This window comes from Anastrepha obliqua, chromosome 1, assembly GCF_027943255.1.
Source record: "Anastrepha obliqua isolate idAnaObli1 chromosome 1, idAnaObli1_1.0, whole genome shotgun sequence".
Taxonomy (NCBI): Eukaryota; Metazoa; Arthropoda; class Insecta; order Diptera; family Tephritidae; genus Anastrepha; species Anastrepha obliqua.
This window is the reverse complement of record NC_072892.1, coordinates 135,753,526-135,825,614: the sequence shown is the minus strand read 5'-3', so window position 1 is coordinate 135,825,614 and position 72,089 is coordinate 135,753,526. Positions and strand designations below refer to the sequence as shown.

The 72,089-nt window shown below is 35.6% G+C and overlaps 2 protein-coding genes across 3 annotated transcripts in view; both read right to left on the bottom strand.

The window, feature by feature from the left end:
- Window positions 1–17,608: 17,608 nt before the first annotated feature.
- Window positions 17,609–52,469, bottom strand: LOC129236264 (kinesin-like protein Klp98A). The gene is made up of 14 exons (XM_054870540.1): window positions 51,539–52,469; window positions 45,323–45,546; window positions 32,874–33,187; window positions 30,235–30,404; window positions 29,721–30,144; window positions 29,422–29,658; window positions 28,841–29,353; window positions 28,591–28,764; window positions 25,427–25,549; window positions 24,193–24,306; window positions 23,938–24,122; window positions 23,027–23,862; window positions 21,829–22,004; window positions 17,609–18,197 (listed from the first exon to the last, which is right to left on the bottom strand). Exons 1-14 carry the CDS (start codon window positions 51,583–51,585, stop codon window positions 17,955–17,957), a joined length of 3,780 nt encoding a protein of 1,259 aa, XP_054726515.1. The 5' UTR covers window positions 51,586–52,469; the 3' UTR covers window positions 17,609–17,954.
- Window positions 52,470–60,553: 8,084 nt separating this feature from the next.
- LOC129236263 (solute carrier family 25 member 45) overlaps window positions 60,554–72,089 on the bottom strand; it is a 16,887-nt gene continuing 5,351 nt past the window's right edge. Inside the window, exons 1-6 of one of the 2 annotated variants that reach the window (XM_054870537.1) lie at window positions 64,822–65,033; window positions 61,857–61,969; window positions 61,543–61,783; window positions 61,352–61,466; window positions 61,007–61,280; window positions 60,554–60,920 (exon numbers count right to left, since the gene is read on the bottom strand). In XM_054870537.1, the coding sequence (XP_054726512.1) occupies window positions 60,786–60,920; window positions 61,007–61,280; window positions 61,352–61,466; window positions 61,543–61,783; window positions 61,857–61,969; window positions 64,822–64,858 (915 nt within the window). In that variant the 5' untranslated portion in view covers window positions 64,859–65,033 and the 3' untranslated portion in view covers window positions 60,554–60,785. Of the gene's footprint in view, window positions 60,921–61,006; window positions 61,281–61,351; window positions 61,467–61,542; window positions 61,784–61,856; window positions 61,970–64,821; window positions 65,034–72,089 lie in introns of those variants that run through there. The other variant, XM_054870539.1, reaches the window with a different exon arrangement.

The window sequence follows — 72,089 nt, the reverse complement described above, 5'->3', positions numbered from 1 at the left end:
AATATTATCTGTGATATCGGTTTCATCTCTTGCAACAGGATTTAAGTTGCTTTGCCGATTATAGTCGCAGAAATAAATTATCGTTAAATATTAAAAAAAATGTTTCCATAAGTCTTCTATTTTATTGATCTTGGAGTTGTGTTTGATAAACGTTTACGTTCAGAAATCATATATTTTGTGTCCTTCCAAAGGTTTGCAATAATCTAGCATATTTGCGATATTAATCAAAGAATTTCAAAGATCCGTATTGTAGGAAGCTTCTCTACAATTCTTTAGTTCATTCCTAACTCGAGTAATCCTCTATTACATGGACTCCGATCAACAATTGCCATGCTACTAGAATAGAAAAGGTACAACGTAAGTTCAATCGCTTTGCACTCCAACCGATCAAATTGGAAGAGCCACTTCTCTCTTATACAGGGTGCCCGAAAATTACATTCGACACTTGAATCAATAAAGTACGTTCACATATGCATTATTACCAATAGATCCACAAAATTAATCTACCCGTTCACATATGGTAGGTTACCTGAAAAATTGGCAATCAGCTGTCAATACTGCTTTGAGAGGTTTTTCTTCATAGAAATTATTTTGGTGGAATATTTCGGTATATTTTGGTTTCTTTAATTATTATTAACGATATGAAGAAAAGACAAGGAGAAGGAAAGCAAATTTAATTGCGCAATTGGCTGCTAATAATAAACAGTTGGAAAAAATCCATAAGCGACGTTTACTGAGGTTTCAAAAAATTATGGCAGCAATACGCATTCGAAATTCGATATTAGATTTTATAATAAATAATAAGAGAACTCACGTTTATGGACACACGTTTTGTTCTGTTATATGAATGCATAGATAATATATTAACAGAGAATGTTAATGCAATGAGAAGGAGCAAATGTTAAAAGAGCTTTTTTCGAGTTCTAATTTATAGATTCATAATAAGGTCATTTCAAATTCAACTTTCCTGAAGAGGTCGGAATTGCAGATATTTACCACGCGAGTGGAGGGTTTCTATATTTACTTACCACGCTAGGCCAAGAATTCAGATATTTTCTGCGTTTACCATACTACTGAGGACGTTCATAAGATTTTTCGGCACACTACTAAGGAAATCGAAGTGAATAAAATTGCGATTAAGAAGGCCGCGCGGTAGTTAGTTTGTGGTGCAGAAGCTAAAGTCGGCGGAATTATTCGTTTTGTTTTTTGGCACGTATATAATTCAGGTTCAAATCCTGAAGTCATATTTTTTTTCTTGCACATTTTTTTTTTTACAATTCAAACCAGGAAAGTTTGGTAAAATTTTTGAGTTTATTTTAATTAAAATTTCTTTAAAATACTGTTTTTTGTATTTTATAAATGGAAATTTCTTTTCGGTATAAAATAGTTCATACTGGATATGACCTGATTTTTATATAAATCAATCAAAACAGAAAATATGTACATATGTCTATAATCTATTTCATCAAATCCAAATTATATTGATGAGAAAATATCATTCTAATATCCGTCCAGAAAGCCAAACGCGCATACATAGATGCATATTCATATAATTACGCATACAAACTTTCAACTAACGCAGAATATGTACATATAAAACTGCGAATCGAATAAATGAGTGATTTAGAAAAGATCATTAATAATTGTAGATTAGCGCAATCGTGAAAGACGTTATGTGTACGCAGTACATCGTCTCATATTTGACTCAGGTTCAAATCCTGTGCACAGTTTTTTATTCGATATTTTTATTTCATTTTTTATATTTGGTTTAATTGAAATTGATTTAAAATAGTGTATTCAGGTTTTTCTAATACCAGTTATTTAGAAATTTATTTTCTATATAACATTATTCATTTGAATTGATTTATATGTAAAACAGCCATAAAGTCAATCATATGAATATGCATTCCTATATTTAATTTCTTCAGTCAAATCTGAACTACTTACATACACATATTGATGAGAAAATATTCTAATAGCCATCCAGGAAGCCTAACGCGCATACTCACATATGTGTTTAAATATATGTACAAACTACCACCATTCTAACAAACCCAGAACACAAGCTTCTGCGCACACTTGACACATGGGATATGTATACCCTATGAGCAAAAAGAACCGGGAAGGTGATGTTTACTGTTTTCTTCGATTGCCAAGGCATAGTCCATGAGTACCTTCCATCGGGCCAGACAGTCAATAGAGAATATTATTTATCCGTTTTGAAACCTTAGAGAGATGCTGTGTGTTGCAAACCGCCGGAAATGTGAGCAAACAATTCTCAGATTTTGCATGGTGATAACGCGCCATCGCACTGGTCAAAGAGAATACAAATCGGCCTGCCGGGAGTGTTTGGAGGACTGGGTTAAGCGTTGGCACATGTGTGTTCCTTCAGACGGGTCATATTTTGAAGGAGATAATATAAATTTTCCTTAAATTTAACTCTGTTTTGTTTAATTTAAACATTCCCGGTACTTTCTGATCATAAGGTACATATATGCGGCTTTGCGGACAGCAATGTGTGATTCGCTGGAAGTCGCATTAACTCTCGACTGTCGCACAGTTAGAAGACATATTTACATACATATAAGGGTGCATACATACATACGGAGCCGCGGCCACTCGACATGACAAAAATTTAAGATTTATCAAATATTGGCAAATAATTCCACGCGAAATATTCCAATATTGACTATTTTCGAATGGTCGCGAAAATTGGCATATGGGCGGCTCGTTTTATGAATGAAATTGAAATATGAGCTCTAACTTATGAATGAACTTTTTGTTTTTCTTCTAAATTGTTCAGCGCAGTCGCTGATAGAATTATGGCCGCTGCGACTGCGTCTACGAATGTATTTTATTTTTGTAGTCGCCAGGCTTAGATTTTAGCTTTGGGCGACATGCGCATGTGAGGTATGTGTTTTTGTTGTGTTCTAGAACATTTTAGAATGTGCGGTGGCAAAGCGGCCATGGCGTTGCGCTTGCTGTTGCTTTTGCGTCTATCAAAGTACATATCGTGTTTTTGTAAGTACAATATTAGGAATATCGACTGGTGAAAGACAAAAGTACACGGAAGCAAGAAGGGAGCGCTGTGCTCGCGCATATACATATGCATGAATGTATGAACGTGCATGGATGTAGTAACATATGAATACAATTATTTTGTAGGAAGTTTAGAAGGCAAGTAGGTATATATGTATGTATGTATATATGCTAGGACATAATACATACATAGAGCAGAATTGTTTTTGCACTTGTTAGGAAGAAACTCGCTAGTGCGTATGTGTATTTGTCTTGTAAGAATATGATGTGCTGTGACTTGTGTACATACATAAGTCAAGGTTATTTGGGCATACATGCATATGTACATATGTATGAAAGGAAGATGATGTTCTTGCGCTTGTGCATTATTGTTTTTCATATACAAATGTACATACCTACATATGTATGTAAATGCTGTCGAATACATAAACTATAAATTGACATACAATATAAAATAAGTGTTCATTTATCTTAAACCGTTTTTTTTTCTTAATGCAAATACCTCCTATTGACATGTACATACATATTATGTATGTATATTGTCATGTACCATCATTTATGTACATATAGAGTATACGTTCATTTATGAATGTATGTAATGAAAAACTTCATGAATTACTTTCAGAACTTTATTAAAATTAATTCGCGTCGCGCGCATGCACAAAACCTTGGTTCACAACGCAGGCGCAGAAATAAACGCACTGCGTATTTATCCTCCCCATGTGACTCGGCATCAATTCTCGGCGCCAATTTTTTTTTTTTTTTTTAAATGTGTTTTTTTAATGTAATCGTAAAAATTTTTTAATAAATTTTATGTATCCGCTTATCATTTCAAAAGTAACAAAATGGTAAAAAAATAAGCAGTCGAAGAAATAAATGCACCGCCTATTTTTCCTCGCCACATGTTAGACTCGATTTCAATTCCCAGTGCAAACCTTTTTTTATTATTTTTTTTTTTTTTAATTCGTTTTTTTTTATGTAACTAAAAAAAATTATGTAATAAATTCTACGTATTCGCTTATTATTTAAAAAAATACGAAAATAGTAAAAATTTAATTAGTTTAATGTATTTATCCTCCCCACGTGACTCGCCATCAATTCTCGGTGGAAATTTTTTTTTTCGTTTTTAATTTTTATTTTTTTAATGTAATCGTAAAAAAATTTGTAATAAATTTTATGTACCCGCTTATCATTTCAAAAGTAACAAAATGGTCAAAAAATAAGCAGTCGAAGAAATAAACGCACCGCCTATTTTTCCTCGCCACATGTTAGACTCGAGTTCAATTCCCGGTGCAAACTTTTTTTTATAAATTTTATTTTTTAAAATCGTTTTTTTTTGTTTTTAATGTAATTGAAAAAAAAAATTATGTAATAAATTTTACGTATTCGCTTATTATTTAAAAAAATACGAAAATAGTAAAAATTTAATTACTTTAATGTATTTATCCTCCCCACGTGACTCGCCATCAATTCTCGGTGGAAATTTTTTTTTTTCGTTTTTAATTTTTATTTTTTTAATGTAATCGTAAAAAAATTTGTAATAAATTTTATGTACCCGCTTATCATTTCAAAAGTAACAAAATGGTCAAAAAATAAGCAGTCGAAGAAATAAACGCACCGCCTATTTTTCCTCGCCACATGTTAGACTCGAGTTCAATTCCCGGTGCAAACTTTTTTTTATAAATTTTATTTTTTAAAATCGTTTTTTTTTGTTTTTAATGTAATTGAAAAAAAAAATTATGTAATAAATTTTACGTATTCGCTTATTATTTCAAAAATACGAAAATAGTACAAATTTAATTGGTTTAATGTCGAGGTGAGAAATGTGTTGTGTGTTGAGGTGAAAGATGTGTGGTGTTTCTAATTTTTGTGTGGGCAAAAGTCAGTGAGGTGTCTATAAACTCGGTGTGCTAAATGACCTTATTACAAATCTTTCAGATCTCAATTGTACTAAAAAAAGCTTACAGTAACATTTGCACCTTCTCATTGCATTAACATTCTCTGGTTGCACCGCTCATAATACCAAATTGACATTCGATTTTCGATCTTCGACAACCAGCGAATATCGAAGATCGAATGTAACTCATAATAGGGGCCTATATTTTTTTTCTGAGATTTTATTATACTCCAAAAAAGCTCTAGTTATATGTAAGTGCATAAAGAAAAACGTCGAAGTAAAACTAAATAAAATGGATGCCGACAAAGAAAACAGGTTTGTAGACATAATTCTAATAAAATGTATGTTAGGTATTAATATCAGAGAATGTTAATGCAATGAGAAGGTGCAAATGTTACTGTAAGCTTTTTTTAGTACAATTGAGATCTGAAAGATTTGTAATAAGGTCATTTAGCACACCGAGTTTATAGACACCTCACTGACTTTTGCCCACACAAAAATTAGAAACACCACACATCTTTCACCTCAACACACAACACATTTCTCACCTCGACATTAAACCAATTAAATTTGTACTATTTTCGTATTTTTGAAATAATAAGCGAATACGTAAAATTTATTACATAATTTTTTTTTTCAATTACATTAAAAACAAAAAAAAACGATTTTAAAAAATAAAATTTATAAAAAAAAGTTTGCACCGGGAATTGAACTCGAGTCTAACATGTGGCGAGGAAAAATAGGCGGTGCGTTTATTTCTTCGACTGCTTATTTTTTGACCATTTTGTTACTTTTGAAATGATAAGCGGGTACATAAAATTTATTACAAATTTTTTTACGATTACATTAAAAAAATAAAAATTAAAAACGAAAAAAAAAAATTTCCACCGAGAATTGATGGCGAGTCACGTGGGGAGGATAAATACATTAAAGTAATTAAATTTTTACTATTTTCGTATTTTTTTAAATAATAAGCGAATACGTAAAATTTATTACATAATTTTTTTTTTCAATTACATTAAAAACAAAAAAAAACGATTTTAAAAAATAAAATTTATAAAAAAAAGTTTGCACCGGGAATTGAACTCGAGTCTAACATGTGGCGAGGAAAAATAGGCGGTGCGTTTATTTCTTCGACTGCTTATTTTTTGACCATTTTGTTACTTTTGAAATGATAAGCGGGTACATAAAATTTATTACAAATTTTTTTACGATTACATTAAAAAAATAAAAATTAAAAACGAAAAAAAAAATTTCCACCGAGAATTGATGGCGAGTCACGTGGGGAGGATAAATACATTAAACTAATTAAATTTTTACTATTTTCGTATTTTTTTAAATAATAAGCGAATACGTAGAATTTATTACATAATTTTTTTTAGTTACATAAAAAAAAACGAATTAAAAAAAAAAAAAATAATAAAAAAAGGTTTGCACTGGGAATTGAAATCGAGTCTAACATGTGGCGAGGAAAAATAGGCGGTGCATTTATTTCTTCGACTGCTTATTTTTTTACCATTTTGTTACTTTTGAAATGATAAGCGGATACATAAAATTTATTAAAAAATTTTTACGATTACATTAAAAAAACACATTTAAAAAAAAAAAAAAAAATTGGCGCCGAGAATTGATGCCGAGTCACATGGGGAGGATAAATACGCAGTGCGTTTATTTCTGCGCCTGCGTTGTGAACCAAGGTTTTGTGCATGCGCGCGACGCGAATTAATTTTAATAAAGTTCTGAAAGTAATTCATGAAGTTTTTCATTACATACATTCATAAATGAACGTATACTCTATATGTACATAAATGATGGTACATGACAATATACATACATAATATGTATGTACATGTCAATAGGAGGTATTTGCATTAAGAAAAAAAAACGGTTTAAGATAAATCAACACTTATTTTATATTGTATGTCAATTTATAGTTTATGTATTCGACAGCATTTACATACATATGTAGGTATGTACATTTGTATATGAAAAACAATAATGCACAAGCGCAAGAACATCATCTTCCTTTCATACATATGTACATATGCATGTATGCCCAAATAACCTTGACTTATGTATGTACACAAGTCACAGCACATCATATTCTTACAAGACAAATACACATACGCACTAGCGAGTTTCTTCCTAACAAGTGCAAAAACAATTCTGCTCTATGTATGTATTATGTCCTAGCATATATACATACATATATACCTACTTGCCTTCTAAACTTCCTACAAAATAATTGTATTCATATGTTACTACATCCGTGCACGTTCATACATTCATGCATATGTATATGCGCGAGCACAGCGCTCCCTTCTTGCTTCCGTGTACTTTTGTCTTTCACCAGTCGATATTCCTAATATTGTACTTACAAAAACACGATATGTACTTTGATAGACGCAAAAGCAACAGCAAGCGCAACGCCATGGCCGCTTTGCCACCGCACATTCTAAAATGTTCTAGAACACAACAAAAACACATACCTCACATGCGCATGTCGCCCAAAGCTAAAATCTAAGCCTGGCGACTACAAAAATAAAATACATTCGTAGACGCAGTCGCAGCGGCCATAATTCTATCAGCGACTGCGCTGAACAATTTAGAAGAAAAACAAAAAGTTCATTCATAAGTTAGAGCTCATATTTCAATTTCATTCATAAAACGAGCCGCCCATATGCCAATTTTCGCGACCATTCGAAAATAGTCAATATTGGAATATTTCGCGTGGAATTATTTGCCAATATTTGATAAATCTTAAATTTTTGTCATGTCGAGTGGCCGCGGCTCCGTATGTATGCATGCACCCTTATATGTATGTAAATATGTCTTCTAACTGTGCGACAGTCGAGAGTTAATGCGACTTCCAGCGAATCACACATTGCTGTCCGCAAAGCCGCAAGTATGTACCTTATGATCAGAAAGTACCGGGAATGTTTAAATTAAACAAAACAGAGTTAAATTTAAGGCAAATTTATATTATCTTCTTCAAAATATGACCCGTCTGAAGCAACACACATGTGCCAACGTTTAACCCAGTCCTCCAAACACCCTCGGCAGGCCGATTTGTATTCTCTTTGATCAGTGCGATGGCGCGTTATCATCATGCAAAATCTGAGAATTGTTTGCTCACATTTCCGGCGGTTTGCAACACACAGCATCTCTCTAAGGTTTCAAAACGGATAAATAATATTCTCTATTGACTGTCTGGCCCGATGGAAGGTACTCATGGTGGACTATGCCTTGGCAATCGAAGGAAGCAGTCAACATCACCTTCCCGGTTCTTTTTGCTCATAGGGTATACATATCCCATGTGTCAAGTGTGCGCAGAAGCTTGTGTTCTGGGTTTTGTTAGAATGGTGGTGGTTTGTGCATATATTTAAACACATATGTGAGTATGCGCGTTAGGCTTCCTGGATGGATATTAGAATATTTTCTCATCAATATGTATATGTAAGTAGTTCAGATTTGACTGAAGAAATTAAATATAGGAATGCATATTCATATGATTGACTTTATGGCTGTTTTACATATAAATCAATTCAAATGAATAATGTTATATAGAAAATAAATTTCTAAATAACTGGTATTAGAAAAACCTGAATACACTATTTTAAATCAATTTCAATTAAACCAAATATAAAAAATGAAATAAAAATATCGAATAAAAAACTGTGCACAGGATTTGAACCTGAGTCAAATATGAGACGATGTACTGCATATACGACACGTCTTTCACGATTGCGCTAATCTACAATTATTAATGATCTTTTCTAAATCACTCATTTATTCGATTCGCAGTTTTATATGTACATATTCTGCGTTAGTTGAAAGTTTGTATGCGTAATTATATGCATATGCATCTGTGTATGCGCGTTTGGCTTTCTGGACGGATATTAGAATGATATTTTCTCATCAATATAATTTGGATTTGATGAAATAGATTATAGACATATGTACATATTTTCTGTTTTGATTGATTTATATAAAAATCAGGTCATATCCAGTATGAACTATTTTATACCGAAAAGAAATTTCCATTTATAAAATACAAAAAACAGTATTTTAAAGAAATTTTAATTAAAATAAACTCAAAAATTTTACCAAACTTTCCTGGTTTGAATTGTAAAAAAAAAAAATGTGCAAGAAAAAAAATATGACTTCAGGATTTGAACCTGAATTATATACGTGCCAAAAAACAAAACGAATAATTCCGCCGACTTTAGCTTCTGCACCACAAACTAACTACCGCGCGGCCTTCTTAATCGCAATTTTATTCGCTTCGATTTCCTTAGTAGTGTGCCGAAAAATCTTATGAACGTCCTCAATAGTATGGTAAACGCAGAAAATATCTGAATTCTTGGCCTAGCGTGGTAAGTAAATATAGAAACCCTCCACTCGCGTCACTCGCGTGGTAAATATCTGCAATTCCGACCTCTTCAGGAAAGTTGAATTTGAAATGACCTTATTATGAATCTATAAATTAGAACTCGAAAAAAGCTCATTTAATATTTGTTCCTTCTCATTGCATTAACATTCTCTGGTGCAACCCTATCGAAATTTTCGTTGTTTACCGAATTTAGAGTCGAATGCAATTTTGCTTTCGATCGTGTAGCGTATTATGGGAAAACTTGTTAAAGTGTAAGTTGTTTGCGATTATTTATGGTTTTATAGTAACCAAATAATAAATATATACTAATTTTGTTAATTTTATACAGGCACGAAAGTTCAAGCAGCAAAAAAATGGGAGGTATTTACAACGGAGCTGAATTGCTTGGGACCACCAGTGAGAACGGCAGCAAAATGGATTAAGCTTAATAATGGTTTTTTTTTGTGATGTTTATAGAAATACATTTTTATTTTCCCTTGGTAGGTATGGGCTGAAATACGTAGAGGAACTGAAATACATATTTTTTTCGAATGACGAATAATTGAATAAAGAAAATTTATAACAAAAATAAAACAGAAACTGTGGCGTAAAGGTTTCTCTTTAATACTTTAGATTTTTCTATAATATTCTCAAAATTTCATTTCTTATGTTTTCTACTTCTTCGTTATTTGACTCCACTTCAATATCTTCAGCATCATCGTACACAGTGGGTTGAGCAAGTCCTAGCATACCTTCATTACCAATACTCAATTGGTACGATCCCTGAGCACAAAATCGCAGAACTGTGGCTAGCTTTAAAATATTTGGAATGGACTTGGCTCGGGTGCACTGCTGCAACTGGTTTTCTGTACTGGACAGTAGGTTCATAAACGCCTCTTTAGATAATCTAAAGTTCTATAAAAATCTGTAAGGAAATTTCTGTAATATTAAGTACGTCAACACATTTTGAAAATTCTAAACTTACTCAGTGGAAGCCATTTCTAGGGAGTTGGATGCGCCCCTCAACTGTTTTCTACTTCTAGCTAGTCCGATGAATCGTCGAACCACAACTCCGTTGTACTCATTTTCACAAAAAAATACTTTTTTTAACTTTTAAAAATGTTGTTAGCAAAGAATTTCAACACAATCGGCTTTTTCTTTTATTTTGATTTGCTGTATCAGCTGCGAAAAATTATCTATTTTAAATGCGTCGAGCGACCGAAATTCACAATAGTCCTATTCTTCAACGAATGAGCACCATAATACCAAATGAAAATTCGTTCGATCAGCACTTTCGACTACAGTCGAAGAACGAATGTAACTCATAATAGGGGCTATTGTTTTTTGATCTCCAAGATCTGCTTTTAAATCTTCCATTGTCGCTCTGTACTGTTAGTTTCGATTGCCCTCTTATGGGAGATGTTATTAACATTTACATACATTATGATAGTTGTAGCAGAGAATGTTAATGAAAATTCATTCATTCAAGTTCATTAACATTCTGAGGTTGTAGGCAAATTAGTATGCCGCTAGTCTGTAAGATGTACCAGATATGTCATAGGCTACATTAATCGAATTGAAAATAAAATGAATGACTACTTAAAATTTACTTAAAATAGTCCCCTCTTGTCTCGATACACTGTTTTTCTAAAAGCTCGAAAGAGTGTCTCAGCTCATTGACCGGAATCCGGAATGTCCTTCAGGATGTCGGTACAAGCCTTTTGGATGGCCTCTACGGACGCAAAACGTTTTCCTTTCATGGCCAAAAGCGATTTTCCGAATAGGTAAAAGTCACAGGGAGCCATATCAAGTGAATACGGAGAGTGATTGATGACTAAAATGCGATTTCTAGTCAAAAACTCAGTCACAAGAGTGGATCGTTGAGATGGTGCATTATCATGCATTATCAGGTAATTCGCTTGGAATCGTATAAACAAATTAGCACCGGCACTTTGACATTTAGTTTCAGGTTCATGTTGGAAACACCACGTTTCATCACCATTTACAATGTTGTAAAGGAAGTTCTTGTCTTTTCTCGCTTCTTTAATGAGGCCTTTCGACTTGTTCGGAATGAAACGTACACAGACCTTTCGTAAGCCCAAATGATCGGTGAAAATGCGATAAAACGATGTTTTGGACATACTCAACTCCGATTCCATGAATTTCAACGATGATTTCGGTTCATTTTTGATAAATATAAATAAATAAAAAACCATCTCTGAAACATGTAAACCGCTCATGAACTCTGGCACGAGATAGACAATCATCGCAATACACTTTTTTCATCAATTCAAATGATTCGGTAAACGTGTTACCGATTTAAAAAAAAAAATTTGATATTAGCTCTTTGTTCGAAACTCTATTTATTAAATTATTAAATATTTTTATGAAAGTGCGCAATAAAGTGCGCCGTCGTAGGGCCAACCTCGGAGGAACGGCAGATGGGTTTTTTTTTAGAGGAGCTTTTTTATGGCAGAAAGAGTATAATAAAACCTCAGGCGTGTTTTGGTGCTGATAATATTATTAATATTGATTAGCTGTTTGTGCACTGCGACCTGAAGAGATCTATTGTGCAGCCATGTAGCCTACTCGAAAAGTTGTAGACTATCAATAAATCCTAAAACTGTTGAAGGTTTATTTTCTACCAGGAGGTTTGGATTTATAGCCCCATTTAGCAGGTATTTTAGTCGTGCCACTGCTGGCAGTCGCATAGAATGTGTTCTGCTGTTTCTTGTGCCTCTTTGCAGAGCCTTCAAGAATCGTTTTCTAACACACCTACATTTTTCATGTGATAATTAAGTTTACAGTGTCCTGTTAGTAGTTCAGTGTAAAGTTGTATGTCCTTTCTGCTTTGGTTAAGGATGACTTCTGCCTGTATCCGTTCTGGATCTATGAGTCTTTTCGATTGCCGCATGCCCGATTGGGCTATCCAGTAATCGATTAGGGCTCGTTATTCCTGCTCACGTAGAAAGGCACTTTTGAAGCTGTTATTTACCCCGCAGAAAAGTTCAGGATCAATGAAGGGATTGTTTGCCCTCTTTTTCGCTAAAATGTCCACAATTTCATTCCCTTCGTGCCCCTCATGACCCGGAACCCACATCAAGGTAACAAAGTTTCTTGATGCTAGGGTGTAGAGGATTTTAAAACATTGCCAGACCAACCTTGATTGGAATGAGAAGCTATCCAGCGATGTTAGAGCTGCTTGACTGTCAGAGAGAATGTTTATATTGACACCGCGCGTGCCTCTAAGCGTGCTGATAATAAGTAGGAGTTGAATGTGGCGGCCCATGCCGAATGGATTGGTGCGTGACAGTCATTCGAAAGTGGGTGAGAACCATTCGGAAGGGCGTAGGTTCAAATCTCCGTACATGAAACATCAAAATGATAGAAAAAGTTGTTTCTAATAGCAGTCGCCATCGGCAGACAATGGCAAACCTCCGAGTGTATTTGTGCCATGCAAAAAGCTCCTCATAAAAAATATCTGCCGGGAGTGGCATAAAACTGTAGGCCTCCCATTTGTCGAATAACATCCAAACGCGCTTCACAAATATCTAGGAAGAGCTCGGCCAAACACCCAATAAAGGTGTAAGCGCCAATTATGTACGAGTATAAGCAGAAGTTGACCATAAATATGCTCCTGTCCATGTAAAATAAAAAAGCAGGGACACAGTAAAACATGTAGCAAACAATTTTTTATGAAATATTTTATTTACGCGATTTGTACGTTTCGCTAATTCACTTATTGATGATTACAAAATAGCGACCTAATACAATAATTTGTATGTATGTAAATATTAGAGGTGTCCCTATTTGAAATAAAATAAATAAATGAAAAAATTACGTGTGTAAAATTTTTTTTAATATCGAATTGTTTACAACTGTGTTTGTTTTTTATGTATCATAAATAGAAAACATCCGCAAAATTTTAAAGTAATCGGTAATTTGATTAATTTTGACAGTTATTACTTAAATTTTTTTTTTTGCAAATAGCGTAGCTTTTTTGCTTTTCCTTTGCTTTGCAATTTCAGCACTATAAATGCATTATGTAAGGAAGAAGTTGCCTTCGATGTATGTACATAGAATACAAAAGTTCTAAGAAATTGAACATTCTATAGAGTCCGGCACTCGAAGTGTAACCAATTAAAAAATCCAAAGACAAATCGTAAGCTGCCCGAATGTGACTTGCAGGTATTTTTGCCCACGGACAATGGCTTTTTTCAGCGCCTTAAAACTGGTGAATCTTTTAGCTCGCTCCAAAATTACCAAAAAAGAATAATCCATCGCTGCGCGAGCGTTCTGTAGTTGGTTACACTTCGAGTGCCGGACCCTGTATAATAAATGTTTTAAAGTAAAAATAAAAATGTTGCGTATTGCATGAAATTTTATCAGGTCAGTTCATAAGTTGGTGCGTATTTTACCCATACTTTCACTTTTGTACGATTTTTGCAAAAAATTATTCGCGGAATATAACGGAACTATTTATATTTTCTTTGATATATTGTGCATTCAACAAGTGATTTTAATCGCGGATAGAAGCACGTGTTGTTAAAAAATAAAATGGAATCTTCGAACGCGTATAAGAGGCATATTTTGTATTTTTTTTATAAAAGTGGTAAAAATGCAACAACTGCTGCTGCAGAAATAAACACTGTTCACGGAGAGGATACCGTGAGTGTAAGGACTGCGCAAAATTGGTTTTCAAAATTCCGAAGTGGTAACTGCGACGTGGAGGATGCCTCGCGGCCTGGTCGTCCTGAATTCTTTAACTCCGACCCTTGCTCGAACTCGTGGAAGCTGAGCCAAATTTGACAGTCGATATGATAGCTGAGAGGTGAAATTCATCACATGGAACAGTTCACGGGCACCTGGTTCAGTTGGGAAAGGTTTCAAAGCTGGGAAAATGGGTTCCGCATAGACTTTCCGTCGCCAACCTTCAGCAGAGACTGAATTTGTGTTCTCTGCTACTGCAACGGCTTGAAAATGAAAGTTTTTGTAACCATATCGTTACTGGTGATGAAAAATGGGTACTTTACAATAATCCTGTTCGCAAACGCCAATGGTTAGATAAAGATGAAACACCAGAACCGACCCCTAGAGATGGCCTTCACCCCAAGAAGATTCTCCTATATATTTGGTGGAATATGGCCGGTATTGTTTATTATGAACTTCTGGAACCAAACTAGACCATAACTGCTGATTATTATTTCCATCAGCTATCAAACCTGAATGAGGCACTTAAAAAAAATCGACCGTCTTTAGTGAATAGACGCACTGTTTCACCACGACAACGGAAGATCTCATACCGCAAGGCAAACATTAGGCAAGCTGAACGAGCTCGACCTTTAAAAACCGCACGAACTTATGGACTGACCAGATATTTATAAAATAAAGTATTTAACAAATTTTTTTTTAATTCGATAACTTTTCTAATTAGTGAATTTTTAAGTAAATCTTTATAAAGGGTCTTTCAAAAGACGCCCCCAATTGTTAGGTTTCACCATTCAAAATAAACATAATTTCATCATTTAAATGTCTCCCATGAGCGAGAACTGTCATACGAGAATTAAAATTTTCAAGGACTCGTTCACACATAATGCATTAAGTTCAGCAATCTCCATCCGAATAGTGCGATTCAGCTCTGGAGTCGTTGTTGGCTTATTCACACAGATTTTACTTTTCGAAAACCCTAGTCCGGTCTGCCAATCGTTTTTCTATACTCGACAGAACCAGTTTCTTGAAATTTTTTCACCAACCGTTGAATTATCGACTCATTCGAACGATTATTTCCACCAATAAATCATGAATTTAGCGATTTTCATAATAAGTTGAAACGATTCTCCATTTCCTCAGTGAATGCCCTGCCCTATGGATGGAGAGAATGTCGACTGTGGGCAAACCGCTGTGCGAGAGTCTCGAACAACTGTTTGGCTTAGATGGCAACAACCTAATAAGTAGGTATGTTCATGAAGCCAATAGTTTGTAGAAATTGTTACAAATTATAACGTTTTGGTGTTCATATATCTAAAAAACTTGCAAAGTAGGGGAAAGTGAGAGAGCAAAATGCCTTTTAATTTTGAGGAGAAGTTGCAAGTTTTTACTGGATAAATTTTTACTTGTAAGAATTTGCAAGTGAGAAAAACAGCTGATCGCAAAGTAAAAATAAACACGAATTAAAATTTGCGAATCGCAATTGCTAATGGAATGTTCTTCATCTGGCAACGATAATGAAATGGAACCAATTATTGTGGACAACATGAAATCATGTGATTCCGAAGTTCGTTATTTTGCATTTATTTTTTTTTTTTTAATTTAATACAAGTTAGCTCAAATGAAATATTTTTTAATTTTTGTGGTTTTTCCTGAGAACTCTTTAATCAGTAGTCCTGCAAATTAAGTTTCGGGAAAGTTACTGGATGTGGCGGCAAAAAGGTGCAGAAGCGCTCTTTCGATTCCAGATGAATAACTACTTCAACCAACCAACAACATCTAGGTGTCACTTGTGAAAGACCCTTTGCCAGTGACCTTAAATTTTGAAAATGTTTTCTATTCACACAAAGGAACGCATACGTGTATGTGAAGAGGAATAAAAAGCAAGGACACGCCACACACCTGCCTCTAGGTAGTATTTGAGCACTTTACTAGTTACAATATATATATTTTTTTTTTGTATATGCATTTTTTACCATACATTTTAACTAAGTGTGTTGTAAATAGACTTAATAAATTGGAGAATATAATGAAGCAGTTAGTTTTTAACTCCTTATATAAAACTAATTCACCACTACACTGATAAAATTTAATTTCTAATGAAATGTAACAAGTTTGAACTGGTATATGGAAGTTTCTTTCAATTGTACTTCTAAGTAGGTTTGTAATTACATTTTCGAAAGCTCTAAATGAGTACGAAAAGTCAGCTACAACTTAGTAGACGTTTCAATACATGAAAACAAACACATCAATGCTTCATAATTTGCATAATTGGTAAAAATACTTTTCACGGCGCACGCCTTGGGAACATTTTTTCGAGAGTTCTTGAGTTCTTTATATTTATGATATCTCTTTATACTTATAAAGTCAATTATATGCTATTTATGGGCTCAAGCTAATATAAGGGATTTCAATGGGGGCTGTACACAAGGAATAATTAAATAATCAAATCGCTGAATAGTCACATCTCTGCCGGAAGTGATTTTTTTTTAGCAGAGTGCAAGAAACTATTTATAAACTTTTGCTTTGAGCACTCACCCTCCTCTCGCAATTGTGTACCAACATGTGTACATATACAACTTAACAATATTTTACATAACTTACGCAATATACAAATGTCTTGTATCTTAATTTACAACTGAATTCTATAATTACAAAATAATTACAAAAAAAATACATTACTCTACTGCTAAATCCTTGCTGCCTACCTTTTAATATTTATAAATATTTATTTATACTTGTATATTATTGTTTTTGTTTTTCTTTCCATTGTAGAAAAATTCAAAGTCGCCGTATACGAGCACATTAACTGATATTTAATATCTAAACTAGTAGAATTAAATGCTTTATTATTCGCCACACAACTGCACACACATATGAATAAGTGTGTGCAAGCATTCACATATGCCTGATCAATTATTGTTTTATATCCACACATACAGATGCAAATACATATTCATATGTACAAATAAACTGCAATTTGCAAATTTCAATTTAGCCGTAATATCGAGAGTTTAATCACAGTTTGTTCTGTTATGATGTCTTAAATATATGCACACTACAATACACATATATTTCTAATCATATACAGCTATGTATATATGTATGTGTATATTGTACATATTATTGTTTCGTTCACTCATTTATTGCGCGCGTAGTTTGCTTGCATTAACTACTTTCAACCAGCTGCAATTTTAAAGTTTCTAATGGGCTAAATGCGTCACACCAATACCAGCAAAGATACGAACCCAAAATTTACCAACTGCACCAATGTCAGCCAACGTACCAAAGTCGTGTATTGTAATTAAAATTTACCTAAAAATTAAATCATTTTTATTTCTTATTCGACTTGGCGGCGGTAAAATGTGTGTGTAATTGACGTATGCTAATGAAAAAATAAATATGTAAAATAAAATTAAAGAAAAAATTTATGTAGTTATCGGTGTGAAGTACTTAACCTATAAGGCAATTTCTTATACGCGTATAAACCATAATTTGAACTTAGCCTGAAAAAATTTGATTTCTCTGCATGTTCCCTCTTTATTGCTCCGTTTCGTGTTTTTTTTTTTTCATTATTAAAGAAATAATCATAATTTACACAAATACATTTTCTATTTCAAACAATTGCCTATTAAAACTTATATTTTACATTTGATGATAAATACAAGGTTTTTCATTTTGTATGCAGTTTTACTATACATTCTAAAATTTGATTAAGCATACTTCAGAGTTGACCTCCACCGAAATTTCACTAAGCACAATAATATAATATTTGCAAAACAGAAATCTAGGAACGTATTCGATTATTTATAGATTGATTATTTCAAAATTGAATTGCGACATATCATCACTTTGCACAGTAAACATAACTTAATAAATAGTAAAAATAAACTAAAAGGCATAATATAGGCAGGATGTAATTTAGCAGTAGAGTAATTATTATCCCGTCCCGTGCTTGCCGTTCTCGAACAAACCTTTCTTGAAAAAAGGCGAGAGCTGAGAAAGTGTAGCTCGGGTGAGGCCCGGCCCGCCGGGTCCCTCATATATAGGACACTGTGGTATTTTCGTGCAGACCACAAACAAGCGGCGCAAATAAAGCTCAAGCAGTCGTCTGCGATGTTTTGCCACCGATTCACTGTTGGAAGAGAAGATTTCTCGACGTGGAAACGGTAGAGCGCTTATCTATACGGAGAAAAAAGCGAATGAATTAGTTTTTAATTTTAATATAATATTAGTAGGGTTTGCCAACAGAAACTTGCAGCTGTCAAAATCAAAGAATTTCTCAACCACACACTTAAAAATTTAGAATAATTAACATCAAGACAATAGGTATCTTCATCAAGAAAATAATTTTTAAAAATTGTTACAAATTATCAAGTTTCGGTGTTCATGTGCCCAAGAAATCTGCAAAGTAGGGGAAAGTGAAAGAGCAAAATGACATTTCATTTTGAAGGGAAGTTGCAAGTTTTTACTGGATACATTTGTAAAGGGTGTTTTTTTTAGAGGTTAGGTTTTCAAGTTGGCACTACTTTTTTCGTAGATGGTCTTTTTGACAGCTGTCACTTGATTTATGCTCAGTTTGGTTTGCCATTTCATAATGAATAGACTTACACCTGAACAACGTTTGCAAATCGTGCAAATTTATTACGAAAATAATGGTTCGGTTCGCGCGACGCATCGAAGAAAATTTTGTTCAGCGATGAAGCTCACTTTTGGTTGAATGGGCATGTCAATAAGCAAAATTGTCGCATTTGGAGTGAACATAATCCACAAGCCATTGCTGAGACGCCGTGACATCCTCAAAAAGTCACTGTTTGGTGTGCTCTATGGGCAGAGGGAATCATTGGTCCATATTTCTTTAAAAATGAAGCCGGCCATAATGTTACAGTCAATGGAGAGCGCTATAGAGCCATGATTAATGACTTTTTCGTGCCTGAATTGGACGATGTTGATGTGGACGACCTTTGGTTCCAACAAGACGGCGCGACATGCCATACAGCCAACGCGACAATCGATTTATTGAATGAAACTTTTGGTGAGCGCATTATCTCGCGCCGGGGACCTGTGGCGTGACCTCCAAGATCGTGCGATATAACACCGCTGGACTATTTCTTGTGGGGCTATGTGAAATCGCTTGTCTACGCAGATAAGCCCGAGACGATTGACGTCTTGGAAGAGAATATTCGGTGCGTTATTGCTGACATACGGCCCCAATTGCTGCAAAAAGTGGTCGAAAATTGGGCCTCTCGGCTGGAATTTATTCGAGCCAGCCGCGGCGGCCACTTGCCCGAAATCATTTTTAATAAACATAATGGCAAACCCTTATCTTTATAATAAAGCTAAATTCTTGGCCATAACATTAAATTATATACGTTTTATTTCATCTTGAAAACCTAACCTCTAAAAAAACACCCTTTACTTGTAAGAATGTGCAAGTGAGCAAAACAGCTGATCGCTAAGTAAAAATAAACACGGACACACGCACCTTTCTGGTCTAGAATTTTGAAAAACTCAATCTTTTTTTCATGTTATGATAGTTTATATAATACTTTCAAAAATATACTAAAATATACTTGCAAATATTTATATTGAAATTCGTTGTAGTTTAGACGTTACAGTACTTTAACACGAGACCGGCTTGGAGTACGACGCCCAGGTATAAGCGCGTTAAATGTGTTTTTCTCGAAACTATTTTTTCCGAATTGGCGTTGGTAATTTCTCAAAAAGTACTGAACCGATTGATTTGAATTTTTATTATATTATATTGAGTAGACTTGTGGCTCTCGCGGGTAGCAGAATCATAATTTTATAATCAATTTTTATATTTTTTTAAGAGCGAGAACGTGAAAAAAATTATTTTTTTTTATATTTCTAATAAAATAAAAAAAAAATAATAATAATAATAAATAATTGGCGCGTACACTTCTGTTAGGTGTTTGGCCGAGCTCCTCCTCCTATTTGTGGTGTGCGTCTTGATGTTGTTCCACAAATGGAGGGACCTACAGTTTCAAGCCGACTCCGAACGGCAGATATTTTTATGAGGAGCTTTTTCATGGCAGAAATACACTCGGAGGTTTGCCATTGCCTGCCGAGGGGCGACCGCTATTAGAAAAATGTTTTTATTAATTTTGCTTTCACCGAGACTCGAACCAACGACCTCTCTGTGAATTCCGAATGGTAATCACGCACCAACCCATTCGGCTACGGCGGCCTTTCTAATAAACAGATAAAATATCTAGAAAATTTTTTTTTGTAAATCTGCTACCCACCATAGCGACATATCTCCTCATGAATAATCGAGCGAATTCTGTTTTTGTTTTTTCAGACGTACCTGATCAGTTATGCCAGTGGCATGTGTTACGTCAGGGGAAGCAATTTTTTTGTCATCAAAAAAAAAATTTTTTTTTTGTAAATAAAGAATTGATCTAATGAGTAAAAACGAATTTCAATTGATTGATTCTTCAATTTTCACGTCTCTAGACCAGAAAGGTGTCTTAAAATTTGCGAATTAAGCCAAAGTGCTAAATTAAAATTAAAATAGTGATTAAAATGGATGGAGAATGTAACAAATATGTATATTTTATATAAAATCTGTAAAGTTTGTTTAAGGGCATAAATGTATGTATATATAAAGGGTGATCAGATTGGAGGTACTTTTTTCCAATAGGGTTTTTTTGGCAGATCACGCACGACTACTGTCAAACTAAATACATAATTTTCTTCAGTATTCATTGACATTTCATCATGGAAAGACTTACGCCTCAACAACGTTTGCAAATCGTGCAATTATATTACGAAAATCGGCGCACTTTTTGATGCCGTGATGCCGGAAATTGAAGTCCGTGATCTCCACAATATTTAGTTCCATAAAGACGACGCTACTGGCCAAACAGCCAGTGAAGCAATGAATTTACCGTGTCGTCGTTTCGGTGAGCAATTTATCTATCGTCTCGGACCAGTGGATTGGCCACCAAGATCGTGTGTATGCTTTGTGGATAAACCAGCTTCGATTGAGGCATTGGAAGCCAACATTACTAAATTTATTCACGAGATACCGACCGAAGAAGTCCTCCAGCGAGTCATTCAAAATTGGTGTTTACGTATGGCCGAATTACGGCGCAGTTGCAGCCAACATTTGAAATAGATTATCTTGAAAAAATAAATCTCATGAATGGTTCTACACAAAAATTAATAAAGACTGCCCAATCAATTTGAATTTTCGTTGTTTTATTTCACTTTAAAATCCGATACCTCTAATTTGATCACCCTTTACATGCATGCATAGACGGAAGCAAGAAAATTATGAAGAAAGCTGTGATTGTCACAACAATACAATTGCTAATGAAATGTTCCTCATCTGACGATGATGAATTGGAACAAATTTTTGTGGACGAAGTAAAATCTTGCGATGCTAAGCTCGTTTTTTATTTACTTAGTTTTGCATTTTATTTGTTTAGTTTTTTTTTTAATTTAATACGAGGCAGCTCAACTGAAATAATTTTTCCTTTTGTGATTTTTCCCGCCAACAATTTAATCAGCTGTTCGTAAAACTTGCAAATTGTTACTGGTTTGCGTTCATATACTTTTTTTATATTTTTATCTCTGAGAGCGAATTCTCGAAAATTAAGTTACTGGTTAATTTTTACATGAACAAACCTAATGCCTGCAATTATGTATTATATTTTTGTTTATTTACTTTTGACGCTATTTATTTTTTTGCTTTCCACCACAAATTCTCTCATTTTCACTTTTAGCGCTGACGCTGCAAGTTTTTACTGGAAAAGATAATGAAAAAACTTATTTAAGAAATTACCTTTGCTCCGTAGCAATGCTTCATACTCAAATGTAATTCCCTAAATCTGCTGTAGCGTCTTAAGATGTTTAACTTTCCATCGGGAAGCGCGATGCGCACTTCATATTCATAGTGCGTTTGTTTTCCTGCACCGCGTATCACAAAGCTGGGTACAGTAATGAAATGCTCTGCTTCGGCTGCAAGGAAATTAAGAAAGAGGAAAATGTATGTCGAGTTTTTTTTAAACTTCATGGTTTTTTAAGCATCGCTCAGGCACTATCAGCGGCAGACAACAACTGACACTTAGACGAACATCTTACCTACATAGGAAGAACTAATTTGTCCTACTTTCACTTTTTGCCTACAACTGTTTGCATTTATGTATCATCCAAAAACATCGCCCGGAGACTGAACAAAATCAACACACAAACTACAAAATGAAGGAGGAGCTCGCCTAAAACCCAACAAAGTATATGCACGCTAGAGCCTGAGCCACCTCCCGAGTTTAACAAAGCGCGCCAGGCGTTTCTTTCTCATGCTAGCCGGTGCCAATTACAAGTGAAGCCAAGTCCTTCTTCACCTGATCTTTCCAACGCAGAGGAGGCCTTCCTCTTCCTCTGCTATCACCAGTCGGAGCGTTTGTATCCATTCGGGCGACATGACCCAACCAGCGTAGCCGCTGGATCTTTATTCGCTGCGCTATGTCTATGTCGTCGTAAAGCTCATACAGCTCATCGTTCTATCGCCTGCGATATTCGCCGTCGCCAACGTGCAAAGGTCAAAAATCTTGCGCAGAACCTTTCTCTCAAACACTTCAAGCGTCGCTTCATCGGATGTTGTCATCGTCACGCTTCTGCGCCATACGTTAAGACGAGCATGACGAGAGCTTGTAGAGTGTTAGTTTTGTTGTTCTCTTCAACTACACTGACGATATCCAAAACGAAACACAACTACAGCTACTGGATCCCCAGTACATAAACAGAGATTAAACGTCATCCATCAGGAGATTCTTACCACCTTCCTAAACTCCTGAATGCCGTCATCGGAGACCAGCACACAACGTTGCTACAGCAATAAAAAAACGCGATGGTGGCTACGGTAATGAGAGTGACCTAAATGTGCTAGTTTTCCATTCGGGTGAAGAATCATTCGATTTAGCAGAGCGATGCTTAAAAAATTTAAATTTTTTTTAAATAAAACCAAGCTGTATTTTACTTACGGAAATCTCTCATGGAAGGGCAGGAGCGTGTCATACTGGACACGTAGGTGGATTCATCCAAACAATCGTTCGGACTTAGCTCGTAGTTTACATTGTTATCGCCTCGCATGCATGTACTGCATTCATCACTTTCAGCAAAACAATCACCTACCGATTCGACCAACTCCTTTTCCATGGCAATAAGTCTACGCTGGAGTTCTTGCAGTTCTACAATCTGCTTATCCAGCTCTGCCTTGCTCACACTCATTTCAAGATTTTTCATAATCAAGGCCTTTTGGTTGGCAATTTTACGTCTCAGTGCATGCATGGAGCAATATGGGCGTGGTATATCTGAATTGCGACCCATTTCGCACGAGGAGCACGATGCGCTATCCTCATCGGATGTTCGCACACCAGCACCATTGGAAACGGAATTTCCACAGGCTAACCCGGATCCTTCACAGAACCTATTATTATTATCTTTGCCTCTACCCTGGGAGAATCCATTGTAATTAGCTTGTTGTTGCGTTGTTCTAACAGGATCCAAGTATACTCCGCTATCGCTCATTACAGCTTTTGGGGATGCTGGGTTTGGTGTTAGATTGCTATTAGTCACCTCTCCAATGTCTGATAGATTACTGTTATTTGATATACTGGAAGATATGCCCCTTTCCGTGGTACTTGTGTCGTCTAAGTCTGCTGATGTCGCCGAGAGCGTACTAAGAGGTGTAATCTGATCGTCAGCAATTGTGGGCGAACCCAGTGAAATATCCGATTGTGCTGTGTGGTAGGTATCACATGTTTCATTTGAATCATCCAAGTTGGGGGAAGTTGTTTTAGCTAAGTTCAAATTCATTCTAAAAAAGAAAAAGAAAAAAAGGTTTTAATTAAAGAGTAATGAATTTTTAAAAATAAATGCAGTTTCGCATTACTCGAGTTTTTTCTGCCGCAATGAACCTGGGTTTGCTTCATTCTGCTTGCGTTCTTGCTGTAGCTTCTCCAATTGTTGTTGTATCTGTAAAATTTTCTCATCCACTTGAGCAATTCGCTTTGTACTGACATTCAAAATGTTCTCTTTTTCCGTGATTTTCTCGTCCAGTTTACGAATCTCGTCATTCTACATTAAAAAGTGGAATATATTAGTAAAAATGGCATCGAAATAAATTAGGTAAATATGCTGTACTCACATTTCTTTTAATTGTGTCCTTAATAAATTGTGATGCAAACAGGTCTAAGGAATCCGCAACTTGTAGCAACAACTGATCCGATAAGGGGGTGAACTCTTCAATTTTAATGCCAATCTAAAAGTACCAAATTTATTTATTTCACCTTTTTTTAATGCGCATATAATAAATAAAGGGTGTTTTTTTAGAGGTTAGGTTTTCAAGTTGGCACTACTTTTTTCGTAGATGGTCTTTTTGACAGCTGTCACTTGATTTATGCTGAGTTTGGTTTGCCATTTCATAATGAATAGACCTGAACAACGTTTGCAAATCGTGCAAATTTATTACGAAAATAATGGTTCGGTTCGCGCGACGCATCGAAGAAAATTTTGTTCAGCGATGAAGCTCACTTTTGGTTGAATGGGTATGTCAATAAGCAAAATTGTCGCATTTGGAGTGAACATAATCCACAAGCCATTGCTGAGACGCCGTTACATCCTCAAAAAGTCACTGTTTGGTGTGCTCTATGGGCAGAGGGAATCATTGGTCCATATTTCTTTAAAAATGAAGCCGGCCATAATGTTACAGTCAATGGAGAGCGCTATAGAGCCATGATTAATGACTTTTTCGTGCCTGAATTGGACGATGTTGATGCCATACAGCCAACGCAACAATCGATTTATTGAAGGAAACTTTTGGTGAGCGCATTATCTCGCGCCGTGGACCTGTGGCGTGGCCTCCAAGATCGTGCGATATAACACCGCTGGACTATTTCTTGTGGGGCTATGTGAAGTCGCTTGTCTACGCAGATAAGCCCGAGACGATTGACGTCTTGGAAGAGAATATTCGGTGCGTTATTGCTGACATACGACCCCAATTGCTGCAAAAAGTGGTCGAAAATTGGGCCTCTCGGCTGGAATTTATTCGAGCCAGCCGCGGCGGCCACTTGCCCGAAATCATTTTTAAAACATAATGGCAAACCCTTATCTTTATAATAAAGCTAAATTCTTGGCCATAACATCAAATTATATACGTTTTATTTCATTTTGAAAACCTAACCTCTAAAAAAACACCCTTTATAATAATGCAGTCGCGTAAGGTCTGAGGTGTTAACGCTACAATCCTCGCTTGTAATTCTTAATCGTAACTTCAGTTTGTTTAAATGAATAAAATACAATAAAGCAATATGGGTCTTGTAGCATTCGTATGTAACTCCAGCGACTGTAAGCTTAACTTATCTTCGTATTTGAACACAAACCTCATCTAATTTGCCACAGTCTTCCAATTCTTGTAATTCTTTTGCAACATATTCAGAAAAATCTCGTTTCTTAGAATCGAGCTGAGTTTGAAATGCTGAAATTTGTCTACAGACGATATCAATCTAAAATAAAAAGAATAAATAAATAAAATAAACAATATATAAAAATAATAGGCAAGAAAAACTGAAAAAAAAAACACAAAAGTTATTTTTAAAAGTATTCGGCAAATCTCCATTCTGTTAAAAATCAAAACTCACGCAGAAGTTTAAAGGAAAATTTTACTAGAGCTATTTTTACCAGGCCAACCCCAGTAACTTCTCTAATCCTAAGGTAGCTTTTAAGGGGGAAGTCTACTGTGAATTTTTCAAAAAATCGATTTTTTTTTATTAGCTTAAAAAATACTTTGAACCCTCTTAAATAAGGTACAATATGTGTTACAGCTGGCTAAATTTTTCTTCGTTGAAATTTCGACCTTTTCCCGAAGCGCTCCAAAGCGCGTACCTGCGGCACCTGAAACTTTAAACGCATATTTCTCGAAACTAAGTTTTTGTATACGGTGTACACGATATCTCGAGTTCTGATAAATGAATCAGCTTAAAAATTTAATTATATATTCTCTGTAATAGTGTCTCTCGTCTGACATAGGATTTTTTTGATATCGTTATTTGTTAAATTGTTATAAACAATAGTAACATCAATTTTAGGCAAAAAAAAAGAGGGATAAGGGATAAAAATCGATTTTTTTGTTTTTGCATGTTATTGTAGTAAAACATTTCAAAAATACCGTGTTAAAATTTTAAGTCAATCCGAGCAAAACTTTTTAAGTTATAGAGCATAAAGCCGAACCGCCTCAAACATCTGCCGAGACGCAGCAGTTGCGCGCGTAGTCCGTTACAAACTTTAAACGCGGTTTTCTCGAACCTTTTTTTTTTTAAGTGCGTAGTCATTGGCATTTGAAAACTACTCAACCGATCCTTTTGAAATTTTGCACACATATTTTACATATAAAAAACCTCCTCCCAACGTTTTTTTTCGCCATTTTTTTTATATTACGGTGGTTTTACACCTACAAAATGGCGGCATTTTTTCGTCAAAAATCACTTTTTACTTCAAACGACTACCAAATGGCTGAAAATGAAAATAAATCGTCAAAATAAACGTTGGGGGGAAGTTTAACTCATACTTTAACTAAATTATTCGATTTTTTTGATTTCAGATGATTCTACGCTGAGATATGCTGACTACTGCAAAATGTATTTTTGAAAAGACGTCTACGTAAATGTGCTCTCATTCGCTCATTTTGCAATATTTTTACATGAAAATTTTATCAAATATTCTTGAAATGTTACTGAACCGTTTCGCTACAATAAATTCATGAAAAAGTGTTTTTTTTTAGCGTTTATCCCTTCGAGTGGTATCACAACAGACCTACGACAGGTGTAAGTGTTTCATATTGGCAGCCATCCGACCTACCTACCTAGTTTATTATGAAAATATAGTTCCCATTCTAACAAAAAGGTGGAAAATAGCTGTACGATTTTAATGTCATTCTCTGTAATAAACGTACGTTCAAATATGCAATGATTAGCAATAAATCCACAAACCCGTTCACATATGGCAGATGAGCTCAATAATTTCGTGTCCACAAAGAATAAAAGCTGAGCCCCATTTCGGGAAGTGTTCAAAAGATCATTTTTAAATTTGAAATCGTTGCATAAAATCAGAGAATTTCAACTAACCAAATATTTGTATGACCGATGTTAGCAATTTTGTAATATTTTAATCATCAATTCAAATCAGAACGAAAAACCAGTAGATTTAAGAGAAGCGAACAATGCAATCAGTTAAGCGTTTTTTTCTTTTTTGTTTCTTCTTTTTAATTCTTAAAACCTATCTCGACTTTAGCTGTTATTCCATGTGAAATATTTTAAAATCGTATCTAAAAATCCTATCGTATCACGTGTTCACATATGACAGATTAGCTGCGAAATTTACAATCAGCTCTCAAGACTGTTTTGAAAGGTTTTACCGCATAGAAATTGGTTTGGTGGAATATTTTAGTGTTCCTGGTGTGTTTAGTTGAATGAAGAAAATACAAATAAAAGGGCAGGTAATGCCCGTATTTATTGCCTGCGGTCCATCTTTTACTGACAAAGCTATCCAATAAACAAATCAGCTGTTTACCAATCCGCATAATAACCTACTACAATTTTCATCAGATTAACTGCCCTGGTAATCCCGATTAACACCGTCGTCTGTCAATACTATAAGGGACGGATAGAATTGAAAATGGGCGAAAACGGCCAATATTAAACGGTAGTTTTCAAAAACGAAAAAAACCTTACATCTCCTTTATAAATGAAGTAAAATTACTGAAATTTCATAAAAATAAAAAACCAAAAAAGGGATACGATGAACGAAAAATTTTCGAAAACTAGCGCTGCCACTCTCATGCATCTCAATAACGACTTAATAAAACTCGCCCAAAATAGTGAAAAGATTTTTAGAGATGTGCTCTTCAAAAGACCGTTATTCGGATCTGAGCGAATTGGACAGAATCAACTGATTGGTTGACGTCACTTGGGATGTGTTTACAAAAAAATTAAAATTTTGTTGCTGATATATGAAAAAAATCAACCAATGACACTTCGCTGCCGTCTGAACGATCACTGATTGGACGAGTGGGTGAATGAGTGTGTGAGTATGCGTGAAATGATTGTGCAAATTTCGGCTGGCAATAAGAATGTGTTAGTGATATACGAAAAACTGTTCACAGTTTTCGCTTATGTTGCTTCGCTGCTATCTGAACGACTGATTGGATGAGTGTGTAAATGCAAGTGAAATGATAGTGCGGAATTCGGTCGCCGAATCTCTCAAGTGACGTGGCAGCCGAAGTTCCACTCACACAAGGACTGTCACTTCAGCAGCATTCCCCATATATGTATGGGGAATGCTAATGCTGCTACAACAACAACAACAAACCTATCAAATTTCTTCGCCCCAGTTGGAACGGACTTAAATATTATCGAGTTTGGATAAAACCACACGCACTTTTTATATGTTAAGATTCTCATTTTTTATGAGTTTGTTTGATTCCTAAAATAACAGCAAGCCAAAATTATATTTTATACCGAATTTACCTGTTTTTAAATAAATGACCCACCTGCACTTTTTCATTGTTTTTCTCCCAGAGTAGCATGTCTCTTCTGGCAAGCAGCTCTTGCTCTTGGCAGCGCAATATATCTAACTTATCCATTTCCTCGATTTCTAAGCGCTTGAGCTCATCTGTCAGTTTTCGTACTTTCGATTTATACTGATCATGCATCTGCACGCGCTCCTAAAAAACCAATAAAATTATTAAGTTAAAGGGGAGAATAAATAATATATTCCATATTTGTGCTATTTATACTAACAATATTCAGCTGTTTTAAAGCATTTTCTATAGTTTCGAGTATTTTACGATTTTCATCTTGCAATTCTGGATCATCTCTAGATGTCGGCTTTGTTGGATAGTATTGACGTTCGGGCCGCTTAAACGGTGATGTGGTCATGCTACCGTTCATGGAATCCTCTTCCGAGTAGAAGCTTGAAGTTAGCAAATTTTCGCGTGATGATGTTATCAACGATAAACGAGACATATCCACTTGCGAGCGACTAAGATCTTTACGCAATTTGGCTGCTTCGGCAGGATTGTTGAAACGAAAGATATTCGTGCGACCCAGCAAGATAATGTCGCCTTGTGATATATGAGTTGGCTCATCGATAAGATGAGCATTAAGCCAACATTGTGCGCCCGGATAGGGATGTAAAGTTACGATACCCTCTTGCAAAACTATTCTGCAATGTTGCGGACGTATGCCATCGCCAATAAGTTCAATATCCTGTGTTGTATTGGAGTCCTCAGTCCCGATTAGTGTCTCGCCCTCCTATAAATACCAGAAATATTAGAGACTATTATTTTAGTGAGCTTAAGAAATATGGGTGAACTTAATACCTTTAAGCTATATAGTGTTACACCCGTCGTTACATCATTATGAATACCAATGAGATGGGGCATTTCCGAGTCCAAAACGACACCAAGACCTGATTTTCGCAAGCCCAAACTTTTCTGTTCCTGCAGAATGGATTGTGCCTCCTTCCATTTTTCAGTCCACTCTTCGGTTAAAACTTTTTCTTGAGCTTCTTTCTTTTGCAGATCTTCTAACACTTTCAACGACGGCTGCATAGTGATCTACCAAAACAAAGCACAAAATAAATTGAAGTTTCGCATAGATATGCTTTGGTGGCACTTACAATATCACCATGGAGCATGGATTTTAGTTTGGTGATCTCTTCGCGCAATTCACGTATCAGTTTGACATTTGAATCCTCGTTAATTGTTGGTTTGTTGATTATATTCTTCGCACGATTGGCATACCGCAATGTGCTCAGTGTTTCGCTGTAATTGCAATCAGCTGGCGAGAGTGCGGCGATCATGATTGTCTTGCTGTTACCACCTAAACTGTCCTTCAACAGCCACGTAAGTATGGAATCACGGTACGGAATGTAGAGAATTCGCTTGGTTGTGCCAACAGGACTGCTGCCCAGTGTTGCAGTAGTGGTACTTGTTTGCTCTGCCAAAGCAGAGATTACACTACCCAACGTCACTAGGGATTTATTGATATGGGCGCCTTCTTTGAGGCGTTGACCAGTTGCGCCAGTAGCATTCGCACGCTCACTGTAATATATTTAAAAACTTATTTATAATGCCATACAAAGATTTGAATTTTTTGTTTAGTTTCATAAAAAGACAAGAGTAGTTAGTTACCTTCCTGCCAAGTCCACCAAATGGATTTTGGAAACGGTTTCACTCGGCATGTCATTCATAAACACAGCTTGGACAAAAGTTATCGTGAAAATAGCATGACTGCGACTGCTGGTATCGTTCATGTTCGTGCTGGCTGTGGTCCGTTGAATATTTCCACGCGCAATACATTCCTAGGAGAAGAACGACAAAATTATAAATAAAATTAATTAAAGGAAGGTAGAAAAAACCGAATTAAAGTAAGCGAACCGAAAGTAAAACTGGCGAGTATTGAAGCTACTGACGAGCCATAAAAGGTTCGCTCTCGCTCTAAGGTGAGGAAGATACCCCTCTGTGGCATTTCTATTCACTTTTGGCAGACATTTCTTTTTTATTGAAGCGATAAATGCGCTCCAAATGAATTCAAAGAAAGAAAGAATTATTAGTAATCAACCAATAAATGTGCATTTGTACATACGAAGTTGTTCAATAAGTTTTGTGATTCGATAAGAGAGGGCGTTGCTACTAGCCTCACTTCTGTTTTTTTCTTTGTGTTGGGAGACTCTTCATATGAACATATCTATGGGAAGTGCCATTTCAATCTGTCACTTCGTTCTTTGTTTACGAGCCATTTAGTATCAACGTGTCACATTATTTTCGACAACGGAAAAAATCAAGTATCGTGCAGTGATGGAATTTTTATTTTTGGAAGGTTTAAAAGCAAAGGAAATTTATGAACGAAAGTTGAAGATGTATAAGGACTTTTCGCCATCAATTAGTACGGTAGAAAAATGGAATTTGAACGTGGTCGTACAAACCTTGAAGACAGTAAACGTCAAGAGCATCCAAAAACAGCAGCAACGCCAGAAATTGTAGATAAAATACAGAATACAGTATTGGAAAATCGTAGAGTAACTGAAAGAGATTTAGGCATCTCAATGGGCATCTTATCAGGCAGTGTAATCAATATGTTGACTGAAGAATTGGGTTGCTGTGTGCACAATAGGTGCCACAATCGCTAACAATGGAATTCTTTGCTGTTGCTTTTTCATTGAGCATTTCCGAAAGGATAAAGTGGATTTTGTGCATCGATTCATCACTATGGATAACACTTTAGGTCTATCACCATGAGCCTAAGTCAAAACATGAGGCTAAAGAGTGGGATAAACCTGGTTCTTCGGCTCCGATACGAGTTCGTGTCCAGAAATCGGCCAAGAAGGTGCTAGCATCAGTTTCGTTATGATGCGAAAGGAATTTTGCTTGTGTCTTACTTGAAAACTTCTTCTTCTTCAAAATTGGCGCGATAACCGCTTACGCGATTTTGGCCGAGATTAACAAAGCGCGCCAGTCGTTTCTTTCTCGTGCTAACCGGCGCCAGTTGGACACACCAAGTGAAGCCAAGTCCTTCTCCACCTGATCTTCCCAACGCAGAGGAGGCCTTTCTCTACTTCTAGCAGCTGGTACCGCATCGAATACTTTCAAAGCCGGAGCGTTTGTATCCATTCGGACGACATGACCCAGCCAACGAAGCCGCTGGATCTTTATTCGCTGCGCTATGTCTATGTCGCCGTAAAGCTCATACAGCTCATCGTTCCATCGCCTGCGATATTCGCCAAAGGTCCAAAAATCTTACGCAGAATCTTTCTCTCGAACACTCCAAGCGTCGCTTCATCGGATGTTGTCATCGTCCAAGCTTCTGCGCCATACGTTAGGACGGGCATGATGAGAGTCTTGTAGAGTGTTAGTTTTGTTCGTCGAGAGAGGACTTTACTGCTCAGTTGCCTACTTAGTCCAAAGTAGCACTTGTTGGCAAGAGAGATTCTACGTTGGATTTCAAGGCTGACATTGTTATCGGTGTTAATGCTGGTTCCTAAATAAACGTAGTCTTTTAATATACAACCTCGAAATTATAACTGTCTACAGTGACGTGGGTGCCGATACGCGAGTGCGCCGACTGTTTGTTTGAAGACAGGAGGTACTTCGTTTGAAAACTAGTAAAGCAATAAATTCGGAATATTATTGCAACCTTTTAGATCAGTTGAAGGAAAAATTTCGTGAAAAAAAAACTAGGTTGGCCAAAGAAAAAATTCTTTTTCATCAGGATAATGCACCGTGTCACAAGAGCATTTTGACACTGACTAAAATCCATGAATTAAAGTTCGAATTGTTGGAGCATCCACCGTATTCGCCGGATTTGGACCCTAACGACTTCCGTCTGTTTCCAGGCCTAAAAAAATTCATGCGTGGAAAGCGTTTTTCATCAAATAATGAGATCAATACAGCTGTGGAAGCGTATTTTACAGCCCTTCCAGATTCCCAATTCAGGGATAGAATTCATAAATTGGAACGAGAGCATTGATGTTCAGGGAAACTATAATATACTAAATAATGAAGTGTATTTCAAACCATAACATTGTGTTTTCTTATCCAACCGCAAAACTTATTGAAGAACCTAGTATGCGCTCAGAACTTAAAAGATATGTAGATATGTTTCACGTGCAAACTTCTTCGGCAACGGGTTGTCAGCAGAAAATCTTTTATTTTAACTCAGAAGCCAGTGTTTAAAACGGTTTGCGAGCATAATTTATTACCTCACAAGCAAATTTTCCTTAAAATGTAAATATAACAATTACATATGTATGTACATACATATTCATCATTACCTGAATTTCTTCGAAATTCGAAACCGCATGTTGAGAGAGATTTTCGACGTACGGCCCCAAAGTGCGATGTTCACGTACGCGCAACCCATGCCCCACGTTATGCGGTCCCAGTAGATCCTTGACACGTTCATTATAAATCTCCAAGTAGCTGGCATGTGTCTTATAGCCTGTACCCGACTCCTGGCCGACACGCATGCGCGCAAACAACTCTTGACATATGCGCGGTATCAAGCCCGGATTATCAGACGTGCCCATCATTGTGAACGTTTTGCCCGAACCAGTTTGGCCATAGGCAAAAACACATGCATTGTAGCCTGTAAAATATAAAAAATTCAATTAATAATATTTTTTATCTTTTTAATAGAAATAATTCCATAAAATTACTAGAGAAATTTGGTTGATTGCTTTCATAAAGAAAAGAAAAATGTATTCATGACTCTTTTGTTTAAGTAGTTTTCTGCGAAAATTTGATTGAATAAATCTATGCAGCAATCAACAATGCATTCAAAGTGCAACCACGATAGCGGAACATCCTCACCCACCTCAGTGCGTATTTTGGCTTAAGCTCTAGACAAGCGTACATTTTTTGTATGCACTTAAAATATTCGTAAGATAAGCTTCAACTGGGCCAGCGAAAGTGCACTGGCATTGTTGTGCTTAAAACAACGCACTGAATACAATACGCACTACACACACACATACATATGTACATTATCTCATAGCCAAATAGTATAATAATACATATTTCTGCGCACACGGTGCCGAGCGAAAGTTTCAATATATTTTAACAAATGGCATTACTAAAGAAAAGAGATTGATTTGCAAAAAGTGCTATAAATAAATTAATATAAATGTTTTTGACCCGGTTAAGGTTTATTCGAAATATAAAATCGCTGCCCACTTTTTAATATGCAGTTGTGGACTAAGCAGAGCCAAGGCATTATCACGCAAATTATTTTAGTTTGCATTTTTTTTTTTAATTTTGAAGACGATAAGCAACGACAACAGCCCGACTAGAGTTACAGTGAGGCATGCCGAAGAATCAGTTAGGCCCGAATTAGGTAGGCCTTGCTGAGGCACGCCTCACTATTACCTTACCAGGGCCACGTTAGGCAAGGCAAAGATTGGCATGCCAGAACAATACCAAATTTGGTTGTGGTCACGAAAATCTGTGGCAGTGTCTCACTTAGGCATAAATTGGAATCCCTAACTGATTTGTAGAAGGGCATCCAGAGTATTACCGAAGTTCGGTTTTTCGAACCTGCGCCTAATGAGGCAGATGTGTGGCGCTACCTTTCGGGTCTTGGGCCTAGTTTGGCTGCCTTATGAGGCGCAAATTTGGAATGCGGTCTGCCTTATTTGCGTCTAATCACCGCCTTACCAAAATTTCTAGTCAGGAGCAGCTCTTGATCCTATCCTCAGCCTAACACCGATTGATCTCTATGCGAAAAATTGAGCTGCAAACTCAGCTGTGAGGCTACCAACAACCGATCAGCTTACCTCTAGAACCTTTGCGCACAGCTCTATTATTGGGAATGCCACGGTTAATTCAGTATATGGTTAAAGTGTCGAGTTTTGGAAAACCGCTAAAGACCGTTATCGAAGACGATAAATAGCGCAAAGGCTTAGTTCCGAGAATTAGCACCATCAATACCTATGATCAAATAGTACCGGGAATGTTTAGTTTAAACGAACCGCCGCCCATATTTTTTTTTATGTTGGTAGGACTGTAGGACATATATCTGCCACTTTTTAGCGCATTCGGATCATTAGTGTCTGCCTGGCCGGCCGGAAATGCGGACAAACAATTCTTGGACTTTGCATGATGAGAACGCGCCATCGCACCGATCCCAAATTGTGCTGGATTATTTGACCAAACACCAAGTAAATACCATCGTGCAAGCACCGTATTCACCTGATATAGCCCCGTGCGACTTCTTTTTGTTTTCCAAGTTGAATTTATTACTTCGTGGAAGGATATTTCAGTCGATAGAGGAGATCAAAGAGAATGCGTCGAAGGAGCTGAAGGCCATCCTTTCGTCGGCCTACCAGAGGTGCATGGAGTACTGGGTTAAACGTTGGCGCATGTGTGTTGATTCAGACGGGTCATATTTTGAAGGAGATAAAATAAATTTGACTGAAATTTAACTCTGTTTTATTTTATTCAAACATTCCCGCCCTAGGGCGGCCGCCGTAGCCGAATGGGTTGGTGCGTGATTACCATTCGGAGTTCACAGAGAGAACGATGGTTCGAATCTCGGTGAAACACCAAAATTAAGAAAAAAAACATTTTTCTGCCATGAATAAAGCTCTTCATAAAAATATCTGCCGTTCGGAGTCGGCTTGAAACTGTAGGTCCCTCCATTTGTGGAACAACATCAAGACGCACACCACAAATAGGAGGAGGAGCTCGGCCAAATATCCAAAAAGGGTGTGCGCTCCAATTATATATATGTAAGATGTTAGTTTTGTCACAATTTAAGTGTCACCCTTATGTCTGCACAGACAATAGCAGTCGGTAAAGGGGTGGTCGGCAAAGGAGTATTAGCTGTAACAATTGAAAAGCAGAAACGAATGAGAGAACAGAACGTTGTTAAATATCGAAGTTGAAAGTCGGGTTTTGTCAAGCTGTAATTTTTGCATATCAACCTATTTTGTAATTTTTCTTAATCTATTGTAACATTTTACATAGTGCATACAAATAAACTATAGACACATCTTGTCTTACATGGGGGCTCAACCATCGGAAAATTAAATTAAATTAATTAAAAAATAAAACCGAGAATGTCAACATCCAGAAGGCGCAGAGCTGCCCAAGAAGCAGAGCAGACAGGCGAAAGTGCGGCATCGGACGGCGAAGGCGTGCAGATGGCGAAGGCAACCAACGAGTACAAATGTGAAGAACGCGGTCACATGGAGGGCGACGACAAGCAAAACAACAACACTAACGACGACATTTTGAAATTTTTAGCCGAAAGAATTCTCCAGAATGATCGAAACAATGGATGCGGCGTCTCAGTTGAGAGCTTCGCAAAAATCATACCGTGTTTCGATGGGGCATCGATTCCGATTAGGCAGTGGCTGAATAACTTCAATGAAAATTCGGAAGCATATGAGCTGAATAGTAAGCAGAAATATGTAAATGCACGCAATAAAATGAAAGGCGCGGCAGCTTTGTTCTTGGAAACAATCACAGTTTCGAACTATGATTCTCTTTGCGTAGCGTTGCTAAACGAGTTTGACCAAAAACTAAGCAGCGCTGAAGTACATAAACAGTTGGCAACGCGTAAAAAACTAATTTCCGAAAATTTCCATGAGTATGTTTTACAAATGCGAAAAATAGCAGCACTTGGCTGTATTGAAGAAGAGTCGGTAATTGCATACATAGCGGACGGTGTAGATATTCGCGAGGACAGGAAATATCCTCTTTACAGTGCAACATCGTATAAGGAATTAATAAAAGCGTACGAATTAATAATGTCATTAAATAGAAATTTAATGCAAAATAAACGTCGTTCTTCACCAAATACACAGGCGCAACACGATAAAAACTTTAACAACGCCGATCGTAAGCCGCTGCGCTGTTTTAATTGTGGTTCAACACAACACAAAAGAGCCGAATGTAGGGAAGAAACCAAGTGCTTCAGATGCAATGGCAGCGGCCATACATCCAAAGACTGTGTTGCTGTAAAACAAAGTGTTAATGTTGTGATAGATGAAAAGCGAATTAAACAGATGAAAATCAACAACGAGATATTATCCTGCTTGGTGGACACTGGATCTGATGTCTCTCTGATGCGTAAAGGCGTTTTCGATGCAAAATATAGTAGATGTTCGTTGAAAAAAAGTTTTACTAGGTTGTTCGGTTTGGGAAATGTAGCAACAGTTGTTTTGGGTGAGTTTAACGCTGAAGTTAACGTCGACGGGCTGCATACACAACACACGTTTCTTCTTGTTCCCGATACGACGATAAATGTTAGTGTAATTGTAGGCTACGATTTTTTGAAAAAGTTCAGCGTGACCTTAAATGCTGGTTGTTACACTTTTGCACAAGCGGGCGAGAAAAACGAGTACAATGTTTACAACGTAGTCGAACATAATCCAGAAATCAACGTAGAACCGAAGTACAGAGAAGCCGTAAAGAAGCTGATAGACAACTATAAGCCATCGAACGTCCAGTCGAGCTGTCCCATTAAGCTGAAAATTGTACCAAACTGCAGTAATATCGCCTTCCGCCAAAGTCCAAGTCGTTTATCAGCAGCAGAAAGAGAAGTGGTGCGAAAGCAAGTAAACGAATGGTTACAGCAGGGCATAGTACGCGAGTCATTTTCTGAGGTTGCTAGCAAAATCGTGTTGGCTAAAAAGAAGGATGGCTGTTACAGGCTGTGCGTAGATTTTCGCAAGTTGAACACATTGGTTCTAAAAGATAGGTTTCCAGTACCAGTCGTAGAAGAAGTCCTTGAAAAAATGCAAAACGCCAAATACTTTACCGTGATGGACCTAAAAAATGGGTTTTTCCACGTCGAAATAGATGAAAACAGTCGCAAATACACGGCGTTCGTTACAAAGGAAGGGCTGTACGAATTCAATAGAGCGCCATTTGGTTTTTGTAATTCGCCGGCAGTTTTTGTGCGCTTCATTAATTATATTTTTCAACAATTAATAAATAATGGCATTATGGAAATATACGTTGACGACATTGTTGTTTTTGGGGGAACAGCTGAGCAATGCTTAGCGAACATGGAAATAGTTTTAAAGAGAGCAGAGCAGCATGGTTTAGAAATAAAATGGTCAAAATGCCAATTTTTAAAAACAAAAATAACGTTTCTAGGCCACGAAGTCGAAGACGGGCGTGTCTGGCCTGGACAAGAGAAAGTAAAGGCTGTAAAAAATTTTCCGTTGCCGAAAAATCTAAGAGATGTTCAGGCGTTCCTTGGGCTGACTGGATATTTTCGAAAATTCATTAAAAATTATGCCGTATTAGCCAGACCGTTGACAGAGTTGCTCAAAAAGGATGCTGAATTTAAGATAGCAGGCGTGCAGATACAAGCAATCGATAATCTAAAGGCGGCTCTAGCAGCAGAACCAGTTTTGAAGATATATAAGCAGAATGCCAAAACACAGCTCCACGTTGATGCATCCAAAAAAGGATTTGGGGCTACGCTTTTGCAGCAACACGACAACAAATGGCATCCTGTTTTTTACTGGAGCAAGAAAACATCGTCGCATGAAGAAAAAATGCATAGCTATTTTTTGGAAGTAAAGGCAGCGCATTTAGCCACGAAAAAGATGCGTCACTATCTTATGGGCATAGAATTCACTCTCGTAACTGACTGCGCGGCGTTCAAACAGACAAGCACGAAAAAAGATATACCACGCGAGGTTGTCCAGTGGTTGATGTATCTACAAGACTATTCATTTACTATAGAGCATCGTGAAGCTAGCAGAATGAAACACGTTGACGGGTTAAGTCGTTTCCCTGTTATGACAGTAACATCGGAGGTGCACGTACAAATCCGAAGAGCACAGCAAAAAGACGATCATTTGGTAGCAGTTGCAGAGATCCTTAAACATAAGCAGTACGCCGACTACAAAATGAAAAACAAGCTGATTTATAAGCAAGTCGATGGGCAGGACCTACTAGCCGTTCCTAAAAGCATGGAAAAGGAAATCATTACAAACGCACACAACTTTGGACATATGGGTTCTCAGAAAACGATTCACGCAATTAGGCAGGACTATTACATACCACACCTTGAAAGGAAAGCTAATCAAGTAATCGCAAACTGCATCGAGTGCATTACGAGGAACCGAAAGCTGGGTAAGCAGGATGGTCTTTTGCATTGCATAGATAAGGGAGACATACCACTTTCTACGTTACACATCGACCATTTGGGTCCACTAGATGCCACATCAAAACGGTATAAATACATATTTGCTATAGTCGATGCATTCTCAAAATATACCTGGTTATATCCCACAAAGTCTACAGACGCACAAGAAGTTGTCAAACATATCGAATCCTGGATAACAATTTTCGGTTGTCCGCAGCGTATAATTAGTGACAAGGGTACAGCATTTACGTCCAAACTTTTTAAAGAGCTCTGTGAGAATTCAAAGATCGAGCACGTTGAAACGACAACAGGTGTTCCGAGAGGTAACGGGCAAGTTGAAAGGGTCAATCGCGTCATTATTTCGGTATTAGCAAAAAAGTCAGCAGCAGAGCCGTCAAAATGGTATCAATACACATCTCAAGTGCAGCGAGCAATTAATGGACATATTCACTCATCTACAAAATTTACGCCATTCGAAGTTATGTTCGGAGTAAAGATGAGAAACGAAACAGATACCGAACTTCTAAAGATTCTACAGGAGGAGTTGCTGCAGGGATTGCAAGACGAACGTAATAAAATCCGTGAAGAAGTCAGAGCACAAATCCAAAAGGCACAGGAGACTTATAAAATCAACTATGATAAGAAGCGCAAAGGGCAGCATGGCTATCAGTTGTCGGACTTAGTAGCCATCAAAGTCACTCAATTTGTAACGGGAAAGAAGCTGTCGAACAAGTACATCGGTCCCTACGAAGTTGTAAAGGTGAAAAGAAACGATAGGTATGACGTTAAAAAAGCCGCTGAATTTCAGGGCCCGCAGCAAACTTCAACCAGTGCCGACTACATGAAGCTATGGCGTTACATCGAACAAGAAGAGGACGATATCGATGAAGAGTCATCTGAGACAGATGACGAGCAGGATGGCCGAATGTAAGATGTTAGTTTTGTCACAATTTAAGTGTCACCCTTATGTCTGCACAGACAATAGCAGTCGGTAAAGGGGTGGTCGGCAAAGGAGTATTAGCTGTAACAATTGAAAAGCAGAAACGAATGAGAGAACAGAACGTTGTTAAATATCGAAGTTGAAAGTCGGGTTTTGTCAAGCTGTAATTTTTGCATATCAACCTATTTTGTAATTTTTCTTAATCTATTGTAACATTTTACATAGTGCATACAAATAAACTATAGACACATCTTGTCTTACATATATAGTATATATTCTCGGTACTTTCTAATCATAGTATATTTACCGATAGATCAAAAATGGAATAGAGGGTTGGCCCTGTCATATATTGTGCAGAAATAAGCATCAAAAAGTCATATAAGCTCCCTAACTATTGCACTGTGTTTCAAGCTGAGGCCTTTGCAGAGCCTGTATGTACGGAAGCAACAATTAAATGCGCAATAAACTTCTACGTGATAGCTGAGCGGCTATAAAGGCGATGACTTATGTATTATACATTTCCCTTCCGGCGTCCTTCTTTCATCTATCGTATAAATCAAGCAATGCTTTATCAAAATGTCTGAAACATCATCAAAGGTGCCGTCACACCAATGGTATGTGGGGCATGCTCCCACTAACACTATAACATTCCTCCTCCTCGGCTGATTTCCACCCTGGAACCGCGTTAGCATTTCTTCAAGGTGGAGCCGCGTTTATGTCTATTGACATAACAGGTTCCTGCGTAAATTAGATTTACTGATTTGCATAAATTGTAACCAGTTATGCACGATTAGCTATTTTTCCTGCTGATAATTTTTTTCCAAAAGAAAGTATTAGCCAGTTTCCTCTCCTAATTTCCCCTACATTGCTAGCATCTGTGAGCGCCAAAAGCTGATAGTTTCTGATTATTCACAAACGTGAGCTCAACTATTGTTGTTCGATACCACAAAATTTTATATTTTTTTTAATTTATGCAAAAAGACGTTATTTAATACCAAAAAATTGGCCAACACGCAAAAACCTAGAGAGCAAAGTAACAGTTCGATGCAAAAAAGACTGATTTTATGCTTCGGAAATTTTAGCCAGCAAAAATTATCCATCACGAAAACATGGGATCTGAAAGCATATAACGGAACTTTTTGTAAACAAACAAATTCATTTTTTGTGGATTCTAGTAATTTGTGCACTTTGAATTTTGCAGTTTACAATTAGAAACGATAAAACTTTAAATTTAACAACAAAAAACGTGAATATATAAAGTATATTTATGGCAATTTTGTGAACAACACAAAAATTTGTAAACAAACTGAGCTAATACGCCTACTTCTACCGCTTACTGCAAGTGCTTGCATATTTTCTCGTTGACTTTTTGCTTTACTTTCTATTTGGCAGAGAGTTTTCGCTTACGCTCTTGAGTTAGATTGATGGCTGGTGATAGTTAATTTTACTATTGAACACAATTAAAACCTTAAGGAAATTCACTAACAGACGAGCTGATTTGTGTTGTACTATTGTACATACATTTGAAGTGATTTTTCGCCTTTAGACATAAAAATAATGATTAAGTATAGAATTAATGTATTTTATATACATTTATTTTAAAATAATAACTTTTTTTTTAACAGAAACTTAGAAGAAAATAAAATTTCGAATATACAGTCAATAAAAGCCAGTGGGAAATTGCGTTCCGTACTTCATTGCCGCTCATAACATTTACATAATTATATGTACAGTTAACCCTCCTATAACGCGTTACACAAAATGCGGAAAATTTCCTTCAAAGCGGTACTACTACAACGCGATTTTCAAAGTAACGGCAAGGTTAAAACGCATATTTTTTTCTAAAATTTACACAAGCATTTTTATTTATAAAAAGAGGATTTTCCGAAAACTGAATTTTGAAAGAGTTTCTGGATTTTTATGTTTGTCTCGCCATTCACAGTAAAGAAGTCGTGAGAATTGCATCACCAAGTCGGAAAACATTTCTGAAAAAATTTGATTAAAAACTTTTCGAAAAAATATATTTAAAAAGTTTTAAAGGTATAGAATTTATATGCTTGTATTTTTTGTCTTATATGCTTATTTCGTGAAAATCAACGTGAGTACATTTCGTAATCAGTAAGTTTCTTTTAATATTTTGTATAGCTTAAATTGTAATTTAGGCCTTAAAAATGCCAAAATTTATCACAATCACAAATCAAGAAAGGGTAGTTGATATTGCTAGACATTTTAAATTAAATGAATCAACAAAAAGAACAATAAAACAAAACGAAGAGAAAATAAGATGTTCGATATTATCTGGATCATCGGTACTCGCAAAAATCACTGGCCCTTCAAGAGCAAAGATAGAGGAACAAATGGAACAAACGCTAACGGTGTGGATAGAAGATATGACAAAAAAGCGATTGCCCTTAGATAAAAATGGAATTAAGCAGAAAGCGTTAAAAATATTCGATTATTTAAAGGAAACAGAGCAACCATCAACCTATGAACACACCCATCAATTCGTGGCTAGCAAACGATGAAAGTTTGAAAAGTTCAGTAATCGACATGCATTACACAATTTGAAAATATGTACAGTGTGAAAGAGCATCTGATGAGATGGTTTTATGGTGGAAAAAAATGCCGTCAAGAATTTTTATTTCGAAAAACGAAAAAACAGCACCTAGGTTTAAGGTTTCTAAGGACCGAATAACATTGGTACTTTGCAGTAATGCATCTGGTGAACGTAAAAAGAGGCGATGGATTTGACGAAATTACTATGACTGATATTCGAGAATTAGTTACGGATGACGATATAAATGAACAGATTTAGCTCTGACGACATTCCCGATGCAAAAAAACTAAAAAGTGTAGAGAAAATTTAAAGTCTGGGGAAGGAGTTGGAAGAGTATATTTTAGAAAACGATCCTCTAAGGGATAGAGCAGAAATGTTCAAAAGAAATCTAGAAAACAATTTATCTGCCTACCAGGAAATCTATAAAGATTTACGAAATAAGGGAAAACAGACTTCAATAAAAGATTTTTTAAAACCAGTAATCGCTGAAAAGGATCTGATAGTGGATCAAGCTCTGACTTTGAATTAGGACGACTACGAGCGAAACGTTTCAAACACACTCAAATTATAATAAGGGATCCCGAGGAGGAAGATTTGTAGAAGGTTGTGATTTGAATTTTGGTTCAATTCATTGTTAAGTAGTTTTTCAATTACGTTTTTATTTTTTTTTTCAGATTTTGTTTTATTTTGTTTTGTGTTGTTTAAATAATTGAATTGGTATTAATTAATTCATGTTGTTATAATGCTCTAAATAAATGGAAAAAATATCTTAAATAAAACATATAACAAACTATTTTCTTTTTCTTTCGATAGGAACCTGATTTTTGTATGGAGTAAAAGTCTCCTACTACGCGATTTGCTACCACGCGGTTTTTCAGAAACCTATTGACCGCATTGTAAGAGGGTTGGTTACCTGTATATATCGATAGCTAGAGTTTGACAGTTGAGAATGGCGAACTGTGTTGATATTTCTGTTCGTTAAAGTTAACGCCAGAACAACGCATCCAAATTGAGAAAATTTACTTTGCAAAAAAAAAAATCTGTTCGCGAAGTTCATAGAGCACTGGCGGCATCATCGCTTCTTATTTTTTTGAAATGCGGAAGGAACTGCCGTTACGGTGAATGGCGATCCATACTGACTGAATTTTTGCTATTAACCTGAATTTTAAAAATATTTTTGCTTATACATAAAAAAATATTTTGTTTTGAAAATTTCAAAGAAATTCAAAACATTTTTGTAAGAGCACGTAGATAAGGTTCTTCCAAATGCCAATAAATTTGCATATTCGCGAGTAGTGGCAGCAAGTAAGCAATGTTGTGGAATGTGGCCTGCCTTTATAGTCCTTTAAATAATGGGCTGGAAGGTGTCGGTGGCTATATTATTTTAAAAATGGGTGTAACTCAATTTGAATGTGAAACAGTTAAAGAAAATAATCAAAATTTTGCACACAAGGTGGCGCAAAATTAATCACTGCAGTACAGTACATACAAACAGGCAAGTGTAAAGGTAAAAATAAAGATTTCCATCACTTTTTTTATTTAGTAAAAAGTTATTCAAAAACAAAGCCTAACAATTTTTTTTTATTTAGTCATGAAAACTAAATTGGATGATTAATTTTGTGCCACCTTGTATATCAATGTACTTGTGAAAGGTGGGCTATACAACCGAAAGATAAACTGAGAATGCTCAGTTGATCGGAATATGATCCACTGACTGTTGTCGTTTCTGTGACCTACATATTCCAGGACACTCCAAAGCACCTTCTCCTTGAATGCAGCGTTATAGCGCGGCGAAGGTTGCGACATCTCCGCCATTTGAAGCCAGAAGAAAGGCACATACGCTCAGTCCAACCCAGCTCTATCTTAAGTTTAATAAGAGAACTGGGCCTGGATGAGGTACTGAGATGAGTAGAGGGCACAAAAGACCATGAAGTCGAAATGCAAACCTCCAATAAATCTAAATCTAATCTACCAAAATAAAAACCTAATTTTTTTCTTTACTTTAATGAGGTTAACCAATTTGATTAACATTTTTTATCAGACTTTAGCTATTTGTTTCAAAAATAACTAATATCGTTGAAGATTTTGTGTGGCCTACACATACATATACAATATATTAAATCATATATAAACATATGTATACATATGTATGTATATGTTTGTGTAGAAATGCTTTCCCGTAACCAAATCGCATTTGCTCTGCAGAAGAAAACAGCGCACGCTTTTTATTTTCTTAGTCACACGCTTATTATGGTGATCACTTTCAGGTTATTCAAGTACAAGTTTTTCTTTTCATTTTTATTCTTTCTACAACGTTTGTCAGCTTGTAGGAGGAACGGGTTCATGATATACCAGCGAAATAGCTTTTCCATTAGAATAGTCAAAATAACGATGGGACCGAAAACGTAACTGTTGTCTATTTAAATACACTTTGTCCAAAAATAGTAGAGCTCGCTCTAAAACAGCAATAAAAAAATCGCACGTACGAACGTATTAAATTTTGATAGCAAACAAGCGGCATGAATCCCAGCTTGTTCAGATGAATGTAGAAGTTTAAAAAATAGCGAAAAAAAATGCGATGACGATACGCTGTTGCGAACGGGCTATGAGCTCATCAGAAATCGGCTCCCAGACAATGTGCAATTAGCGAAACTAGCAAATGTCACTCTCACCGACATAAAAAGTTCAAACGGTAGCTTAGCATTAAGTGTAAGGATTTTGCGATTGTAATTAAAAAAAAAAAACAGAAATTATAATAATGACAAAAAAATTAGGCGCACGACTCGTTATCGCAGCACGCAAGGCGATTTGTACAGATATTGCATGCATTGCATACCCTGTTTGAGCGCATCAGCTGAATTAAGGACACATAAATCGAAGATCAAAAATTAATAAACTGATTGTAACAATGAAATGTACATTATTTCGTTTTATATGATTTAAATGGCGCGTCGAAGAAAAAGCGCACGTTTCTATTCAGCTATTTGAGCAACAAAGACAAAACCGATCTTTTGTTGATGGTGTTGTAAATTTTGCTCATTTGCCTTTTGCCTACAAAGTTATGCAATTTGAACAATTAAATGCAGTTCCTTTCAGTATTCATCATGCCGTAACTTACCTTCGTAAGCGCAATCGATGACATCGGTGCCCAGATCTTTGTAAACTTCTTCTTGGGTTGCAAAGTGACTGTCATGCTCATCAAATGACCAGTAAGAGTAGTCAAATGTGAAGTCATGATGATTGTCTCGTCCAACATCGCGGATGGATTGCAGTTTCGGTTTCAGGAGACGCGTCTTTTTGCCCTCCATTTGCATGATAAGTTGAGCATCCATATCGATTTCACTGAAATTAAAAACGACATGTCATTTACAGGCATAAACATGTGAATGTATGTATTTATAGTACATATACAACTACATTCGAATAAGCGAAATAAGAGAAGCGCGACGCATTACCAAGTTTGAACAATTTTTTTTTATGGAATTTTTTTGTATGGAATTTTTTTTTATTAATTTTTTTTTTGTATTCAATTTTTCTTTATTAATTTTTTTGTATTCAATTGTTTTTTATTATTTTTTTTTTGTATTAATTTTTTTTTGTATTAAATTTTTTTTATTAAAATTTTTTTTTTGTATTAAATTTTTGCTTATTAATTTTTTTTGTACTAATTTTTTGTTAATTTTTTTTTGTATTAAATTTTTTTTTATAATTTGTTTTTTGTATAATTTTTTTTTTATTATTTTTTTTTTTGTATAATTTTTTTTTTATTAATTTTTTGTTTGTTTTTGTATTCAAATTTTTTTAATTTTTTTGTACTCAATTTTTTTTTTGTATTCAATTTTGTTTTTTTGTATTCAATTTTTTTTATAAAAGTTAGGCGTTTTTCAATAGGTGCGCTTCAACTAGGGAGGGCGAACGACGCAATATTTTTTTTTTTCGCTTATCATTTGTAAACTTCATTAGTATACATTTCATCATGGAACGCTACACACTTGAGCAACGCTTGCAAATCATTGAATTTTATTATAAAAATGCGTGTTCTGTTAAGAAAGTTTAAAGTCAAAAAATCATCTTCAGTGATGAAGCTCACTTTTGGCTCAATGGCTTTGTCAACAAGGAAAATATGCGTTACTGGGCAGAAAGCAATCCACACGTGATTCATGAGGCACCGTTGCATCCCGAAAAAATCACTGTTTGGTGCGGTTTACATGCCGGCGGCGTAATTGGCCCATATTTTTTTGTTGACGAGAACGATCGCCACGTTACTGTGAATGGAAATCGATACCGCGACATGATAAACGATTATTTTTGGCCGCAATTGAATGGTATGGACTTAGACGACATGTGGTTTCAACAGGACGGGGCCACAAGCCACACAGCACACGCTACAATTGATTTGTTGAAGAGTAAGTTCGATGAGCGCATTATTTCCAGAAATGGACCGGTCGAATGGCCACCGCGCTCGTGTGATTTGACGCCTGACTATTCTCTTTGGGGTTATGTGAAGTCATTGGTCTACACTGTAGACTCTACAGTAACAAGTCGGCGACGATTTGTGAGCTCAGAGCCAATATTGAACGCGAAATTGCTGGAATTTCGGCCGATTTATGCAAAAGAGTGGTCGAAAATTGGGTTCAACGATTGGACTTCGTAAAACGTGCATGCGGTGGTCATGCAAAAGAAATCGATTTTCATACTTAAATGTATATGTTCAAACTCGATAATAAAAAAAAAATTAGTTAAAAAAGTCAAACCGTTTGTGTTTTATTCAAAAAAAAAAGTTGAAGCGCTCTTACTGAAAAACGCTTTATAGTGCATTCTACAACAAAAACCTTATAACTCTAGGTTTCATGCTTTGGCCAAAATTCACAAAAATTTAATAAATTAAAAAAATGTTCAATTTTCAACTTCAAGATATGCACCCATTCAATTTTAGTATAATAAAATATAAGTTTGAATTTGCGCGAAAATGGAATTGATTTTGGACGATTTTTTTTTCGGCGAAGTTGATAATTTTCTTCCATAAAAAGCACATCTTCGGAAATCTTTTTGGAAGGTAATGCTCAACACCTCAACGCAAAACAATTTTCTAAAATCAATGCGAGTTTTGAGTTAATTGGATCTTAAATTTTCTTATACTAATATTGAATGGGCTATAAAACTGCGGCCGCCGTTGCCGAATGGGACCACTCGGAAGCGCGTAGGCTCGAACCTAATTGCATGAAACACCAAAATGAGAGAAAGTTTTTTTTTCTTTTGGGAAGGCTTAAAACAGCGGAACAACATAAAGGCGCACACCACAAATAGGAGGAGGAGCTCAGCCAAACACCCTAATAGAAGTGTACACGCCAATTATTATTTTTTTATGTTTGATGGGCTATAAAACTACATAGCTAATTTTTTTCTAAAAATCTTTATATATAAAAAAGAATGTTTGTCTGTATGTCCTCGATGAACTCAAAAACTACTGGACCGATTATTATAAAAATTGGTATATATATGTATTTTTCCACGGAGAAGGTTTGTAGAATATGCTCATTGCTGCCACTCGCCACCAGGTGGCGCTGCAGAGTAGCAACTTCTGCCCTGTTCAACCGATTTTTTCGAAATATAGTAAACAAAACCAATAAATTGGGTTACCATAGAATGAATTGAATATGTGAACTGATTTTTCTTTAAAGTTATTTTTCTTAAATTTATTTTAGTTGATGGTTTAGCAACGCGCGCCGGGTACAGCTAGATCTAATATAAATAAAAAGTTAGAAATTTTTAAAAATTTTGGATTTGTAAAAGTTTGGGTTATATGGTACCTACATATATAAAATAGGTTAGGTTTGGCAGCCGTATCGCACATAGAGACAGCGATGCCACCTAGACAACGAAATGGGTTCGTTGTGAGCCGCACGGGCTGGGCTACATTTCCCCTTCCAGATTGAATCATCCTGAGCTTTGGACAAATCGTAAAAGGTTGTTGATACCTAAAGTGTATAGATTATCTATATTCATTAAGAAGTGGGATCTTAAATATCGATTCCTGCTTCTGGCTAGAGCCGGCCATGTGCAAAAACGGTTTTAAATTTTTTCCAACTCCTCCTCCCTCCTACAGCTACGACAGAAATCATACATGTAAACGCCAAATTACTTGCGTCATTTCCTATGAGACAATTGCCTGCTCAATTTTATAATATTCTTGGACAGACGTATATTTAGCCTTGGCCATGTTTGCCTAGCAATTTCACAGATATTGGCACTAATCCATCTTTGATTAACAGAACTGATTGGTGCGTCCATAACAAGACGCTTACAAGTTGCGAGAAGTACCTCCATAAAATTATATATGTTTGGCATACAGGTACCGTCTCCTGCAAGTTGGTTAGTCCTACAGTTCCCTGGTATATCTCTGTGGCCTGGAGCCCAGCATAAAATAATACGGTATTGTTTGGCCATCTCATTAAGAGATTGGCGACAATGTTAGACACTCCTTAATATTTTTTGAAATGCATCCAGGACGGGTAGGGCAGCTTGGCTGTCTGATAGAATGCAGATATCTGTTGATGATATTCTGTTTATCTCTGACCATTTTAAGGCTTCATGAATAGCGTTTATTTTCGCTTGAAAAACACTACAGTGATCAGTTAGTTTAAAGGATTCACTGATAAAAAGCTCTTCGCAATATAACCCTGGACTTTTGACACCAAACAACTTTTGTGACAAAACGATTCCGAAAAATTTAAAAGTAAATTGGTTCATAAAGCTAAGAATACGAAAAAAATGATTAAACTAAGATAAAATGTATTGTCAAATAAATACAGTCGAGTCTGGATATAACGCACACTCCATATAGCGAACACTTGGATATAACGAGAAATTGTTTTTCTATTGAACGCCCGATAGAGTGAACACTGAAAACTTGGATATAACAATGGTTCTTACAATGGAAAAAGTAAATAAAATGTAAGAATGATGACGAAGGAATTATGGAATAATAATGAAAGCTTTAATCAACTATTATGGAAAATATGCACAAAAACGGTAAATAGTAGTTATACTATCGTACAAATTGCTGCATACATAGCTACTTGTATATTCAATGAAGGTATAAATTTATTATTGGTTATAATGAGTACACTGGGACTTATTTGTGGGAATGTTGTTGTTGTTGTTGTAGCAGTAACTTTGCCCTGTCAGTATAGTGTAATCATCAGTCGTCTTGGTCTAGCTCATCTACGGTAGCCCATGAAACGTGCTGTAGGCAACAGCAAATCGATATTTTGGAAGCTGCTATGACGGCTGAGGAACTATTATATGGCCCAGGAATAGATGACACAGTGTAAGTAATTAAAAAATTCGTATAACTCTACATACATAAATCGATAACAAAACTTTAAATGCGTTTTTCTCAAAAATTATGTTTTTTAAACTGGTGAACTGTAACTTAAAAATGGCTTAGTAGATTTCAATAAAATTTATACTGCTTTTGAAAAACATAAAAAACACGTGCCTAATCGAAGGGTTTTTTTCAAAAATTTCGGTTTTTTTCTCGAAAATATTTCTTCAGGCCACCATATTGTTAATTTTGAAAAAAAAGCTTCGATCAGGCACAAGATTATCTATACTAATATTATAAAGAGAAAAACTTTGTTTGTTTGTTTGTTTGGTTGTAATGAATAGGCTCAAAAACTACTGGACCGATTTTAAAAATTCTTTCACCATTCGAAAGCTACATCATCCACGAGTAACATGGATTATATTTTATTTTGGAAATAGGGCTCGAGATATAGGTCAAAACGTGGACCCGGGTAACCTTCGGATGTGTATGTACAATATGGGTATTAAATGAAAGCTGTTGGTGAATGCTTTAGTCCAGAGTATTTTTCATGCCGCTCCGTGACTAGGGTCTCGAGATAGAGACCAAAACGTGGACCCTAGAATGTGTTTGTACAATATGGATATCAAATTGAAGCTGTTGGTGAATGCTTTAGTACAGAGTATTTTTCATGCCGCTCCGTGACTGGGGTCTCGAGATATAGGTCAAAACGTGAACCCGGATAACCTTTGGTTGTGTATGTACAATATGGATATCAAATGAAAGCTGTTGATAAGTGCGGTACGGGGTAATTTTCATACCTATTGATGACTAGGGTCTCGAAATATATGCCAAAACGTGGATCCGCCGTGTCTTTGCACCGAGTTAAACCAAACTTACGCACATTGTTAAGTAAGTATTGAAAATGGGTTTCGTAAAGTTTGGTTGTAATTCGGAGCACTGGCAACGGGTACAGCGTTCTTTTGAACCAGCCATAATGTCGCTTACTTTTTGAACGCTTGGGGCGGAACTGAACTGTCAAATTGACAGTGTGAGTTACAATGTGTCAATATTTCTTTCTGATTTGGATGCCATAAGGAAAAAACGTAAGTGCAACATGTAAAAATTGTTTGTGAATTTTTTTGGAGTGGATTTTGGAACAGTGAATAATTTCTTACGAAATTTGAGAATTTAATGTGAAATCCGAATGAACTTATGTGTTCGTGGAAAAAAAATTTTTTTCGTTTTTTTTTTTTGAAAAATATAAATGGATAATGGTTAAAAAAGCTCCAATGCTTAATAAAACATATAAATTGAAACGAAAAATTCATGGATGATCAGGAAAAAAGACGATTGTTTCTTAGTTATTCATATGCGTTGATTTGAAATTTAAAAACAATCTTCTTTTTTCCTGATTTTCAATTTATATTTTATATTTACTCAAAAACAAATAGAAAAACAAAAAATATTGTTTATGCCAAAGCGCTTGAATAAAGAATAAAGAAATAAATAGTATGAAAACCATATATTTTCTGTTCTAAACCATATCTATTCTATTTTAGTGTGCCCAGCGAAGGGGGCCGGGTTTGCTAGTTTTTTTATAAATTTCTAAAACACATCTATATTAAGATGAGAAAACCTAAATGCTGAAATTAATTCACATAAATAAAATATGAACTCGGTGCCGCCACCTGATGCTCGTCGTTATGAAATTTTTGCAAACAATAAAAGAGCTTTTAAACCTTTATTTATTAATCAAGAAAAAATACAGGTGCAGTCTCAGATATGAAAAAAAAAAGCGATCGATTGGTGGCGTTTATTGTGTCAGGAGTGTAGATGTCCAAATATTTTTATAATCTTGGTAATTTTCATAATTTAATTCCATAATTTCTGGATTACTTCTACACAAATGATGTTCTTTCGTGCGCTTTTAGGTTCGAGCGAACATACTCATGTGCATACATAAAAAATTTGCATATACCTACAATTGTACTTATGTATGTATGTTTGTATATAGACAATACGTACCGCGTATTGAAGGGGCGAACACGAACAGCAACCTTTAGTGACGACATCTTTGAGGTGTTTTGTTGTGTAAATTCGGTTTCCCAAACAAGTTTACGTTTCTTTGTGTATTTGGGAAATACGTATAGCAAAGCGTCAATTCGTATAAATTTTCTACATAAATATTTTCATAGAGATTTCGCAAGATGCAGGTATGGTGATATTAAGAGATGGTTGGAGTTCTCGGTTTGTTTTCACTTAAAAGGCACACTAATTTTGATAAGAAGGGACGGTATTTGGAATTTTTTTGTTTAAACAATACCATAAGGAATGGACTTTAAAATATCTTCAACATTCCAATTTTCAGTCAATTTACATAATTGGGGATTATCTTGTTGATTCCGAACCCTCATTCTCACTACGTACGTATATAAATTTATATCATTTATGTATGTCTATGTGTTTTTAGTTAATTATATGTTAATGCACATTTCATTACACTTGTTTCGTATATGTTTCAATTGTATTTTTGTTTCTTTTTTCGTACTTTTATTCTCTTTATCTGCCCATCGTACGTGCACTTTTACTATAGGCATTTTTCACAGACTTTTATATGAAAGGAATCGATTGGAGCTGCACTAAAAACTCTTGCAAATTATTTGAATGCTAGCAAATCACATTATACATAATTAAGCAAAACAAATCAAGCTAGTAGAAAATGATTTTAATGTTTTATTTAATACACGCCACGTTACTGCGCTCTTCACTAGCGTCCATTGCCAACCCAAAAATTAACTAACGAGCCAATAGCGAAGACGAACACGATGACGGTGCCTCTATTAAACTTCCCAACATTTGCTTGGCACAAATGATTCATTGCGTCTGCTCCCCCGACTCTTTTAAATAAATTCAGAAGGCAAACTTCGCTGATGTTATTAACGCTCCTCTGCTTTTACCTTTCTTCAATTCCGACCTGTCTACTCAACTTTTCGTTTTTGTTTTGCTTTTTGCTTCGTTACGTTGTGTTCTGTTTTTTCGCTTGTCGCATTCCTCCGTATTCCAATGCTGCCAGCTGAAAATACTTTTTGGTCTAATGTTAATCGGTTTTCTTTTTAAACTCTGCGAACCAAATGCAGTTATACTCGATTAAATGTTAAACAATATTTTACCAGCTCGATTATCTGTTTCATATATATACATTCATTATACTACATCCAGATAATTAAATTGTCGTTAATATTATTTAGTTACTCTATCGGCCGTCGTCACCGAGGTGCAGGTGCGCGAGTACAATTTACTTGGTACTGGGTGCAATTTCAACTGTGGACATGAATCATTATATGAAAGTAAAATTTTTTTTTAAATACTCAACCGCTTCACAGGTAATAGCAAAATACCGCCGGTATTTCCAGCACAAAAAACTTCTAAAAAAACACATTCGCCGTTCGGAGGCCGCATCAAACTTTAAGTTCCTGCATTTGTACTAAAAGTTTGAGAAGAATCTCGGTCAGTCATTTAAGAGGTTACAGCAGCACCAAAAATGCGCTAAAAGAAAAACCTGTTTTTAGAAGGGATAACAATAGAAATAAATATAAAAAAATTGTATACATTGTTTATTAGTACTTAAATTAAAAAAAAAAAAAAATATTTTAATTTTTCGTTACAAAAATTAGTATATAAAAATCACGTGACCAAAAGTACAATGAAAAAAAAGTTGCTCCACAGTCTGCATCATTTCTCCTTGAAATGTTTATGGATCTGTAAAAAGTAAAAAAAAATTCTTGCCAAAGAAAGTAGGTACAGGAGCGCGACTAACGGAATATGTTTTAAATATTCCTTTTTAAGTTTTAATAGTCTTTATTAGTCACTAAAACCAACAAACGGAATATGTTTTAAATATTCCTGTTTTTTATTAATTGTCTTTATTAGTCACTAAAATCAACTGTTTAAACAGAAGTGTCTACTAAAACTAAAACTTAAGAGCTAATATTACAAAGTGTATGTTACAAACTTACAAACTTACTTACAGCTAGAGTAATATTTAAACTTAACAACGGAAGTTCTCTGATCTCTCTAATGATCTTACTCTTAGAAGTAAGAGAGTATGTAACTCGCGCGAGCCGCTTCCTAACTATTTAATGGGCTGTAGAAGCTATAATATTGGGAATTTCCGCATGAAAAGATGCAGTACTCTCGAAACACGAAAAAAATAGATTTTTTGAAAATTCTGGACCTACGTAACCCCTTAACGAAAAATGCATGTGAATCACGATTTACAGAATACAAAATGTGGCGTCTTCCGAAAACCGCTACTTTATTTTTCGCGACAACCTTCCACATTCCCTGTGACATCATCTTTGCAGATAAACAAGCAACAAGAAGAGAAGATCGTTTTTTATAAATACTCAACGATTGACGTTGTGGCAAGAAAGTGGCGTGTGTGTGAGTGTAATTTCTTGCGTTTAGCAGTATCTATTTGTTTCGTTTACTTTTCCTCTTCTTGTTTGTTTATCTGCAGAGATGATGTCACAGCGATTTCGGAAGGCGCAATCTTCCATTATTCTTGCGATAAATTGTATACAAAAATTGTAAACAAAACCCAGCTGTTGTAAAGTTTTTGTGTATTCACAATGGGTTTTGTGAAACTTTTTTTTGTTTGTAAAATATTCACAATGACCGAACAACCCCAAAATCCGCTAACTAAACCAGTGAAAGCCAGGGAAAATGAAATTGTCATTGCAAGGCATTCTTCGGTTAGTTTAGGTTACTGCCGGTTAAAGGTAATATTAATCGGATATTGAGAAAATTATCGTAAATGAAATAAATAAATTTATGTATGACACTTTTAAATTAAAATTGTATGCATGTGTGTTGGTAAATTCTCATTAGCACTTACAAATATGTACTTATAAATTTAAAGAATTTCACTAGACGGCATTACAACAAGGTTTGCACTGTACTGGGATTATTATAGAAAGAAAAATTAAAATATATACATAGTCTAAATTTTTTTGACGTGATAACGTCTTTTAATTCGATTTAACAGGCTGCACGCACGAAAAAATGTGTCGTTACCTTGCTCATTAGTGTTACCTTGCTCATTGCCGTTACCTTGCTCATTAGTGTTACCTTGCTCATTGCCGTTACCTTGCTCATTTGTCGTTACCTTGCTCATTGCCGTTACCTTGAATGAACTGCAAGCGAATGCGCGGAGCGAACGACAGAGCAAACAAAGCAAACGAACGGCAACGTTCGACATCTTGCTCTCTCCTACTTAAGTGAGCGTATATGTGTATGTATATGCGCATATGTACATATATAAATTCACGTATTTGTATTTGCATATGCCTTCTTATTGATTACTATTAATTTGATTTACTTGAAGAATTTAAAATAAAACCAAGTTTGTTAATAATACCTGTTGTTTTAATGTTATTATTATTTTTTGACGTGATAACGTCTTATAATTCTATGTAGCCGGCTGCACGCACCAAAATATGAGCAGCATGTTATGTTATGTTATGTTATGTTATGTTATGTTAATGTTAACTCATTCTCTATATCCATACAAAATATCTATCAAACAAATAAAATTAAAATTTTCTTTTGAAAAATGCAACCATTCAATCAGTATTTTCTTATGACGTTATCACGTTAAACTATCGTCAGTAAACCGACTTTACAGACAACCTCTTTTTTTTCTATAAAACCTCATACATAATACCAGGGCTGCACATTTTGTCAATAAACGCAAAAACTTTCCCTTTTGTTTTTCATTTTATTAATGTGTACATTTACTGATTATCAGAAAAACTATGAAAAAATTGGCTTTGTTATTTATCAAAAAATTCGTCAACAAGAAATTGGTTTTGTTGATTATCAAAAAAAAGTTATAAAAAACTTCGATTCTCCCGTAATTGTAATCTTAACAAATATTTAAAATAATTTCGGGCACAGCGGGTCACAGAAGATAATGGTAAGTGGCTCTTGTATTCCATTCAAATTGTATCATAGTAGCTTAAAAATTGAATATTTCATACATAAAAACCAAAACAGCTAAAGTCGATATTCTGTTTTCATGATTTTGAAATAACATCCTATCTCAATTTGCTTCAAGATTTTTTCAAATTGTTTTTAAATACAATTGGGATTTCATTCCAAACCGTACCGTGAGTGTATTCTGATGTGAAATTTCTGCATAATTCGAGTTTAGTTATCATTCCGTTTGGTAAATTGATAATTTTTTTTTTTTTTTTTTTTTGAAAAGTATAGAGTAATTGTTTTAAATCCTAAGTCCACTTAAGGTATCTAACTTGAGATAGGAATAATGGAATAACAGCTAAAGTCGAGAAAGCTTTTGATTCGTAGTTGCATATTCCCAAATCCTTGAGACAGTTTTGTACTACGTCTATCCATCGGTTTGTCGGTCTGCCTTTGACCTTTACGCCAATTCACTTTCCAGCCATGGCTTTCTTCATGGCACAGTCAGCAGGCATACGGATCACATGACCTATGCATCTTATGTGCTGTGCTTTAACAAAACGCAAAGCTGTCTCGTTTGGAGTGAGATCGTTTAGTTCGGAGTTGTACCGGATTCTATAGATACCGTCATCCATTCTAATTGGGCCAAAAATCTTTTTAATCTTTCTACGCTGGCAATTAGCGCGCAGTCAGCAACTTTAAGAGTCCATACCTCACGTCCATACGTTAAGATTGATCGGATAAGGGTCTTTTACATACTTACCTTTGCAGTTTTAGACAAGAGTCGCGAGACTTGAACAAGTTAAGATGATCCCTAACTGCAGAAGTTGAATCACCACTACATGCGAACATAACTCCCAAATACTCGAAATGTTAAGCTCCCACATGATAATTATGCACTTATGTATGTAGGTTGCCTCGACTTTAGCAAATATTTACAAATATTGTGTTAGTGAAAAATGCCTGATTTTAGGCAAAGATCTAAAATTAAAACAATGCTCTATCGAACATGTATCGAAATTGAGTTTAGTACTTATTCGATGTGAGCGCAGAATTATTGAAACGAAAGTGTTTAGTAATTTTTATTTGTTGACTCAACAAAACAAAAATTAATTTTAAATAATTACACAGGCCGACATAATTTAACCAACATTCAGACCCAGAAACCAGACTATATATTTCCGAAGGTTTATGATGCGCTGAATCCAAATCTGGCCTCAGAATTGCTCTATCAGCTCTGGTTTTCGAGATATCCTAACCTAAAAGTGCAAAAAACCCCATTTTTGCCCATATTTGAGGTTATGTAGCCTTGCAGATGTTTTCTTTCACCAAAATTAAAGGATGGCATCTTTAAATACAATCCTTCTTTTTTCAAATGGCGTTTTGTTTGCTCAAATATCATTTTTTTTCGCAGAGATATCGCATTTTGAAATTTTCATGTTTTTTTTGTATTTTTTGCACTTTTAGGTTAGGATATCTCGAAAACCAGAGCTGATAGAGCAATTCTGAGGCCAGATTTGGATTCAGCGCATCATAAACCTTCGGAAATATATAGTCTGGTTTCTGGGTCTGAATGTTGGTTAAATTTTGTCGGCCTAGTTCCATTAAACACGAAAGATACGATTATCGTAAAAACTCAAACTAATAAATTAATTTTAATTATCAATCCGAATTTTGCATGGACAGAGAAGCAGATATTAGTTTAAATTATTTCGGATACTTTTCCTTGTAGACTAGTGTTATTTCATTGTATTATCGCAGCAGTACCTTTAGTTGATTTTATTGCGCACCCCCCTGCATGATACATACAGGGTCCAACACTCGAAGTGTAACCAATTAAAAAGGTCATAAATTTCGTTTGGAAAATTACTTTTATTCAATTCAAAGCAAAAAATGTGTGAAAATAATACAAAATTAAGAGTCAATTTACTTTTGCTCAATATGACCACCTTTTGCCTTGACTATGTCCTTGAGACGGTTCAGTACGAATCGTAAGCTGCCGGAATGTGACTTGCAGGTATTTTGGCCTACTCGCGAATAATGGCTTTTTTCAGCGCCTCGAGACTGGTGAATCTTTTATTTCGAACCTTGCGCTTCAAAGAAAATAATCCATCGGATTCGCGTCTGGTGAATTTGAGAGCCATTGTGTGGGCGTTATGAAACTCAGCCAATTGTTTTTTAGCCATTCTTGGATCACACGCGCTTTGTGAGTCGGTGCCAAGTCCTGTTGAAATGTCTGCCACCGAAATGTTTGTCTGCCCACGACTTCAAAGCAACTTCCAGAATACTTTCCCGAAAATATTTCGCATTTACCTTAACGCCAAGCTCGATGAAAACGATTTGGAGAGCGCCCATCTGCGGTTACAGCGGCCCAAACCATTACCTGAAGCGGGTGCCATCTCCTGGTGGCCAATCGATGACTCAAATTCTCACATGAACGGTCGGTCAAAAAACCCTATCGTTTTGAGAGTTTACGAATTGTTCAATTTGAAAAATTTTCTCATCAGAAAACACAATGTTCGGAAATTGACCACTTTCGGCCAGCGAAGCAACTCCTTCGCTCTCTCAAGTTTGACTTGTTGCTGCTTTGGTGTGAGATCATGCGCCGTTTGGATCTTTTAAAGCTTGACTTTGGGAACGTTTTTCAGTATGCGTCCGATGCTACGGTCAGATATTTTCAGTTCTTTCGCCATTTGATTGGCACTTCGTCACACTTTTGTTCAAGTCGCTTCTTCACTTTTTGAACCATTTCACGTGACGTTGCAGTCTTTTGATCACCACCTCCATGACGTTTCGCGATGCTACCAGTACCATTGTAACGATTAATGGTGCGATAAACAAAAACGTTATTTAATTTAAGGTGCGCGAGCTCACGAACAATCGCTGGTTTGATTTTCTAGCCAAATAGAGAGTTTTCCAATAACAGGTGTTACAAGTGAATGGATTGCGCTATCGAGAGATAATTAAAGATTTTTTATGGCCGGAATTGGATGGTATTGATCTGGACAACGTTTATTTTCAACAAGACGGCGCTACGTGCCACACAACCAACACAACCATTGATCTTTTACGAGAAAAGTTTCCGGACCGTGTTATCTCTCGATGAGGTGATCACAATTGGCCACCGAGATCTTGTGATGTAACACCTTGTGACTTTTTTCTTTGGGGCCACGTGAAAGAGAAGGTCTACGCCAACAGCGCAGGGTCGATTCAAGATGGAATTCGTCAGGCTATCGAGGACATAGGGCAGCCACTTTGCAATTCGGTTATGCAAAATTTCATGAAAAGGATATAAGTAGTCCTGTAAGCGTGGTCGTGGTGGTCATTTGCCTGATGTTATTTTCCACTATTAACGGCATATCTTTCTCTTTGTAATGAAATAAACATCTGATCATTTATATTAAATAAAATATAGCTTAAAAAAACTAAAAAACACGCTTTTATTGCTAATCGAACTAAAAAGTAGAAAATAAATTTTAATGACAAAGGGACCTATAATGAAGTAATAGCAAATCGAAGGATCAGTCATAGTCAACTACCTCAGAACAGAATTATAACAAAAATTAAGATACAAATAGAGTAATTCAAATTAGAGTTAAAAGCGTGGGATGCTTGATATAGTAAATATTACAATCATTCTATTGGCAACTACCTATGTACAGAGGGTTATGAAAGTGAAGCAAAATGCATCCCACGCTTTTAACTCTAATTTGAATTACTCTATTTGTATCTTAATTTTTGTTATAATTCTGTTCTGAGGTAGTTGACTATGACTGATCCTTCGATTTGCTATTACTTCATTAAAGGTCCCTTTGTCATTAAAATTTATTTTCTACTTTTTAGTTCGATTAGCAATAAAAGCGTGTTTTTTAGTTTTTTTAAACTATTTTTTATTTTCTACTTTTTAGTTCGATTAGCAATAAAAGCGTGTTTTTTAGTTTTTTTAAGCTATATTTTATTTTCTACTTTTTAGTTCGATTAGCAATAAAAGCGTGTTTTTTAGTTTGTTTTTTAACTATTTTTTATTTTTAGTATATGTAGGTGTTTACGAGTAATATACTATTACACAACCGCACACTAAATACTAACCTCAATGGTGGTGTGGAAACTAAAAATTCCCAATTTTTGTTTAAAAAAATACCCATTTCATGTTTCTACCGGTATGGCAAATATTGGCAAATGTTATAAAAAATGCACATTTTTCAGCGCTCTCACGAGAAAAAGAGTTTCCCATCTAGTCATCTATGTTGTGTGTTCCGAGTCGATCAGATTTTTAGAAGCCAGTGAAAATTAAGCTCAAAGATTCCGTTACAGTCATTCATACATACAACCCGAGCTAATAAAAGTGTGTTAAAAAAATAAGATATTAATCCTGGCAATCCTAATAAGGATAATGGAAAATTTATCTCACATGTCTCACACTGCACTCGTTCTTCGTGACTATTTCGCCAAAAATTCCACGCATATCGTTCCGCAACCACCGTATTCGCCTGATTTGGCTCCGTGTGACTTCTGGCTATTCCCAAAACTCAAGAGACCACTACCGGAAATGGACTATTTGGCATGTTTCGGGGATTGGAAAACTCGTTGGCATAAGTGTATTTCATCGAGAGGGCATTATTTTGAAGGGGATGAAATTGATTTACAAGAATAAATGACTATTTTTCATTTTACAACCAAATTCACCTTACTTTTTGCCCACAGGTAAAAAAAGAAAGTATTAATCCTGGCAATCCCAATAAGGATAATGGAAAATTTTTATCAAATTATTGCATTGTCATCGATCCTTGATAGGTGTGCAAAATTTCAAGTCGATCAGATGTTTAGAAGCCAGTGAAAATTAAGCTCAAAGATTCCGTTACATACATACATACAGACATACATACATACAAACATACATACATACATACATACATACATACATACATACAACCCGTCCTAATAAAAGTTTGTTAAAAAATACAATAGCATTTTTCTTTGAATATCAAAATAACACCTCTTATTAAAAACCCTTTATAATGCAATCATGCATCAAGGACATTCGAGTGCATGCCCCTGTAGTTTGTAATCACAAATTGTATTACAATTCTTCAATATTTGAGGTCATGAGTACTACTAAAAATAAAAATTAAATTAGGAATTTCGCATACTCTCAATATAAAATATTTAATATACAAATTAGCTTTTTCTAATTTCACATTTCACATTTTTGTTTACTTTTTCCGATTTTTTTTGTTTGTTTTTGTTTTGCTCCCAACAGTAAAAAAATGTTTATAAAATGGCTTTAACCTCATATATATGAGTCGTTTAGCTTGTGAAACCATTCCAAGGCATATTCGTATCCCAAAAATGTAGCTGCATTAACTGGCATTGCCCGCACCACCAGCATCCAACTGCCGCGGAACAAACGGCGCCAACCATAGAGCTAAACACACGAGTATAACACATACAAATGCACATTAATATTAGATATTCCATGGAGCTTACGCAAATATTATCTAAAAAACTTACTTTAAAATTTTTCACCAAGCAATGTTTTATATTGCGATATTGTTTCTTACTCTCTGCTTGCATGATAGTCTTCACAACATCGAAAGGTATAACACACACCCAGGAAAGAATGCCGGCCCAAGCTCCTGCCAATGTGGTTACCAGAAAGTCGACATTCGAATTTTCATTTTTATTAAGTCGTTCGTGTCGACGTTTCTGCACTAAGGGTGTTTTTTCCAAGAAGTCAACCGTTTGACGATACACCATCATATAAATACCATAGGGAAACACATCGCTAGAAAAGAAACAGCGATCAGAACAGAATCATACATCATCATCTAAAGAAGAAACAAGTATTGTACCTACCGACACATCATAGGTAGTAAACCTCTATATAATCCAGATACTCCATCTACTTTTATAACTTTTTTGAAAACACCCCAAGGAGTGCGCCGTTGCCCAAAAATATATTCATTGTAATCTACGAGCAGGAATGTGTGTAATACACTGTGACTAATATTTCAATGGGCAAATAAATTTTCCCGCCCATTACTTACAGCAATGAGTCTGAAGTCGCACCTTAATCAGCTCAATGGGGCATGCGATGAAAGATTGCACAAAACCAGCTATGGATCCAGCAATGAACATGTTCTGATACTCCAACTGCTCACGTTGATAATCACTGTGACAGACTCTTCGCAGTTGTCTTAGATGATTGCCGTAGATGCCAAAAAGAATTGAATTAATGGCACCCGTTGTTACAAACGGAAATAGCATTCCTCTGTAAAAGCCATTTAACTTTAAAAAATTTATTTGAATATAAGCCTCTGTGTGTAGTTGTGTGCATCCAAGTAAGTAATTAAAAACTTACCCCATTATTTCGGTTGTAGATTTGACTCACAGCGCGTGGCACCGATGAGTTTGAAGCTTGTTGCCATGTTTTCACAGTGTCTAAAGGATGGCCGATAAGAACTCCACATGCCCCTGCAAGATAAAAACCCAGTGCTATTATTTTATAATATGAAAAGTTTAAGGGGGGGGTAACGTTTTTAAATTTTTTTTTTTTGCATTTTTTTTTAATTTGATTTTTTAAATGAAGAACCTTTCAAGAATATTCTGTGAAAATTTTAGATGAATCGGAGCAAAACTTACAAAGATACAGCCATGTAAGTGTTGCTACCTACCTGGCTCAACCGCGCGCCATTTGTACTTTAAAGCGTTTTTCCCACAACTTACGTTTTCAAAGTCGGTGCCCCTCATAATTTTGAAACTACTGCAGCGATCCTTTTGAAATTTTGAACACTTTTTCTGTAGATGTTTTACAAGGTAACGCCGAAGAGTTTTTTTCGAATATGTTGATACTTTTGTTTTTACTTTAACTAATTCACCGATTTTTTACGCGAAAATCGTGTTTTTGACTTTAACATGTTCCCAAAAATCGAAAAATTTTTAATTTCAAAAAACCCTCTCGGCGTTACCCGGAGAAAACGATTATCTAACGAAATAACTTTGGTTTTTTGATTTCAGATGATTTAACACCGAGTTATGAGGGGCACCGCAAAACTACTTTTTTTTGAGATGCGTCTGAATAATTTCTGCCATTGCCGTATTTTTAAATATTTTTGGATGAAAATTTCACAAAATATACTTCAAATGCTATAGTTTTATGTAGTAAAAGATTTGACGAATAAATTTTAACTGTGTCATCAAAAAAAAAAAACCATAAAAATGTGCCTTTTTTCCATGAATTAATCACCGAAAACTCCATCGAAATTGTTCGTAAATTTATCAAAAATGAACCGAAATCATCGTTAAAATTCATGGAATCGGAGTTGAATATCTCGAAAACATCGATTTGTCGCATTTTAACTGATCATTTGGGCTTACGAAAGGTCTGTGTACGTTTCATTCCGCACAAGTTAACTGAGGACCAAAAATTGTTCAGAATTCCACATTCGAAAGACTCATTAAAGAGGCGAGAAAAGATGAGAACCTGAGACTAAGCGTCAAAGTGCCAGATGAAAGGCCCCAGACGAGCCATCGTTCTTGTCGTTTTGAAGCGTTTCTTGCATCGCATTTGTCGAATTCGCCCGGAATACCGCGAAGGAGAAAGCTGGCGTTTATTGCATGATAATGCACCACCTCATAGATCCACTCTTGTGACTGATTTTTGGACTAGAAATCGCATTTTAACCATCAATCACGCACCGTATTTGTATGATATGGCTCCCTCTGACTTCTACCTTTTCGGAAAATTGCATTTGGCCATGAAAGGAAAACGTTTTGCGTCCAAAGCTTGTACCGACATCCTGAAGGACATTCCAGTCAATGACCTGAAACACTCTTTCGAAAACCTTTAGATCGCGCAAAATAGTGTATCGAGGCCAGAGGGGACTATTTTGAATAAATAAACTCGAAGTTATCAGAACAAAGCTCGTGTCGTTTCTATTTTAGCTACGTCTTGTTTATTTTGGACTTCACCTTGTAGAACCCCTAGCTCGTTCTAAGCACGTTTATGCACCTCTGATTTGGAATCCAACTTATGCCTCTCATTCAAATAGAATTAAAAGGGTTTAACGAAATTTTATTCGTTTCGCTCTGCACCCTCGGAAGTCTCTTGTCAGCAAACGCAGCGTTTGGTCTTTGATGTTTGTTTTCGTTGTTATTTCGATGTGATTCAATTCGAACTATACGCTTTTATTATCCAATTAACATCAAAACAGTCAAATCGAATCACTCTAACTTTTCCCCTTACTAACTTTATCTAATAGTATCGACAGAATACTTCACCAGATTTTGCTAAGCCAAGGCAAATGAACGGACCTATAATTTTAAGCTGACTCCGAACGGCAAATGTTTTTTACGAGGAGTTTTTTCATGTCAGAAATACACTCGGAGGTTTTCCATTGCCTGCCGAGGGCTGGCCGCTATTAGAAAAAACGTTTTCTACCATTTTGGTGTTTCAAGCGCGGAGATTCGAGCCTACGCACTTCCGAAAGTAGTCACGCACAACCCTTATTATATATTAGATAAGACAAAATCCATTTCAATCTACCCGTAACAACCCCATACTGGTTAGGAGAAGCTTTTTCAGAACTGGAAACCTGCACACGGAATTTTGTTATTTCCTTTTAGTCGACACTAACATCAAATCCCCAATTAATTCATAATAAACAGTTCTAAATAAAATGGCGCAATGGACACAGTTCATGCCTTTATATTTTTAGCTATCTCTGTTTTTCTTTACAGATGTGCATAATTGAGGAAAAAGTCGAATTTTAGCACCTGTTCAGAAAAAGGGCAAAAAATTCATTTGTTTATGCGATGCAGCTAAATGCTAAATATGAGAATGTTTTGTATAACCAAATTTTTATGTACATATGTAGTGATACATACATACATACATGCATACATACATACATACATACATACATACATACATATGTACAAAGCGCAATTAGAAGTGTGCCTCAGTGAAAGTAGGTTTTTATTTCACATGCCAAAAATACTGTAAAAGATCAGGGGCGCCAGACATGAACTTGAACAAATGCGAAGGCGGCAAATACGAATATTGAAAATACGACGGCCGAGCACGTGTAGCGGATGTAGCGGATCGCTTTTCGTGTATTAGATAAATGTTTTTATAGATGTGCCTATATGCATTAGTGTGTGTGTATATTTTGTTTCAGATGATGCATGTATTATATTGCATCACTTTTTAAAGAAATATTAGACGGATTTGCGGCGAATATTTTAATAAACAAATCTGAATATATGGACTTAATTTCTGTTATAAAAAAATAGTACGACGTAGCTGGTACTTGCTTTCTACTCACCGCCAATACAGCCAGCACCGAAATCGTCCCATTTCATTGTATTTGCTAATGCAATAAAGTGTTTGTTTTTTTTTTCTCTTCTTTTCACTGGAAATATTATATTTTTATTCCATAAATGCTGGTTATTTTAATGCATTAAAAGTAATATTAATAATATAATATTATCTAAAATTAATCGTAATGTAATTATTGCGCAGAAAAACTGCGGGCTACAAAATAAATTATGCACTGCCAGATGATCAAGAGTAATTGCAGAGACGTGCTAAATAAAAAATAAATGAGCGCATGCATGCATTTTTCAAACTTTCAAAAGCTCTGCCAGTTAAATTAGTGCGCTACTGACACATGCCTGTGCATGTATGTATGTATGTATGTATGCACCTGGTCCTCCCACCGAACGATTTCTGATCGATTGAACTTTCAGTTAAGTGATTTAACATTAGGAAATGACGTGATATTGGCAACTGCTGCTCATGCAGCACAAAATGTGTGTCAAATTGATTCTCGAAATTCTATTTCAAGATTTTAGAAAGCTTGTCCTGTCGCATTAAACGCAAAACGCAAATTATTTGTAACAATTGCTACAATTTGTAATTACGATTGTTACAAATGACAATATCAAGTGTTGGTGTTCAAGAATGATATTCAGTTCGCCTTGCAAAGTAGGGGAAAGTGGGAGAGCAAAATGACATTTCATTTTGAGGGGAAATTGTAAGTTTTTACTGGATAGATTTTTACTTGTAAGAGTTTGCAAGTAACAGCTGATAGCTATGTAAAAATAATTATTGTGGACAAAATTAAATGATGCTAAGCTCGATACTTTGCATTTAATTTGCTTCAAAATTGTTTACTTTTTGTGATTTTTTCCCGCAATTTTTTTAATGGTTTCGCGTCCATGCACTTTTTTATATTTTTGTCTTTGAGAGCGAATTTTCGGAAATTTAGTTACTGGCAAGTTACTGGATAATTTTTTACATGAACAAACCTAAAATGTACCAGGTAGCAATGAGATTCGGATACGCATTCGACATTCAGTACGCAGGCTTGACAGTTAAACAGTAATTTTTCCCCATTCAGCCCCGATTCTATGTACTGAAAACGAATATCATTGCTACCTGACATACTTTGTATAGTTCCAAGTCAGACGCCTAGAACATACTTAAATTATGGAAATATATAAATAACAATACCCGCGGCTAATAAACAACAAAGAACCGTGAGCAGATTGACTTTCTGTTGATCTATTCAAATGCCACAGAGATGCGTTGAAATTCAGTATTATATGATTATATGTACATACATATAAATGTATGTACATGAGCAACTAAATTTCATTTGAAAATCATTTCTTATACTCTTAGCAGCCTAAAAGGTTGTTAAATATATCAGCCGTCGTAGTGCTGTGAGAATTGCTTTCACAACTGCAGCGAAATACGCTGTGTAGAGGCCAACTTGCAGGTAGTTGCGGTAAGGGCAGCTTTTTAAGTGTTAATGCGTGAAGGGGAGGCGCGTGAGAAATCGTACAAACAAATATAAGTCGGAAAAACATGCATGTGTTAGTAGGTACAAATACCTTTAAGTGTCGAACTGCGGCTCGCAATTTCTACCAAGCCTAACATAGAAATCAGGTAGCAGGAAATATCTGAGATGTTGAAGGACCACGTTCAACAGGATTAGTGATGCCAATGACAATTTTGAATAATTCCCACGATAGCTGGTTTTTCGTTACCGGAACGACCCAGATTTATAACTAGCCAAGAACTGTCACTCCAGCCGCATTCCCCGTACATGTATTGGTATGTTTATGCTGCTATAACAACAACAACAACGATTTTCAATCGAAGAACGCATTCTAATATTTTGAGGCGTTGATGCCGTTGTTGTTGTTATGACAGCAGTTCATCCTGAACTGTTTGACACCGTCTTTCCACTCGCTTTTATGCTGGGTCAACTATTCAAAAACGGTGGCGAAAAGTTGTTAAAACGAAGTTGCTAATCGAGACGTTCTCCGTAATTGGAATTTGGATAAGCGAGGTAGGTCTTATTCACAAGAGTGGTCCTGAAATCGACACCAGGCTAATCTTCATCGTAGTTTCATACGTTTCAAAGTATTCTAAGGTGAATCTATACAATAATCATAGTTTTTCTTCAGCTGATCGGTGTCAAAGTGAGAGTATTTATATTTCTCCCCGCTCCCTTTTTCCCTTTGCGGAAGAATAGCAGAGAAATTGACAATATCCCACAAAATTGTTGTATATGTAAAATCCATGTCACCCTGTATGAATCGCCTACAAGTATTCACTACACGATAAATGATTGACTTGATTTGATGGAAACTAAATCTGTCAAATAATTGTCTCTGCATGTTAACAATTGAACAATTATTTAGATAAAAATTTTGAATAAGTAAATATTAAGTCATATCATAAAATGTATAAAGCACAAGCATTCTTCTGCACAGCACATATGACTCAGAATGTTATGTAATTGTATTGTTTTGAAAGCCTCCCGCCTGAAAGTGTGCATTGAAAAATTTTAGTATTTCACAATAAGAACAAAGATATGATTCTGAATGTGAGTAAATGCACATTAGGAAATGTGGCACCATGAACACATTTCGTGAAAGCAATGTTTGGATGTGCTAAATGCGTATTTAAAGCATTGCATGAACGCCGAACACATAACAGAAATGAAAATTTCAAGGCAGAAAGAGAGAGAGACCCCAGAGAGAATGAGAGAAAGAGAGAGAGACCCGAGAGAGAATGAGAGAAAGAACGTATATCTAAATAAATTCACAACATTTGCAGAGAATACAAATAGACAAAATTTACAAAGAGCGGAGAAGGGTCGACCGGTGTAAGTAAACGCCGGACACAAACCGTAGCAACAATGCGCACTACTCCGAGCGTTTATCACCCGCACAAACGCAGCGATTCCAGGACCGCAGCAACGACACAAATTACCGCAAGGCAATACCAATAAATCCGACGCCGGAATGGATAGCACTTTATAGTGAAAGTACGTAGTACGTTTCCGCGACAGTCGGCTCTAGGCACGCTGCCGAAGCGACCCGGATTTGTGTATATCCGGCCAAGGACTGTCACTCCAGCAGCATTCCCCGTATATGTTTGGAGAATGTTTACAACAACTACTTTATAGTACGCATAAGCACTAGCCAGGAAACGGAACTTAGCGCCAAAAAGTAGGCACCAAAAAAATTGGGACCAAAACGCCCCAAACAGTAGACACGGAAAAATAACGCCAAAAAGTAAGCAGTGTTATTTCTCACTAGAAATAAGGTATAGCTCTCTCTCTCCTTTTCCTCTACGTTATATCTTTTTGCTCTCTCACGGAACGAAAATACCCAAAACGTTGCATGGCCTTGAAATTTTACTCTCCATTCTCGCTCGTCCATCGACGCCTAAGAAGTTTCCCTTAAAAAAAAATAGAGTTTAATTTGTAAGCGTTGCTTAGAGTATTTTCAGCAAATTTTTCTGAAATTTTTTCCACCGTAATAAAATCAAAATTTACATGTATTTTGTTATTGCTTTTGGCTTTTACATACATTCTCACTCTCATACATTGTGAGTATTTATTTTCAGAGCATTGTTGATTGGATGGAAAAATACATTACATATATTCGTATATACATGCTTACACGCTTTTTGGGTGTTGGGTCAAGCTCCTCCTCCTATTTGTGCCGTGCGACTTGATGTTGTTCCACAAAAGGAGGGGCCTACAGTGATGTACATATGTATATGCCGACCCTGAACGGCAAATAACTTTTTAAGCGAGGCTTTTTCATGGCCGAAGTAGACTCGGTAGTTTGCCATTGCCTGCCGAGGGGATAGTGGATAGTTTTTATTTGTACAATTTCAAAAACAATTTAAGAAAAAGTTGCGTAGTTTTTTTAATAATTTTTATATTTATTGTTGATTGATTTTCTCTTATATGATAAGTTTTGCTTTCAGCAAAAACATTTGCAACCAGCCATTGCTGTGATTCCCACTTTCATGTTTCAGGGCACCTACCTTCGATAATTTTAACTCGTTTGTTGTTGCCGGGCCCCATAGGCCAATTGTTTACAATATTCATTCATTCATTTTTCATCTTCCATTGCTCGAAGATATCTCGTTTTTCCTGATTTCTCCGATTTCTGTTTTTAGTACTAATCGGATAATTATCTTTATTTATATATATATATATATATATGTATATATATATATACTTTTGTTTTGCATTCCTTCTAGAATTGTATATCAATTATTATTTGTTATAATTGTTTGCGTAAATGTTTATAATTCTTACTTTAACGTAACATTACGAATATACTTTAAATTAGACTCTTGCTCTGTATTTTTTGTTTTTATTTAATTTAATTTTTTTGTTTTTGTTTTGTTTTTGTTTTGCAATTTTCGTCTTTGCTACATCAACTCTTTATTATTTATTTATTTTTTTCGTTCGTGTGTATATATATATTTATATCATTATTATTTTGTTTTTTTTTTTGTTTTTACTTTTTAGTGTATCTATGCATATTTTTATTATTTCAAAATCATAGCAAAAGAAAATTGTTCTATGTTTTTATTTTAAATTTTTCCTTCTTTTATTTTAGTAAAAACACATTTACATATAAAACTACATACAACTACATACAAACATGTACAACAAAAAATTCTAAATACATAAGTATATATCCTCTTTAGCGGAACCAAGGAAAAAGGTAACTGCGCCCCTTTTCCGCATTGTGCCATTTATTTATGTAGTTTTGCGTCACCACCTACGTATGGTATGTAAGCATGTAATTTCCTAATGATCGAAGATGACCCTCCTAGTCGACTCTCTACACTACATACATATGAGCTTCTAAAAGATGAAAAGGTGTATGCAATTGTGTGTGTGCGAGTGCTGGTGAGCAAAAAATGTGTACATATGTAGGTATGTATATGTGTACATATGTATTTCATGGTACTCGTCTAAGAAAATAAAAGGACGAAAAATTGAGAAAGAAAATTCAATAAAGAAGCAGAAAGTTGGAAAATTTAATTTACGAATTTTTGTTATTAACAAACTAAGAAATGAATATAAAAATATGTATGGAATTTTCCACCATGATCGCTCGGTTGGCCTAAGACACCGCTTTGATATTTCTTGGGCTTTGAGGTTTCAAAATTTTTGTTGGTATATAAACATGATAAAGCGCAAAATCTGCTGATTTTTTCTTCATTGCTAGTTCTTAAATGTTCAGCATCAGGCAATAAATACTTCGATAGATGATTTTCGAGGCGGATACGAGTCAACATCGTTTCTACTGTTTCCCATTTAATGCGCTGTAATAAGACCCTCTTCAACTTTTAAAAGATGCCACTGAAGATAACATAAAAAAAAATTTACTTTTTTCTAAAGGACACCTACTCTGTCATATCTGATCCAACACACATCACCAGCCAGCCGAAAGCCTCTGTTGCTAGCGCTGCGTTTGCTTGAGTTTACTAATAATTTTTTTATCATGAAAGCTTTTAAAAATAAAAAAAAAAAATAAAATAAAAAATTTTATAAATTTATAGCGTTCATCGAAGGCTAAAATAAAAAACTTCTTCAATTTTAGATTAAACACCAGATTTTATGAGGTTTTTCAAAAGATTACACTATACAACAAGTTTCCAGTGCAAGAAATGTACCCGTCGTAGAAGAAATACAAGGTGGCACAAAATTAATCACCATATCTAAAAGCTTATAATTTTTGCAAAGAGCGCCGATGTGAGCTATACAGCTGCAGTAGAACAGAATACAATAGAATACTTCTTTATTTATATTTAAAGTTAGCAATATTTGCTTACAGACTGAAACACAGAATTTTCAAACAAATAAAGAATAAACGGCAATGGCCTTAAGGGGTTATATACAGTTAGAATTTTCAAAAAATCGATTTTTTTTTATATTTTTTCTTAATGTATGTACATATATTTAAGAAAACACACAGAAAATTTAGTATCGTTCCGGTGAATATTTTCGAAGTTACATGCAAATTTGAAAGGGCGTTTGAGTGCTTGAAAAGTGATTTACAAACTTTAAACGCGTTTTTCTCAAAATGGTGTTTTCAAAGTCGGTGACCAACATTACTCGAAAACGGCTAAACCGATTAGTCTCAAATTTTAACACGAGCTTCTTAAATATATTTTTTAGTAATTATATATATACATATAATTGGCGCGTACACCCTTCTTGGGTGTTTGGCCGAGCTCCTCCTCCTATTTGTGGTGTGCGTCTTGATGTTGTTCCACAAATGGATGGACCTACAGTTTCAAGCCGACTCCGAACGGCAGATATTTGTATGAGGAGCTTTTTCTTGGCAGAAATACACCCGGAGGTTTGCCATTGCCTGCCGAGGGGCGACCGCTATTAGAAAAATGTTTTTTTCTTAATTTTGGTGTTTCACCGAGATTCGAACCTACGTTCTCTCTGTGAATTCCGAATGGTAGTCACGCATCAATCCATTCGGCTACGGCGGCCGCTGCAATTAGTAATTAACCGAAGATTTTTCTCACCGATAAATATATTTTTTTTTTATAAACAATTTAAGGTCGAAATTTTGGTCGAAAATCGATTTTTTTGTTTTTTGAGAAACCGCCATTTTGTCAAAACAATTTATTTTGCTTATGCCTTCGATTAATTACTAGATTTAACATTACTTTAACGAAATATGTTTGGTTTTTTTGATTTCAGAGGATCCAGTTCAGAGATATAGTGGTCACCGCAAAACGTCGTTTCTCAGAGGAGCTCCCGGAGATTAGCTGTAACTCCTTTCCAAATAAATATTTTTACTAATACTAAGTCTTAAAATATAGTTAAAAGATAACATAATATGTGTACAAATTTTTAGATCAATAAATTTAAAAGTTTTCTCAGAAAAAATTCTGGGAAATTTCCGTTTTTCGGCCTTCTAACTGTATGTAACTCCTTAACAGTCGTCTGCCGGAATATGCGCTGTATTTTTAGCGTATCACGTAAATTCATTTCCAATTAATTCTCTGTACTTTAAAGCACCAGTTATGTAAGAAACTAACTTTTCCTCAAGACTCATAATTTTTTCCATTCAACACATAAACTTTGTATGTATATCATAATGTGCCAAAGTTGTTTTTTGGAAATTTACAACACGGAATTATGATAATATTGGGCATCTTCCAATAAAATGTTCAACCTCAACGACAGTTGCAGTATACAATCAGACAAGCAATGGAGCGCGTAAAGGTCAAAATAAAGAT

What these genes read in the sequence shown, in the direction of transcription:
- LOC129236264 (XM_054870540.1), bottom strand. Translation starts at nt 51,585, where the DNA reads ATGTCGTCACTAAAGGTTGCTGTTCGTGTTCGCCCCTTCAATACGCG. An exon ending in TTGGTGGACTTGGCAGGAAG is followed by an intron (nt 30,145 to 30,234) that starts GTAACTAACTAC and finishes AATATATTACAG; the next exon opens with TGAGCGTGCGAATGCTACTG. An exon ending in CCCTTCCATGAGAGATTTCC is followed by an intron (nt 22,005 to 23,026) that starts GTAAGTAAAATA and finishes ATTTCCTTGCAG; the next exon opens with CCGAAGCAGAGCATTTCATT.